The 70784-nt window shown below is 42.1% G+C and overlaps 3 protein-coding genes across 12 annotated transcripts; 1 reads left to right on the top strand and 2 right to left on the bottom strand.

Annotated features, from left to right (window-relative positions):
* Positions 1-333: 333 nt before the first annotated feature.
* Positions 334-8132, top strand: Gcnt3 (glucosaminyl (N-acetyl) transferase 3, mucin type). Of its 4 annotated transcripts, none has more exons than XM_015997957.3 (4): positions 334-450; positions 1354-1420; positions 4747-4860; positions 6338-8132. In XM_015997957.3, the coding sequence occupies exon 4, from the start codon at positions 6392-6394 to the stop codon at positions 7703-7705; it is 1314 nt and encodes a 437-aa protein (XP_015853443.1). In that variant the 5' UTR covers positions 334-450; positions 1354-1420; positions 4747-4860; positions 6338-6391; the 3' UTR covers positions 7706-8132. The 4 variants fall into 4 exon arrangements, with proteins under 4 accessions (XP_015853443.1, XP_042137137.1, XP_076432714.1 ...); XM_042281203.2 differs by having other exon boundaries at positions 344-450; positions 4747-4964; XM_076576599.1 differs by lacking the exon at positions 334-450 and having other exon boundaries at positions 1280-1420.
* A 10539-nt stretch (positions 8133-18671) lies between these two features.
* Positions 18672-31447, bottom strand: Gtf2a2 (general transcription factor IIA subunit 2). 5 transcript variants are annotated; one of them, XM_006979284.4, is made up of 5 exons: positions 31299-31446; positions 27246-27364; positions 26298-26402; positions 22240-22366; positions 18672-18971 (listed from the first exon to the last, which is right to left on the bottom strand). In XM_006979284.4, exons 2-5 carry the CDS (start codon positions 27315-27317, stop codon positions 18946-18948), a joined length of 330 nt encoding a protein of 109 aa, XP_006979346.1. In that variant the 5' UTR covers positions 27318-27364; positions 31299-31446; the 3' UTR covers positions 18672-18945. The 5 variants fall into 5 exon arrangements, with proteins under 5 accessions (XP_006979346.1, XP_015853448.1, XP_076432713.1 ...); XM_015997962.2 differs by having other exon boundaries at positions 27246-27390; positions 31299-31435; XM_076576598.1 differs by lacking the exon at positions 31299-31446 and adding an exon at positions 30841-31123.
* A 716-nt stretch (positions 31448-32163) lies between these two features.
* On the bottom strand, positions 32164-54265 carry Bnip2 (BCL2 interacting protein 2). 3 transcript variants are annotated; one of them, XM_076576594.1, is made up of 12 exons: positions 54132-54265; positions 49400-49506; positions 48783-48850; positions 47474-47650; positions 45495-45671; positions 43160-43262; positions 42173-42304; positions 40802-40888; positions 40604-40702; positions 39908-39943; positions 33751-37149; positions 32164-33714 (listed from the first exon to the last, which is right to left on the bottom strand). In XM_076576594.1, exons 2-11 carry the CDS (start codon positions 49447-49449, stop codon positions 37098-37100), a joined length of 981 nt encoding a protein of 326 aa, XP_076432709.1. In that variant the 5' UTR covers positions 49450-49506; positions 54132-54265; the 3' UTR covers positions 32164-33714; positions 33751-37097. The 3 variants fall into 3 exon arrangements, with proteins under 3 accessions (XP_076432709.1, XP_076432710.1, XP_076432712.1); XM_076576595.1 differs by lacking the exon at positions 39908-39943; XM_076576597.1 differs by lacking the exons at positions 49400-49506; positions 54132-54265 and adding an exon at positions 49329-49347.
* Positions 54266-70784: the final 16519 nt, after the last annotated feature.

Here is a 70784-nt window from a genome sequence, read left to right as displayed (position 1 = left end):
AGGCAGGTGGATCTCTGTGAGTTCGAGGTCAGCCTAGTCTACAGAGCGAGATCCAGGAAAGGCCCAAAGCTACACAGAGAAACCCTGTCTCGAAAAACGAAAAAAAAAAAAAAAGCAAACAAACAAAGAAGACATATTCCCTACTTCTAAAATAGTGAAAATGTACATTTACTGTCTCAGACGAGACCCGTCTCTCTACACTTTATTTTGCAATGTTGGCAGCAGGTCTGAAACCAGTCTGGTTTGCCAGCAGTGCCTTGCTAGGCTCTGCCAGTAGGGGGCGCTGATAAACTAGCCAGACTGGAGGAGGGACTTCCGGTTCTCTTCCTATTTCCTGTTTCTGTGAGCATCACCATGTCAACGCCTACTGACCTCTTAGAGGCCGTTCATTTTATTTTTGTAGCTGCACCATGGCCAGTTTACAGGAACGACCTCTGCTGCCTTTGAGAGGTCTGGACCTTAGCCTAGGGCCCCTGAGCTTAGAGACCTCGCTCTAGTTGAGCAGTGACCCCTTCCTCAGAGGTCGGAGGTTAAGCTTCTAGGGGCTCTCTATCCAAATTTCAATTTTGACAATTCTCCATTTCTTGATTTCTCCAGCCAAAGAGTGGTAGAGTAGTAGCTTCTTCCAATGGCTTCTACCTGAATGCCACCCCCCCCCCCATATCAGTTATTACTTCATACCTTGATCCTTTGGGTTTGGGGGTGCTGGTGATTGAACCCAGAACTTCACATATGCCACACAAGCACTCGACCGCAGATCTGCACTCCCAACCTCCTAGATAAGCCCCCTATATTGTTTTCTTCAGAAATTTGCCAGGGAATGGCGCCCTTTGTTAGAGGTAGCTGGGGCGGGAACAGACACCAGCAGCTTTGAAAAAGACACCTCCCACATTTCATTGCAAAGACCACATCTGATGTGTTCAGTGAAGCCCGACATCCCAAAGTGTAATTCATTCTCCAGACTGTCAGCAACACTCCTGTCAGATGTCACAGTGAGTTAGTTCTACCCTGGATGGCTGTGGGTCGTTCTGTGACCTACAGGTTACTATAGCCACCACAGACAGACATAAGGGACTCCTGATGTCTTATTGTGAACAAATAAGTTTTTCAAATTAGTGAGCATTGTACAAGGTAAAGAGTTTTATTATGACAGCTCATGTACACAATGTGCTTTGATCATATTCGTCTTCCCCCACATTCTCTTTCCCCTTCTCTATCCTTAATGGCCCCTTGTTATTTTCATAAACGCCCATGTCGGGTCCCCTCCCCATGCCAGAGTCCACAGGAGAGTAAACATGCTGTACCCGATTTTCTGAACCTGCTTTTTCTGTTCATCTATTGACATGTATCTAGGTGGATTTCTTAACTTGGCTGTTGTAAATTATGATACAATAAACATGAGTCTGCAAGCATCTCCATGGTAAGCTAACTTTGGTACCTTCAGGTGGATACTGACAAATGGTATAGCTGGGTCACAGAGAGGTTCCATTTTCGTTTTTTTCTTTTGTAAATCTGAATACTGATTTCCATAGTGGCTGGACTAATTTACATTCCCACTATAAATGTACAAGGGTTCACCAACCCTATCAACATTTGCTTTTTTTTTTAAATAGCTATGCTGACTGCAGTAAGATTGAATCTCAGTGATTTGCATCTCCCTGATATGAATGGGTACATTTTCTCATGTACTTATTGGTTATTTGTGTTTCTTGATTGGAAAATTGTTAAGTTCATTTGCCCATTTGTTGGCTGGATTATTTATTGTTGAATTTATTTTTAAAGATTTTTAAAGAGGCCAGGCGGTGGTGGCACACGCCTTTAATCCCAGCACTCAGGAGGCAGAGCCAGGCGGATCTCTGTGAGTTCGAGGCCAGCCTGGGCTACCAAGTGAGTTCCAGGAAAGGCGCAAAGCTACACAAAGAAACCCTGTCTCGAAAAAAAAATTTTTTTTTAAAAGATCTATGTTACTTATTATGTATAGTGTTCTGCCTGCACACCAGAAGAGGGCACCAGATTTCATTATAAATGGTTGTGAACTGTGATGTGGTGGCTAGGAATTGAACTCAGGACCTCTGGGAGAGCAGCCAATGCTCTTAACCTCTTAAAGATTTATTTTTTATCTTGTGTATATGTGTGTGTTTGTGTGAGTGTAAGCCATGTATGTGCAGGTACCTGCAGAGGCCAGAAGAGGGAACTGGATCCCTTGGAGCTGGAGTTACAGGCTGCCCTGGGTGCTGGGAACCAAACCAACTCTGGTCCTCTTCAAGAGTAGGAAGTGGTCTTAACCACTGAGCCATCTTTGCAGCCCCTATGCAGAAGCTTTTTAATGTAATCCTGTTTGTCAATTCTTGGTCTTATTTCCCCTACCAGTTTCAAAGTTTCAGGTCTTACATGAAGGTTTCTGACCTGTTTTGAGTTGTTTTTTGTACGGGGCTAGTTTTTGCATAGCACCATTTGTGAAAGAGGTTGTCTGTTCTTCAGTGCATTTTTTTTTTTTTTTGCCCTTTTATCAAGAACTAGATGTCAGTTTCTTTTTTTTTTTTTGTTTTTGTTTTTTTTGTTTTTTTGTTTTGTTTTGTTTTGTTTGAGACAGGGTCTCTCTATCTAGCCCTGGCTGTACTGGGACTTACTATGTAGATCAAGCTGGTCCACCTGCCTCTTCCTCCCAAGTGCTGGGATTAAAGGCGTGTCCACCACACCCAGCTCAATGTAGACTTATTTTGAAGTCTTCTGTTTCCTTGTTCCATGTGTCTTTTTTTATGCTAGGAGCATGCTATTATTTTTTTCACAATGGCTCTGTAATATTCTTTGAAGTCAAGCACTTGATATGTCTAGTACTGCTTTTTATTCCTCACTTTGGGATTGCTTTGGCTATTTGGAGCCTTTGGTATTTCCATATAAATTTTAGAGCCCCCCCCCTGTTTCTCTTTAGAATTGCATTCAGTTGTAGATGAAGACTGCAAAGAATTTGTAGATCACTTTTCTAAATGGCCATTTTCTCAATATTCTGCCAAACATGTGAAGTATTTCTATTTTCAAGTGTCTCTCTTTAGTGTTTGGTCTCAGACAGTCCATATTTAGGGGTCAGGCTGTCCATGTCTAGAAAGGAGCTCAAGTTGGACTACAGGAGAATTTCTGGTGGTTAGGTAAAAGCCAGCAGTACTCAGGAACTCGTGAAGGTGGTTTGGATCTGCCAAATAAGTAATTTCCCTGATTTCTGGCAGGAGGGGCATATGGGTCCATACCTTGGTTGCATATCAAAGACCATGCTGGTGTCCAGGCTCTAAGTCCCTTTTTACAATTCTACTCGCTCCCATATTCTACTTGTTATATATTTCAAACTAGCACCCTAGCTCTCCTCAGGTCTCCCTCCTCTGTAAGGGACAAGGTCTTTTCCTCTGCCCTGCTATTCACCTTTCTCTACATATAGCCCTGGTCATGTCCAGTCTGTTCCTTTCTCTTTGCTTTGAATTCTTCCAAATGCATGCATCTGGATATTTTCTCTCTCATGGCCATGTCCGGTCTGCTTTCTTTTCTCTCTGCTCTGGACTCTGGATCTCTCTCTCTCTCTCTCTCTCTCTCTCTCTCTCTCTCTCTCTCTCTCTCATGCTAATAAAAAATTTTCCCCTTAACTATACCATGGGGTTGTCATGTCAGCAGTTTCTTTCTTTCCTCCTTTTTTAAAAATGTAATTCTATTTTAAAAAATTACTCATTTATTTGTATGTGCATTGGTGTTTTGCCTGCATGTATGTCTGTGTAAGGGTGTTGGACCCTGGAGTTACAGTTGAGAGCTGCCGTGTGGGTGCTGGGAACCGAACCTGGTCCGCTGGAAGAGCACTCAGTGCCATCTCCAGCCCATTAGCACTTTCTTACTGTGCCCCCTGGCATTCATCTGGTGTTGAAACCCTAGTATACATTTAGTGCTTCATAATTTCTTTCTCTCTTTCTCTTCCTTCCCTTCCCTCCCCCTCCCTTCTTTCCTTCCTTCCTTCCTTTCTTTCTTTTTCTTTTTCTTTTTTTTCTTTTTTTTTTTTTTTTTTTTTTTGAGACAAGGTCTCACTATATACCCTTGGCTACCTGGAACTCACTATGTAGCCCATGCTGGCCTTGAATTCATAGAGATCCACCAGCCTCTGCCTCCTGAAGCATCACCATGCCCAGCAGATTAAACACTTTCCTTGTCCAGATTTTACCGTCTTTGGCTAAGCTTTAGTCCTAATTGGTTTTGTTTGTTTTTGAGGCTATTATGATTGGTACTGGCTTCCTGACTTTTTTCACAGTGAGCTGCTGGTACATAGAAAAGCCACTGACTTGCTGTTGATTTGTATCTTCCTCCTCTGCAAGCTTCAGGTCTTGAATGCGTCGGGTCCTATCACTTGAAAACAGGCAATTTGCTTTCTTTTTTAATTTGTATCTTTTTATTCCTTCCTCTTGACTCAGCAGTAAATTGCTTTCAAGAATGAACTTGAACTGGTTTTCGTGTGTGTGTGTGTGTGTGTGTGTGTGTGTGTGTGTGTGTGCAAAATCCTTGGGTATTTTTAGTGTCTCTGCCTCCTGAGATGTTCCAGGAACATAAGGAGTGACATTTTTACTTCCACACAAAAGGAGACTGGGTATACCTGTGTATTGGGTGGGAGAGGAAAGGCTGGTAAGTTCTTGCATGAGCACTGGTGAACAGTGTCAGGGCGGGAGATCACAGCAGAAACTGGGCTCTTCTGGTTGAAATACTTCCTTGCTTTCTCAGATGCAGCCAGCTTTTTCCTGCCTTCTTCACCTCCCGGGATGACTAGTGCTTGAGAACCCAGTCCTGAATGGTTTACTAAGTGCACTCCCTTTTCTGAGAACAGGAAGTCAAAAGGTGAGTGCCAGAGCCACCTGCTGCTTCTCCTTTGCATAGGTTCAAGAGGAGCCTGGACGTGCTCTTTGGCCGTCTTGTGAACATCCGCAAATACACTCTGGAAGGTAAGAAGGCAAGGACTGTGGTGTTAATTTTTTGTCTACATAGAACCAAACCAGCCTTCAGTCCACAGACTCGTAAGGTTGGAGAAATCTCCCCCAAGCAGCCAAGAAGTTAGGAAAGGTGAGTTTCCTTTTTTCTTTTTCTTAAATCTTACTCCAAAAGTTATTACTGAAAAGGATACAACCTTACGTTCACAAAGAGATGAACCGAGGAAAAGAACCTGCTGGAAGGATGCGTTATACTTTTAATTAATTAATTTATTTTTTGAGATTTTCTTCCCTTGTAAGTCTGTTTTTCTTTGTGGTATTCCATACCTTATGTTGGATTTAAAAGGCAGGCACAGTTTGTGTAATAAGCATTAGACTCACAGATATAAAGACTCAGGAAGGCAGTGGTATTTGCTAGTTCACTCAGTTTCTGTTTTTCTGTCGTAAAACGAGTTTAGTGCTAACTAGTTGGTTATAAAGATTGAATGGGACAGTAAAGGAATAGTCTTCATTCACAGACAATAGTAAATGTTCTGTGCACATGAGCATGCTCACTTCTGTGTAGAGATACATTTTAAACTAGATGTAGTATTTGACTGACTGCTGTTAATTTTTGGAGAATATTGAGTTGCTTTATATTTATTTATTTAGTTAGCTATTTACTTGTTTTTCTTTTTTCTTTTTCTTTCTTTCTTTTTTTCTTTTAGATAGAGTCTCCCTATGTAGCCCAGGCTGACCTGAAACTCACTATGTCAATAGGTTGGCCTCAAACTCAGAAATCTGCCTGCCTCTACCTCCTGGGTTCTAGGATTAAAGATGTGTGCTACCATGTCCAGCTAATTAGTATTTCTTTGTGGGCATTTTAAAATGAAAGGTTAGCCAGACACAAGATCTGAGTGTTGGGTGACATGGCCTGAGAAGTCTTACTATGGAGGTTGACCAAGAGAAGCAAGGGTCTCCTTGTGAAGGGACTTGGTTCTAGAACTGATTGATGCTAGAGCCAATTGTATGAATTTTGTTTCCAGACCTAGAAATTCTAAACCCCAGATCAAATTTCTGTCTAGGGCTCCCAGGGGTGGGAAGAAGGGAACGGGATGAAGGGCGGGGACTTCCTCCAGCTAATTGCACCTTTAACTCAGAGAGCCCAGCTCTATGCTTCTCGCAGAGGTAAGGGTGGAGCCGGTCCCTGTGGCAGTCTGGCCAACTGCTTTGGTAGGGCTGTTTTGAGTCTCCCTGGGCAAACCTGGTGGACAGGCGCTTTGCCTGATCTTTCCTGAGCTTTTTCTCCAGAGAAGAAATCTCTTCTGCCTCCAGTTTGGAGTTGAACTTTGACATTCCCGGGAACATGTTGAGTTAGTTTTTAACCAGAAGTTCTTTGTTCTCTTCAGCGAGCCCACCCACCTCCTCTGCTGGGCAGGGCTGGATGGTCCCCACCTGCGAAGATGATTTCATGGAGGAAGCTCTGTTGGCGTTATCATGTGTGGACCCTGGGCTGCTACATGCTGCTGGCTGTCGTTGCCCTGAAACTGTCCCTCAGACTGAGATGTGACTTCGATGTCATGGATCTGGACTCGAAGGAATTTCGAAGCCGGCACTGCAGGGATTTCCTGTACAAGACCCTGAAGCTGCCAGCAAACAGGTCCGTCAACTGTTCCGGGGTCACCCGAGGGGAACATGAAGCAGTGATCCAGGCACTGCTGAATAACCTGGAGACTAAGAAGAATCGACAACCCCTCACAGAGGCTGACTACCTTAGCATGACAGCAGACTGTGAACAATTCAAGACTAAAAGGAAATTCATACAGTTCCCGCTGAGCAAAGAAGAGGTCGACTTCCCCATTGCGTATTCCATGGTGGTTCATGAGAAGATTGAGAACTTTGAAAGGCTGCTGCGAGCTGTGTACACCCCTCAGAACATATACTGTGTCCATGTGGACCAGAAGTCCCCAGATACTTTCAAGCAGGCAGTCAGGGCCATTGCATCATGCTTCCCAAATGTCTTCATAGCTAGTAAGCTGGTGTCAGTGGTCTATGCTTCCTGGTCCAGGGTGCAGGCTGACCTGAACTGCATGGAAGACTTGCTCCAGAGCTCTGTGCCATGGAAATACCTCCTGAACACCTGTGGGACAGACTTTCCCATCAAGACCAATGCTGAGATGGTCCAGGCCCTCAAGCTATTGAATGGGCAGAACAGCATGGAGTCAGAGGTACCCCCTGCACACAAAACGTCCCGCTGGAGATATCATTATGAGGTGAGAGACACATTGCACATAACCAGCGAGAAGAAGACCCCTCCACCTAACAACATAACCATGTTCACGGGGAATGCCTACATGGTGGCCTCTCGAAACTTCATTGAACATGTATTAAGCAACTCCAAAGCCCAACAACTAATCGAATGGGTAAAAGACACCTATAGTCCTGATGAGCACCTTTGGGCCACCCTCCAGCGTGCCTCATGGATGCCTGGATCGGCTCCCTTGCACCCCAAATTTGACCTCTCAGACATGAGATCTATTGCAAGGCTAACCAAGTGGCAGGGCCATGAGGGAGACATTGAGCGTGGGGCGCCTTACACCCCTTGCTCAGGAATCCACCAGCGGGCTGTCTGTATTTATGGGTCTGGGGACCTGCACTGGATCCTTCAGAACCATCACCTCTTGGCCAACAAGTTTGACCCAAAGGTGGATGATAATGTTCTTCAGTGTTTAGAAGAATATTTACGTCACAAAGCCATCTACGGGACTGAACTGTGAGACACACTGCAAGACAATTGCTACTTGCATGGCAGGAAAATGCCAGGACTTACTGGGGCCACGTGGGGTGGGCCTGGGGCTCTGGACTCCATGTGTCCCTAGGATGAGGGGGCTGCTACTGGAGCATGGGTAAGTAGATCTCTGCTCCCCGTGAGCTACTGCTGGTGAATGTGGCTATTCCCCAGTTCTCTCCCCAAGAGCCCCTCTTTGGCTTCCTCACAGAGCTAGAGCAAGAACTGTTACTTAGGAGAAGAAGGTAAAAACACGTGACCAGGGACTCTAGAGTTTGGCTGAAGGTTTTCTTACGGGTTCTCTACAGAGACTCTGTTTTAAATATTCCTGGGGTTGATCATAGGAGGGGAACTTTAGTGGAAAGAACCCTCCCCTTTTGTACTGTTAATTTAAAATAAATAGCTTCCAAACCAAAGTCCTATCCTTACAGTGTTGTCTATGAATCCAGAGATAATCTAAACAGATAAAATGTGTGAGACTTTTCTCATATGTTGAGGACAGTCTCTAGTGGCTGGCAGGAAAGTCTTCTACATCCTGTGTAGATGGCAAACTGAATCACAGAGCCAATTCTCTCATTACAGAAAGCCTTCCTAATTTTGTTTACACTGGCAGATTCTGACTTTTCCATAAGGGGAAGGACAGAGTGATTTAACTAGCTTGAACACTATGTGTTCAGGAGAAGTGCATGGAAGCTTCCTGGCCAAAGCTTGCCATCCTGTACCAGCAGCCATTTCACTGGAGCTCATTTACTTAGGGGGAGAGGTTGCGCTGTTAATAATTAGGCTGGAAAGGGAAAGTGACTCTGTCTTGCTAAACCAAGATGCCTAAGTATTCTGTGTTTAAACCTCTTGAATCAAAGCTGCTTTGTTTCATCATGTGAGTATCAGGCACACCATTTGCCATTCTGTAGATCATGCATTTCCCTGTGGGGACACAGTAATGTGTGAACATACATATGTATACATGCTAAAATATGGACATTTACAGGTATACATTCCCCTGTGAAATCTCTTCTCTCTGAAGACCCAGAGCTAATTGTTGGCCAGTATGCATTCTATTCTGTAATGAACAAGGGACACTAAAAACTATAGGCAGAACCTTTGAATGTGGTATAGCCGACTTCCTATGTATGTGTCCCAGAAGAGGGATTTATGTACAAATTAACTTGTGTAATTTGAATGAAGTTTCCATCAATATGTTCTGTTAACATGTCTCTTCATCTCAAATCTTGACCCAGTTAAGGCTTTCTCTCTATAGCCAACTTTTACTGTGCCTGTGTCCCCTAACAGCGTGTGATTGGAATTTTTTTTTTCTTTCGGTTTTGAGACAGGGTTTCTTCATATAGCCCTGGCTGTCCTGGAACTTGCTCTGTAGACCAGGTGGGCCTTGAGCTCAGAGATCCACTTGCCTCTGCCTCCCCAGTGCTGGATTAAATGGGTGCATCACCATGCCTGGTGGAATTTTCTATTTCTTTTATTTCTTTTTCATTTTTCTTTTTCTTTCTTTCTTTTTTTTTTCTTTTTGGTTTTTCGAGACAGGGTTTCTCTGTGTAGCTTTGGAGCCTGTCCTGGAACTCACTTTGTAGACCAGTCTGGCCTCGAACTCACAGAGATTTGCCTGGCTCTGCCTCCCGAGTGCTGGGATTAAAGATGTGCGCCACCACTGCCCAGCAGAATTTTCTATTTCAAAGTCAGCAATTCCCTTTTTTAAATATTGGCCACCCTGGGTAATGGGCATTATCACTACAGACTTACCCAACACTGTAACATTGAGTCCTTTGCTCCTAGCCTTACCTCAGAGGTGACTAGTGGGCAGTTACAGGCTTGGTGACAGTGTCATGAAATCTGTTGCCAGCAGCAGTGACTATTCCTGGCCCTTCATGGAGGAGGAAGGAGGAGGGGCTGCTGCCCTGTGGGATGTGTGTAGGGAGACCTCCCAGAAGTTACGTCTTCATGGCTTCATGGTCAAGGTCCCCTGAAAGCGTTGTTCATATGACTGAGCTGTAGCTTTTCATATAAATACATTCAAGCTATTGGTCTGTGGACTTGTCATTTTCTAGGAAACAAGTTTCTGGAATTTTCCAAAATTAAAAGTTTCTTTTGAAAACGAAGCAGGTGGATGAAAGTCGGGTTTTTGTTTGTTTGAACAGCATGAGCCCATCTAATCAGAAGGAGCAAACTTCACCTTGCTGGGTGTACTTTCAAGGTCACACAGGGAAGCCAGCACATCTGCTGAGTTTTCCTTCCCGGGTCTTATCTGTTTCTGTAACCTTTCTCTGGGAAGGAAAAGCCTCATAACTGAATCGAGCTATTATACTTGTATCACCCTCCAAGGCTTCATTTCCTCCTCTCTGAGGTCTGGCCATCACTGGGCTGTACTTTAATAACTGTGTCTTTGTCGCACGTGCTGCTCATTATATTTGTTCTTGGTTTGGTGGCAGTCGTCTCTTGAGAGAAGAAAAGCAGCTGCTAACTTTGGGACATATAGTTTAGTTGGAGAGGTCAGGTAAGCTGTTTAAAAATGGAGATTAATATCTTCGCTTGCCTATTTAGAGTGCCTTCACTGACCAAACCAAAGATCTATGTATTCCACTTAGTCATTATTTATTGCAAAGGTGAATAAGTTATAATTCTCACTTTTATAAATCTTGATGTACTGACAACCAATAAAATCATTCCTTCCACACATATGAACTGAGTTCTTGTTATTTATCACACATTGTTATTGAATTCTTTGTTACATTTATGTATGGGGTGGGTAGCAGGACACACACATGCCATGGCGTGGGTGAGGTGGTCAGGAAACAGTTTTGGGGAGTAAGGTTCTCTCCTTCCACCATGGGGTCCCAGGACTGAACTCAGCTTACTAGGCTTTGTGGCAAGACCTGCTTAGCCACCTTGCTGGCCTCACATACTGTTATCGACACTGGGAATAGGTCAGTAAAATGTCAGCAAAATGTGAAAATTCCCACACTCACATTATTCATTATCAAAAGTGCCAAGTGCCAGAGAAAAACCAAGGGAAGTGATGGAGACCTTGGGATAGCAGGGTGCAGAGGTGTGAGGCTGTTTTACATTTTTAAGGTAGTCAAGGAGGCCCCCAGTGAAAACAGCACTTTCTAGAAGAGGTATAAAGGAGGCAGGGGAATGATTCATGGGGATCAATGAAAGAAGAACGTTCTAGGCCAAGAGACCTGCAAGGCCTTGCAGCAGGAACACACATGCCAAGTTTCAGAACATCAAGGAAGCTAATTCACATGGACTGGAGAGGAAGACCAGTTGGATACCTTATAAAGAAAAGGGGTTGGGCCGGGCGGTGGTGGCGCACGCCTTCAATCCCAGCACTCGGGAGGCAGAGGCAGGCGGATCTTTGTGAGTTTGAGGCCAGCCTGGTCTACAGAGTGAGTTCCAGGAAAGGCATAAAGCTACACAGAGAAACCCTGTTTCGAAAAACCAAGAGAAAAAGAAAAAAAGAAAAGAAAAGAAAAGGGGGTCATTCATTTAGTGATTTGGTCTCTGGTGAGGGTCTTCCTGGCTGCATCAGATCATGGTGGACAGCATCATGGTGGGAATACAGGGAGAAAGAGCAGATGATAAGACAGGAAGCCAAAGCAAGGGGCATGGGCCAATCTTGTTCCTTTCTAAGAAGCCTTTTGCCAGGCTTAACAGAGGCCTCATAAAATGATATCACTTTCTCCTAACGGCAGCCACTGTGCCCTCTCACAAGGCTCCACCTCTCACAGCATCTACCACCCTTTTTATCCCCACACGGGGGACCAGTTTTGCAACACATGAACAAATGAGTGACACACTCAAACCATGGCAAGACCACAAAGGAGAAAACACAGAAGAGACCCCCAGAGACGTTTTGCTAGGCTGGCCGGCCAGCAGTCCCCAGGGATCCTCTTGTCTCCGCTTCCTCAGTGCCAGGATTATAGGTGCATGCCACAGTAGCTGGCTTTATTTTTTTTAATGTGTATTGGGGAGCAAACTCAGGTTTTCATGCTTGCCATGTAGGCACTTACTGACTTGAAGCCTCTCCTAGCCTCCCTCTCATTAACATATTTTGAGGTATACTATACATGTAGAAAAGTACAAAATGTCCATAGAAGACGTCTTACAAAGTAAACACACCTGTATAAGTAGAACCCGGATCACAGAACATAACATGACCAGCATCCCAGGGTGCCTCTGTGCCCTTTCTGTAGTGACATTACCACACACTGTTTTACTTTCCCATCAACAGGGAACAGGGGTACTAATTGTTTCACCAACATGTCCAATATTCTGCCTGCCAGTGCTCAAAGAGATCAGAAGAGCGTATGAGATACCTTGAATCGGGTAAAGGTGGTTGTGCGTCACCTGGTATGGTGCTGGGAACCAAACTCAGGTCTCCGTAGGAGCAGGACATGCTCTTAACCACTGAGCAACCTCTTCAGCTCAAAAGCACAGTTTTAAAGGCAATTTCTCCTGGACTCGAATTTCAGGAGCTTCACAGACTTAAGAGTTGGAGAATAGTCAGTAGAGAGTGCACAGTGATCCAGAGAGCTAAGCCCACCTGATTCTTTCAACATGTTGCAATCTCTTGAACCTTTTTTTTTTTTTTTTAAAAAAAAACACCTTGCTTACTCCTAATTCCAGGCAGATTTCATTCACATATGTACTCAGAAAAATAAACCATTTTATTACATTGTGAAAAAAAAAATTAGACATAGGAGTTTTTAACCAAAGTAGAGGGCATTTTTAGAATGGATTAACAAAATCAATGTATCCTGGAGCCCCCTGGAATATAACAGCAGATAGCAAGCAGTTATGTAGAGTAGCTTTATACATGTTGTGATATTATTATAATGTGGTCAGAGAATAAGCAAGTCCTAAGCATTTTAGGCTAAATGCTGTAGATTGCACTTACTGGTTTTTTAAGTCTTTTGAGACCCTTTGAAACAGAGCCGGGCATATAGCTCAGTTAGTAGAGCACTCCCTCAGCATGCATGAAATCTTGTGCTAGATTCCCCAGGATCACATAAACCAGGTGTAGTGGTGCACACTTGTCACTTGGGAGGCGAAGGAAGGAGGATCAGTTCAAGGTCATTTTCTGTTACATGTTTGGTTTGAGGCCAGCCTGAGCTGCAAGAGACTCTGTCAAAAAAAAAAAAAAAAAAAGCGCTGAAAGAGCTTAATGAGTATTGTGAATTCCATTTACTTATTACTCTTTCAACAACTATCAACTCATGGCCAATTTTAATATCCACTCCTCACCCTTCATGCTTTTTGAAATGGTAGACACCACGTCTTAAAAATTTTTTTTTAGTAGTAAGAGCCTGTTAATCCAGTGGATTCTCACTTCATTCTATATAATATGTCCCATAGCAGCAGGGTTTTAAAATGCTTCCATAATTAGCAAGATCACAAAGGACAGCTGGGATATTTTCATGCATTCATTTTTAGCTGTTGAAGTTTCATGGCCAGTTTCCCCCCAATTGAATTTTTGATAGAAGTAGACTTCTATTAGAGTTTCACTGTTTTCAGGCACTTGAATGAGGAGTTTGGATCCATCTTTGAGTGCCATCAGCTTCTAATATTGCTGATCTATGAACCTCATCCGTGATCATGAGCTGGCATCTTGGCCAGTAGGTCTTGATTAATTAATGGTGGCATGTTTGTTAACAATCTGAACTTCTGGCTCTGTTGATTTTTTCATGGAAGATTCCCTGATCTGGGATTCTCTCATTCCTATAATTAACCTCCTAAACTTAATTTAAGATCTTGTCTGAAGGCTTAAAAAATTTTCCTTAATATTTCCAATTTGTTCTTTGTAATTCTTAGCCACAAAGACCATTATTAAATGGCTCCATGATGAATTGGGTGTGCAAGGGCTAGGGAGATGGGGCTAAGAGGACCAGGTTTTGGATGGAGACAGACAGATCTGGGGAATCTGGGCAAAATGGAGGCTTAAGGTTCATTGTGAGACTCTATCTCAAGGGAACAAAGTGGAGAGTGCTAGGGTAGGCCATCTGAACTCCTCTGGCCTCTTTATGAACATGCACTGGGTACATATACAACACACACACACACACACACACACACACACACACACACACACACACACACAAAACAAACACCTCTGTATGAACATGCACTGGGATATGTATACACACGTGCATGCACACCAAATGTGTGATGATGCATAACTGTAAATCCCAACACTTATGTGGCAGAGGCAGGAGGACTTCTGTGAGTTCAAGGCCAGCCAGAGATTTACATAGGGACAGAGTCTCTCACTCGGGAAGGGAAGGGAAAAGGGAAGGGAAGGGAAGGGAAGGGAAAAGGGAAGGGAAGGGAAGGGAAGGGAAGGGAAGGGAAAAGGGAAGGGAAGGGAAGGGAAGGGAAGGGAAAAGGGAAGGGAAGGGAAGGGAAGGGAAGGGAAGGGAAAAGGGAAGGGAAGGGAAGGGAAGGGAAGGGAAGGGAAGGGAAGGGAAGGGAAGGGAAGGGAAGGGAAAAGGGAAGGGAAGGGAAGGGAAGGGAAGGGAAAAGGGAAGGGAAGGGAAGGGAAGAGAAGGGAAGGAAAAAGGAAAGGAAAGGAAAGGAAAAAGGAAAGGAAAGGAAAGGAAAAAGGAAAGGAAAGGAAGGAGAGAGAGAAAGAAAGAAAGGAAGGAAGGAAAGAAGGAAGGAAGGAAGGAAGGAAGGAAGGAAGGAAGAAAGAAAGAAAGAAAGAAAGAAAGAAAGAAAGAAAGAAAGAAAGAAAGCGAGCCAGCGAAGTGCTTAAGAATTTCCATGCCCAGATATAAAGGCCTCCTGTAACCTACCCTGATTCTTCTGTGCATACAAAAATGAAGTGCTTTCTATTCCCCTTTGCCATGTATTCTGATCTCACCAAATCCACACTTCTTCACTACGCTGCAAATGTTTCACTTAGTTGAGACACATATTTGTTTAGGCACACACACGTGTATATGTCTGTGTACATTTAGTTTCTCATATACCTATCCATTTATGATTTCAGAATTTTAGTGTTAATGACAAACTGTGAACTGTGATTAAGGTCTATTAAGAGATGAACTATTTACTGTGGTGGTTTGAGAGAGAATGGCCCCCATAGGCTCATATGCTTAGTCCCCTTAGTGGAACTGTTTGGGAAAAATTAGGAGGTGTGGCCTTGTTGAAGGAGGTGTGCCACTGGGGGTGGGCTTTGAGGTTTCAAAGGCTCACAGCCAGGTCCATTCTCTCCTCTCTGCCTGCAGGTTAGGATGTAAAGGTCTCAGCTATTGCTCCGTGTCATGCCTATTTGTTCCCTGCCATGGTGGTCATGGACTCACCTTCTAAGACTGTCAGCAAGCCCCCAAGAGTTACCTTGGCCATGATGTTTCCTCACAGCAATTGAATAGCAACTGAGATGCCTCAAACTGACTCACAGTAGATGACCACAAATATCAGCCAATTGCTCATCTATTATTAAATCTACAGAAGAGACAATTCTTTGTCTATTGTTTGGATCTCAAAACACAGCTTTATCTTTAGTTTGTTTCTAAACTAGATGAGCTAGTTTTTCCTCTTGTGCACTGATGGATAACTGAACTTCAATCCTGGAGCCTGGCCTTGTGGGGTAAGCTCTTGTGTGACCCTTTCCTCCAATTTCAGGAGAGCCCCTGTTAAAACCTATGGGAAGATTCAACACCACAGGGATGGTAAGATGGCTCAGCAGCTAAAAGCACTTGCTGCCAAGACCAACAGCATGTGTTTGATTCCTTGAACCTACATTGTGGAAGAGAGAACAGCTTTCCACAAATTGTCCTCTGACCTCCACACCAAATAAATAGAAGTGTAATAACAAAAGATACACTACAGAGCAAGTGTTGGTCATATGATGTATAGTGTATGGAAACAATTGTAACTAATTGTAACATGCGCCTGGCAAAAACAGGTGTGCATTGTGGCTAAGAAGAATTCCATCAACTGATGGAATGTAGAACTTAGGTTAGACATCGTATTCCAGTTAGCTGCCCAGTTACTCTAGGGACCTGAAATAAAAACGTATTCCAACAAAGGCCACTCATTCAGCTTCTGAGCAAACCCTAAGTACAGATCATGTCATAGTACAAAGTTGGATTTGGAAGAGAAATGGGTTGAATCACACCATTTTTCACCTTTTTCTCCCCCGCAGCCTGAGTGCTGCCTTACAAGAAGCTACTAAACAATTAGTAGGGCTCAGTCGGCAAAGTGCTGGTTGCCTAAGTATGAGGACCTGTCTGACCCCAAAACCCACTTAAAAAGCCAGATGTGGCGAAGTACACCTGTAATCTCAGCACTGGAGGAGTAGGGACAGGAGGATCCTCCAGACTTGCTGGCCACCCATTCTACCCTACATGGTAAATCTCAGCTCCCAGTGAGAGCCTTGTTAATTTATTTATTTTTTCCAATGTGGGTGTTGTGGATGGAACTCAGGTCCACAGGGAAGGATATTTTAATACATTTATGAAAAGCTATTTTGCTGAACATTTTTGCCAACTTATTATCTCTTAGCAGAGGAAAAATACTGACCCCCTTTGCTATGGAGGTGTTCTCTCAAAGAAAGGAATTCAATTCAGACTAAGTTTTTTTTTTTCTTTTCTTTGTGTGCAATGCAATGCATGTGTGGGTGTGTGCATCCATGTGGAGGCCAAAGGCTGACATCAAGATGTCTTCCTCAGTTCTTTGAGACGAGCCTGGATCTCGCCACTCTGGCTAGTCTGGCTGGTCAGCAAGTCCCAGGAATCTGTCTCTGCCTCCCCAGGGCTGGGATTCCAGGTGCTCACTGAGGGGCTTTTGTGGGGGTTCTGAGGATTCAAACTCTTGGTCTTCATGGTTGAGCAGAATCGATTTGACTTAATGAGCCATCTCCCCAGTTTGAGTTGCACAAGTTTAAACTGAAGTTTAACTCCCCACCCCCACCCCCTAGGAGACAGGGTTTCTTTGTGTAACAGTCCTGGCTGTCTTGGAACTTGCTTTTTAGACCAGTCTATCCTCCAACTCAGAGATCTGCCTTCCTCTGCCTCCCAAGTGCTGGGATTAAAGGTGTGTGCCACCACTGCAGGCTAAACTGAGGTTTATTGAATAAAGCAAGCACTCCAAAAATTGGGGTGGGCTGTCCAAAAGGGGAACAGCAGGTTCTGCATTGTGGATTTTAAAGTTGTATGAAATACTTAAGTGAGAGGCATATTCATGAATATGCCCAAATCATGGTGGGCCACATCTCCCTTTTAGGGTATATTTTCCCATGATCCTCCAGAAAAACCCACAAAAGGGATGTGTCAAAACCATGACATAGGGGGCAGGCAAAGGCTCAGACACAAAAGCCTAACCACCCAAATTCAATCTCCAGAACCCATGTGAAGACGGACGAAGAAAACAGACATCCTAAGTTTGTCCTCTGACTTCTGAATGCATGTTATGGCACACATCTGCCCTTGACTCCCAATTATACACACAATCAAAGTCTTTAGAAAAATGCACAATGTAAATTACAGTGCTGAAGTTTTTTCAGGATAAGATTTCTTTGTTAGGTCACATGTGATACCTTAGTTTTGGTGAAGCAGGAACCACCTATTTGTGGCCTTAAGAATGCTTAACAAGTCAGTGTCAGGAATTTAGCTACCAGAGACACAGTTGCAGCTCTCTTGGTGACTTATCTGCTGAGACTGCTGAAGGTCCCATGTCTGATCTCTGGACAAGCTGTCAGTCTTGGCTATTGTCTCAGTCAAAACAATAGTATTTAAAAACAACAACAACAACAACAAAAAACCTGATGCCTTATGAAAGTTGGGGCCAGGGTTTTACATTAGCTTGTTAGGCTGTACAAACAGGACCAGGCTTAGGCTGTCTTCTAGGTCTCTTTCCCCAGCTCTGATTCTAATTATCATCCTAATGTGTTAGCCTAAGTGCTGAAATAGATGAAATGGAGTTGGCCACAACATGGGGATGCCAGATGTTCACTTCTACTAAGTGATAAGAAAGGACCAAGTCTTGGGGTGGTGGTGGTGCATGCCTTTAATCCCAGCACTCAGAGGCAGAGGCAGGCAGATCTCTGAGTTCCAGGCCAGCCTGGTCTACAGAGCAAGTTCCAGGACAGCCAAGGCTACACAGGGAAACCGCATCAAGAAAAACCAAAAGGGCCAAGTCTATATAAGGTCTGGATAAGTCAGCACTAAATCCACACCTCAACTACCTAGTATCTGATCTCTCAACAGTGTCTATAAATAGCTATGTTCTTCATAGTATTTCTCTAGTCTGACAACAGACACCTTTCCTTCAAGTACAGAGATGTAGAAACAGATGTAATATACTTGTGGTAAGACTTCAAAGATTTATCTTGTTTTGCCTTCATGTATGTATGTTAACCACATGAATGCCTAGAGTTCTCAGAAGTCAAAAGAATGTTGGATCCCTGGAATTGGAGTTACAGAGCAGCTGTGAGCTACCATGTGGGTGCTGGGAGGCAATCTCAGGCCCCTGTAAGAACAAATGCTCTTAACTGCTGAGCCATCTCTCCAGCCCCAGGATTTTGGATAAAAATTAGAATTCCAGTAATTGGTAAGATATAGCTCATTTAAAAATATATGAACACTAGTAAGGGCCAGGTCAAAAAGAACTGGCATGCCACACAGGAATGCTGTTTGGAGCAGGGCCTTGGTTCTGCTACAGCAGCTATCTAAAGTTCACCTCACGGCCCCAGCTCAGCTTGCTCACATTGATAATAATCTTTGAGTTTGTTTTTTGGTAAAAAAGGGGTGTGTGTGAGATTTTCTTAGTAAAATTCGATCCACATTTGGGTCTGCCCCTGGTGTTTTCAATGGGTAAAATTACAATTGACAAAGTGAACATGATTTCATTAGAAGGACACCTTTTCCAAGTCTCTCTTAAGTTTACCTGGTATTCTGACAACTCCTTGCTAACGAGCTATATCAATTATTACTCACAACAAGTTTTAAAACAAGTTTATTGAAGAATATTCTTAGGAAGGCAACCACTTTTGATTTGTCATAAAAAAAAGTTACATTTCTTTCTGTTGTGTACTAAAGGTCATGAAAGAGAACAGAGTCACATGCTTTTCCTCTGTGGAACCCTTGGGTAGTATAGCACAGTGTTGTCATTTCTGCACCGTGAGAATAAATTAAAAAAAAGTCTCTTCTATGTTTTTCTTCAACAATCGATGAAAATAACAGAAGGTGGCATAAACAAGCTGCATTTCTCTACTCATTCCGTAGTATTGGAGCCAGTATCTAGAAACAGGAAAGAGATCAATTCAAGGAGCAAGTCCTAAGTATCAGTATTTAGGAACATCTAGGAAAAGGACACAGCGGTGTGTGGGAGGAGGAGGAGGAGGAGGAGGAGGAGGAGGAGGAGGAGGAGGAGGAGGAGGAGGAGGAGGAAGCAGGTAGAGAGGGGCACTCTGGAAAGGCCCTGCCAAGGTCAACAGCTTCCTTCCCAAGGCAGAGGTAAGATACAGCCTAAGCCTCCAGGTGTCTGCTCTGGGCTAGTGTAAACAGCTTTTTCAGGCCACATCCTGCTGGGAACTACAGCAATCTTCTGGTTCTGGCTATTGCTGTCTTTTCTTCTGCTACTCTATTGAGAACACAGCTTAATTTTAGGATGCTAATTTTAGAAGAATGAAATTTTACAGCAGCACCTGATTTATTCAAAATCACCGAAGAATGGAATTTTCCTCATTAACTGAACTTAATCTTTAAATGCTAAACTATATTTTAACCTTGTCTAAGATTTCAACTTTTCCTATGGAAACAGAAAAAAAAAGAATCCACCACAACCATTTCTTTCTTTCTTTTTTTTTTCCTTTTGCTTTTTGAGACAGGGTTTCTTTGTGTAGCCCTGGCTATCCTGGAACTCATTTTGTAGACCAGGCTGGCCTCGGACTCAAGAGATCTGCCTGCCTCTGCCTCCCATTTCTTAAGTTTTCAAATCTTTGCTGAAGATCAATTATTATGGTTTGCTTTATATGAGGGCAACTCTGCAGTGACCACCTAACTGAAGTAGATAAGGGTAATTTGCTACTTTTTATTGTCTGTGGTTGGGAAAAAAATCTGTATTTTTCAAAAAGAACAGCACCAAGGATCACCAGGCAGAAGCTCCTGGAAATAAACACGCCTACCCCACAGGGGGATCTCCGAGACTTTTGGTTCAAATGACTGAAACTGACCCTCTACTAATCACATCTATCCTGCTCAATACAGTAGTTGACTGGTTAGCAACATGCAGCTGTTTAAAATTTAAATTAATCCAAATTATCTAATGAAATAAGATGAAAAAGTTTGTAGTTGCCCTAGTCACATTGTAAGTGCTCTAGGGCCAAGCATGACTACTATGGACTGCAGACACAGCACATTTTCATCATACACAAACTCTCCTCAACAGAACTGGTGCTCATCACTCTGCTCCTCCACCAGGGCTAAGGATTGAACCTAAGGTCTCATACAAGCTGAGCCTTCTATCAATGTGCTCCATCTCCAACCCCCTTTTTACTTTTTTAGGCAGGGTTTAAGTTGCTCAGCCTGGCCTTGAGCTCATTCCATCATGGAGGCAGGCTTTGAAGTTGTTATCTCTCTTTTAGCTTCCCAAGTATCAAAGATTACAGGTCTGTATCAACTGGCCCATTTATATCAATTAATTTACAAATATCTAGGAACTATAAAATAATGCACAAATTTTATGGTCCAACAAACAAAAACCTAGGAGTTATAAGGATGCTACTAGCTTAAATTACATGGGGAAAAAAAAACCCATGAAAGTATAACTTATTTTGAATATAGAAATTTATCTTATGGTACAGCAAATAGTACCACCTTTGTAGAAATGGAAATTAAAACAAAAAGGCTCAAATGTTCATTATCCCTAGCAAAAAATAAAAGATTTTAAGTATCTGCTGGTCATACTAAAAAGTCTCTAGAACTACTTTGGAGGATTCCCAGTTAGCTCTGATGATAAGTCAATGTAATGGCGTTAATTTCCTAGACTTTTTGACATCTGGAAGACTTGCTAGCCTTTAATCCCAGCACTCCAGAGGCAGAGACAGGTGGATGTCTGAGTTCAGCCAGCCTGGTCTACATAGCGAGTTCTAGAACAGACAGGACTCCACAGAGAAACCCTGTCTTGAAAAATCAAAATCAAAATCAATAAAGGGCGGAAAATTTTATGTAGCCACCAGAAATCAGATTAAAAAGAATAATCTATATGAAAAAATAATTTATGTGTAAACATGTCTCTCTCTGTGCACAGATATGTTACTATAAAAATACAACCTTAAGACTTGAAAGTCTTTACTTTCGAAGGTGAAGAATTATCTGTACAGGTTTACATATGGAGCTTTTCTGTATTCTGTACATTTCTTTAGTGATCAGATATTCTTTGAAAATCCAAACTGTAGCCAGGCATGGTGGCACATGCCTTTAATCCCAGCATTTAGGAAGCAGAGGTACACTATGAATCTGAGGACAGCCTGGCTTACATAGTGAATACCAGGCCAGTCAAGGCTACAGAGACCCTGTCTCAAAAAACAAAAACAAAACAAACTTGATAGTAACACAAGATATGGAGATATTACTTTCTCTATTTCTCTTTCTCTTGCTTCTTAGAACCTCCCCTTCTTACAGTGGCAATCATTAAAGCACTGGGGACTGGTGCTTTAAACACAAGCTGTTCAGATTATCAATTAAAGTAAATACACAACAAAACACAGGGCTAGGACATGACTCAGTATCAGAGTGCAAATCCAGCAAGTACAAGGCCTTGGGTTCTTTTTAAAAATAAACAAAGCCAGGCAGTGGCGGCGGCGCACGCCTTTAATCCCAGCACTCGGGAGGCAGAGGCAGGCGGATCTCTGTGAGTTCGAGGCCAACCTGGTCTCCAAAGCGAGTTCCAGGAAAGGTGCAAAGCTACACAGAGAAACCCTGTCTCGAAAAACAAAAAAACAAAAAAACAAAACAAAACAAAACAAAAATAAAAATAAACAAAAGGAAACAAGCAGTCACGGAGCAGGGGGCAGATGTGCCACCTTTAAAATGTCTAAGGACTTTTAGGTCTGCTGTGGAAAATTCCCTTGCACAAATGTAACAAATCAGAGGACTGGGTATCTCCTATTATAACTGCAAGGTTCATGATTAGTTTAAATCAGGGTTAAAGTAATTCTCTTATATATAAAGTGTAGGGTATCCAGCAACACAGAAGTTTTAAGAGAAACGCTTGAAGCTACACGTTACTTTCTTACAGAGAAAGGGGGCATCGGGAAACCTGATGACTGCTTCAAACAAGCATCTCTATGGAAGGAAATTTAGCCATTAGCTTATTTTATTTGGATCTAAATTTAATCTGTATTATGTGTCATGTGAGTGTGCAGATGTAAGGTCAGTAAGAAGACAGATGGAGAATCCAGAAGCTAGGTTTTTATCTGAGGTTTTCAGATAGATCAAGATAATTAAAGAGGAGAAAAAGTATTTCAACAAGTTTTGCTTTCACAGTAATTAGGCGAGCACTTACTTTTACCATCACAGGCTACAATTTTCACTTTATCCACTTTAATAAGTTCTGTCACCTCTCTGAATTCAACATCATTCAATACAAAAGTCCAAACATTATCGCAGAATCTGTATGTATTTAGAGAGCCCTTTAAAACAAAACATTAAGAAATGCCATGAGAAGCCATTGTTTCCCCTCATACTTTATTCTAAAGTAATCCAAGAGAATTTAGCTACCAAGTATATACCTGCTAAAACAGTATGCTTAATGCTTAGCTTAATTTATTTAATTTTATCTACTTAGAAATAAGTAAGAGAAAACCTGGATAAGTCAGCTTAGGGAAAAGTTTAAAAATATTTTTTTCTAAATATTTTAGCAATCTAAAACAATCTGCAAATTACTTACCTGAAATGAAAAGCTACATGAAAGCTTAAATTTGTATGTCTACTGCCCTCTGGTGGATAAATTGCTAAAGTTCATTTGATCTCTCTTTTGAGAAAGGGTCTCTACACAGCCCTGGGTGTCCTGGAACTCACTATGTAGAGCAGGCTGTCTTGGAACTGTCTGCCTCTGCCTCCCAAATGCTGAGATTAAAGGTGTGTACCTCTACATCCTGTCCATTTGATTAAAAAAATGTTTATTTTTATATATGCATGCATATAATCTGGTGCATGCTTGCCTGAGTTTATATGTACTACATGTATGCAGATGACTGTGAAGGGCAGGAGAGGGAATCTGATCCCCTGAACTGGAGTCACAGGTAGTTGTGAGTCACCTCATATGGGTGCTGGAAACCAAACTCATATTTCCTCTAAGAGCAATAAGAGTTTTTTAGCCACTAAACTCTCCCCAGCCTAGTTGAGACTGGCTTCCAACTCCAAGAGATCTGCCTCCTAAGTGCTGGGATTAAACACATGCACCTGGCTCCATTTGAATTTTTTACAAATATTTAAAGCTCCATATTTCACTGGGTGTTCATTCTCTAAATTTGTACAAAAGCAGAGATTCCTAAGAAACATTAAGACAATTTAAATCCCATAACTGGCTCAGATGCATCATCTACTGAGACTACTTCCAATCAGCTTTTTCTGTGACTCTACTGTCACTCAGGCCAGAAACTTGAAATTACCAGTCTGCCTCTCCTTTCTACCATGTCCATAGTTGAATTCTATGTTCAACTATGTCATAGTTGTCAAGTCCTGTCAGATGTGCCTTTTTGAATCTTTCCATTTCTAGCCATCCCTTGTTAGAACTGTTAAGTGAAGCTACTTTGAGCCTTCTGATTCAGCTGGCTAAGAGGCATGGTCTTTTGTCTCTAGCCTCATTCCCTGTAACCCATTCTTCATGTGAGCACCAAAAAGGCAAATATAATTGTGTGGCTCCTGTGACTAACAGTCCTTCATTGACCTCCTGGTAACATTAGTACAGGGTGTGGACTTGCTGGGGAGTCCTATGGTGTCTTTGAGGTTCCCATCACATTAGAACCTACTGAAGAGTTGTTTCTGGAACTTCCCACCATATTCCAAATGCTATCTTCCTTTCCACGGTAGCACCACTCCTTTAGCTGACTGCCAATCTTGTCTTCCATACTTGTACTCCCACTGAACCAAGTAACATATCCTAACACTGTTAACTTATTTGTTTTAATGGTCTGCTCGCTGAACTACGCTGGTAGCAGAGACCAGTACTTCTGTTGTATTTTCAGAGCCTAGCAGAATCTAGCACACAGTAATTACTCATGTCTACTAAATTCATTAACTCATTCATTCACAGCCAGCAGTTTTTTAAAACATCCTTATATTTAGATTCAAAGAGTTTTCACCAATATGGATGATACTGCAGGAATTATTTAAAGATTTTTCTGTTTAAATATCTTGTGCTGAATTTCACATGTGACTGTATGCATGTGCATATAATGCATATTAGGCTTGATTCCATTCTGCTGGTCTTTAAGCTAAATAGAATGTCTCTGCATGTCTAGTTTGCTATAATACAGGGCAGGTTATGGAATCCTGGGCTGCAGCAGTAGCAATGGGGGAAAAAAAGTAAACTGAAAAATTAAGACTTGGTTAGGGCTAACTCTTGGAAAACTAACAGACTTAGAAAACATTGGCCGGGCAGTGGTGGCGCACGCCTTTAATCCCAGCACTCGGGAGGCAGAGGCAGGTGGATCTCCGTGAGTTTGAGGCCAACCCAGGCTACAGAATGAGTTCCAGGAAAGGTGCAAAGCTACACAGAGAAACCCTGTCTCGAAAAAACCAAAAAAAAAAAAAAACCAAAAAAAAAAAAAAAAAAAAAAAAAACACTATGTATGAGAAATACAAGTGTCCAATTAATTTTTGCAAAAGAAACCCACACTAGACACTTTTAATAGAGCAATTAGAAGACTACCAAGGTCTCGTATCATCAGTTTTCTAAACAGCCCAAACTTATGTGGTTTAACATAGATCAATTTAAAATAAAAGTTGAAATTTTAAGCTGGGCAGATTCCTACCTATAAAGAACAACTTTATCAGAATCCCTACTATTAAAATCCAAGAAAAACTTGTCAAGTTTTATACTCTTAAGAGACTTTTTTTGAGACATGGTTTCTCTGTGAAGCCCTCCCTGACTGTCCAGGAACTCAAGTCTGTAGATCAGGCTGGTGGCAGAGGCAGAGATCTGCCTGTCTCTGCCTCTCCCGTACTAGGATTAAAGGTATGTGCCATCATGCCTAGCTGATAATTTTCTATTTGACTATTTATGCCTGTAATTTTTAAGCATATAAAACTGATACACATTTATATATAACATAAATGCATATTTTATCTCTTCAGTAAAATGTAAGCCAATAGGACCTTATCTATTTTGTTCACCTTTGCATTTCTGATACCTAGAACAATGTCTATTACCTAATGGGCACTTAAATGCTTAAGCATAATACAATACATTCTTTTGTATTGCCTCAACACCTAGGCTTTTTTTTTTCCTTCCTTTTTTTTTTTTAAAGATTTTTATTTATTATGTATACAATGTTCTGTCTGCGTGTATGCCTGCAGGCCAGAAGAGGGCACCAGATCTCATTACAGATGGTTGTGAGCCACCATGTGGTTTCTGGGAATTGAACTTAGGACCTCTGTAAGAGCAGTCAGAAGCTCTTAAGCGCTGAGCCATCTCTCGAGCTCCCAACACCTAGGTTTTCTTCAATGTAACTCACAGATTCTTTTCCTATATTGGTCTTCTTATGTTTTAAATTTATTTCTATAGTAGGGTTGTAGTTTGTAACATAGCTTAAGATACTAGAGAATGGGGGCTGGAGAGATGGCTCAGTGGTTAAGAGCACTAACTGCTCTTCCAGAGGTCCTGAGTTCAATTCCCAGCAACCACATGGTGGCTCACAACCATCTGTAATGAGATCTGGTGCCCTCTTCTGGCATGCAGTCATACATGCTATATACATAATAAATAAATAAAAATCTTAAATAAAAAAAAAAAGATACTAGAGAACTATAACAGGGTAACAGCAAACACCATTATCCACAATGTGTTTCCCCAACATCACATGGTAAACTCTTCTGCCACATTTTGCAATGAGTTCTTAACCCCAAATTACCACAAAATTGACAGCAGTATTTTGTTCAAAGCAGGGATGATTCAAAAGACAGCCCACTACCAGAATAGACTTTAAAAGCCTAGCTATCTAAGAGGAGATGGCGGCAAAAAAAGATTCTACAGAAAATGACCTTTCCTGGAAGGTCGGGGGTTGAAAACCATAACTGAACTTAAGAATTACTCCGTCACTTACCTTCCGTCTTGCAGACAGTACTTTCAGGCATTTGAAACCTCAGTAATTCTCCAGGGAGGAAAAAGCCAAACATATACAGGATGATTTGTGAAGCAATGAACTTAAAATCTAAAAGCAATTCTGTATCACATGGAATGGATGAACTTAGTACAGCTGATTTAAAATAGCGTATCATTCAATTATAAGACAACAAGTTCCCGACCAGACTAACCCAATCCTCCTGTTATGCTGAGTAAGTCCATGTAGGCTCTCAGAGTACCTGGTCCAGACTTCCAGATACAGGAAATGTCCTTACCCTGAAATTGACTCTGTTCCTGACTCTCTGAGCCAATGCTGAATTTATAGCTTTATCAAACTGAAGCAGAACTTGAAGGGCAAGCTGGGGGGTGATCTGTTGAGACTGAGAAAAAAAAATGTACATATAAATTCACTAAGGGAAGAACATTAAAGACAAAGTATATTAATTAGAGTCTAAAAGTTAACATAAGTTAACCAGAACTTCAAGCAGAAGTCCTTATTCTCCTGTGCTCTAAGTGAGGATGAAATAAAGCCTGAGAATAACTTCTACACTATCTTGACAAAAAAGGAAACTTGCAGTGAGTTTGCAAAGCCAGGAAAAACTCTTGCTATTCCTTCAGTGGCTGGACAAAGTGTTCAACAGATGGGATCCAAGTTTTCTCTTAGTAAAAGACATGAAACCTATACTAAAGAACAGACAAAGACAAACCTTCCCAAAGTCTATATAATAATAATGCCCAAACAGAGGAGTCAGGCCTGGTGCTGCACAACTGTAATCCCAGCAGGTGGGGAGCAAGGGCAGGAAGACCAGGAGCTCCAGACCATTCTTAAGCACAGAGCACTTTCAATGATGGCCTGGACCCTGTCTCAAAAAAAACAAACAAAAACAACCTTGCTCCCACACCTCCCTCCAGACCCCAACAGAACATAAATTGAAATATTTAATACTTTCTTAGTTGTGTAATTTGAGTAAAATGAATTCTTCTAAAACTGAAATAAAAATTAAAATTTCTAACTCAAATCTCAAAAAAAACTTTATTATATTGGACAGAATTACTTTTAAAGTGATAGAACATCCCTTTCTTCTAAATTTGAGATGAGAAGACTATACTTTCAGAGATCATTTCTATAGTTCATCACTAATAAGTGAAAACCATTAATTTTTAAATTTTTTTAACAAAAAAGTTTGAAGACTTATAGAGCATGTTTAATGTTTGGCCCCCACCTGTATGAGCTCATCAAGGCTCTCTTGAAGACTGTTTCCCAAAGTCGTATTTCTGTATAACTGATATGCCATGGCTTAAAATGGAGCAATTACTTTTTCTTCAGGCTTGCATTGATGTCCTACAAATTTAATATAAAAGACCAACCTGTAACAATGTAAATTATAAATAATAGTCTATTATTTCATGTATTCTAACATGGAACTATTAGAACTCAATTACAAATTACTATATTAATTATTTTGTAATTTCAAAGACTTGTTCAAAGTTGATTTTTTCTGATTTTAACACCAGTATGGTATTTATCTTTTGAATTCAGTATGTTGACATACTCATTAAAATGTGCATTTTTATTTTCCCCACAGGTTTCCCTTAGTTTATAATTTTCTACATAGCATTCATTCTACCTGCTGTCACAGAGGGACGTGATATCTGCATTTGGGCCCTTTATTTTTATGTTTTCTTAAAATTCCATTAGAGTTCCCACCAAAAGGATGGCACTGTGACAGGCAACAGAGACAGGAAGATGAATAAAGATGAACTCCTGGTCCTAAAAGTCTGACTCTACAAAAGGTAACAGACACTTTATAAAAAGGATAAATTTGGTGTGAAAAGGAGTGACACATTCAATCATGTAGGCTGCTTGTGGACAGAGTTGGCTTAGAAAGCTTCCCGTTCTTCAAGCAAAGGAAGAAAGCCATTCCAGGATGGCAGGAGGGCAAGAGAAGCCACAGAAGTGTGAAAGCGTAAGGTTTGTGGAAATCGTAAGTGTGAGTAGACAGTAGCAGTTGGTGACGCTGAAGTAGAGGGCAGGTTGAGTTTGCTCCACAACAGAATGGCAGGCAACAAAAAGACCTTGAAACAACATTTCAGACAAGAAAGGCAGAAAACCCTGCTTACGGGAGGGACCTGAAAATGATTACAGGAGTACAGATTTGACAAATATTTACTTAGACTCCAGAGATGGACAGAAGGAAACATTCAAACAGTCATTATCAGATAAGATTTGGCCAAAATAATGACCAGCATCTTCACATTACAGCTGGCTATCATCTGATCCAACAGATCATTCTGTGTTCTTACCTCCCAGCTCATGGAACTACTATATTTTCTGTTTTCTTTGGCAATTCTTCCTCAGCTCCCTGACTTCCATCTCCTGAATTACCTAAAGGCTTCTTCTTCTTCTTTTTTTTTTTTTTTTTTTTGGTTTTTCGAGACAGGGTTTCTCTGTGTAGCTTTGCGCCTTTCCTGGAACTCGTTTTGGAGACCAGGCTGGCCTCGAACTCACAGAGATCCGCCTGCCTCTGCCTCCCGAGTGCTGGGATTAAAGGCGTGTGCCACCACCGCCTGGCTCCCTAAAGGCTTCTTAAGTCTTCTCTTCACTGGCTTCCAGTTATTCCATCTAAGCTTATGGTGCTAAACCCCATCTATGTATTGATCACTCTGAAACTTTTATCCCCGTCCTCACTTCTTTGTACCCACATGTAAAAATGTTTATTTTACACTGAAAAAAAAAAAAAAAGATCAAATAGCCAAGAAATCTCTCCTGCAGTTAAGAGCGGTTGCAGAGGACCTCTTGAAGAGGACCTAGGTTCAGTTCTGAGGCACTCACATTGGATAGATCACAACCAGCTGTAACTTCAGTTCCAGGGAATCCCATGTCCTCTTCTGGCCTCCATGAGCACCCATATACATGTGTGCTAGCACATACTCCCCCCGCCCCCCCAGACCACACAGGCAGGCAGGCAGACACACACAGAGTTTCACTCCTTCCAATAACTAAGGTACTCTTTGTCTACCAGAATAGATGATACATGAAGACAGAGAAATCTAGTTCAGCTATGTATTTACCACTTAGGACAATGTATGTAGCATTAAAAAAATATATTTGTTGAGTAAAAAAACTTGTTGGCATGTCAAAGTACCAACAAAAAGCATTAGAAATATAGAAATATATTTACGTGAGGGCACCTTTCTACTTTACTGATGAAATCAAATGAATGGAAACTAGAATCTCACAACCACATCCATCTACTAACCTACTTACCACTGCCTATACCCATATACTCTGCCTTTCGGTCATTGTAGTCAACATGCTTTTATCTACATGCAATGTATCCACCTTTGTATCAGGCCTTCTTTCTCTAGCATGCTTGACGATATTGTCTAACAAGTTCCTTCTTTCTTTCATCATCAAATTTCCCCTTTCTTCCCTCATTTCTGTCAGCAAACAAACTGGCAGCTACTTTTACCACCGTTGGGAGAGCAACAACCACCACTACTCAAATCCATTTCCCCCCCACCTCCCTTCTACTCCTGTTTGGCAAAAGTTAAGCGTCACTTGACTCTGTTTCCCCTTCTCCCTTTCCCCCAGTCACAGCAAGCGTTCAGCTCTGACTGTAATGACACCCACGCTGCAGGCCATCGAGGGCACCGCTAAGGCTGATCTTCAGCAGACTAGCCATCTGTCACAGCTCACTCCTTGCGGTTCCAGGGTCTCTGCTCGGTACTTCACTGTGACGGTTGTTGTCTTAGATTCAATGGTTCATCCTGCTCACTGACCCTCTTCTCCTTGTAGCCCTGGCTGGCCTCGAACTCACAGAGTTCTGCCTGCCTCTGCCTCCTGGTGCTGGGATTAAAAGTGCATGCCACCAGGCCTGGTCCTTCCCCACTCTTTACAATCACAAGACAGTCTTTGACTGTTTACAATTTTCTTTCTACATACATGTATGAAGTGTTAACATTCATTCTTGTGGCTTTCAACACCAGCTGGTGATCCCCAAATTCATATATCTTCCAATCAATTCTCAATTCTGGAACTAACTTCCTATTCAAAATTTCTACGTGGCCTTTGTGTCTCAGTTGAAGTCACACCATACTTCCATGGGCTTAGACAATACCTTTGAAGTCGCTCTCAAAGTCATGTAAACCACAAAGATGTCCAATTCCTAGTAAGTCATGTGAACACAACCTTCAGATCCAGTATCAACCATTTTTCAACACCTCTACTATTACTTCCTTGTTCTAAGCCACTATTACAAGTCATTTGGATCATCGAAATGGTGTCCCGATTTCCTTTATTCTATACGTTCCTCACATTCATCTTAATTTACAGTGGGGTTATTGTTTGAAAACATGGGCTAGAAAATGTCTCTTTCTCCCACAGCTTTCTTCAATACTGACATCTGGCTACCTTTTATGTCCAGTCTTATCTGCTATCCTCCTCCTCCTCTTCCTCCCAACACATCCTAACTTCCCTGAGCTCCACAGGCATGTTTCTGCCTTTCTGATGGCTGTTCTGCCTGAAACGTTCTTGCTCAGATATGAACTTGACTAACACAGAGAACTCACGTTTGCCCAGATAGCTCCCACCCAATAACACCCAAACGGACCACACACTACGAAACTATCACACCCACTATGGAACTTCCCCGTACCCTTTAGCTCGCTCAAATTTTTTTTTTTTGTTGTTGTTGGCACCATATGCCAAGTTACATAACGGTCTTCTATTTCTTCTCTGCATAAATGTAGGGCCCACGAGGGCATGGATCTTTGTTGTTTTGTTCGCTGAGACAACCTGCGGGCCGGGCACAGAACCTGACCCGCGGCGGGGGTCAAACGAGACACTGAGTCCGCTGAAGGTAATCGCCAGTCAGCACACGCGTGTGGACCGGGGCCGGGGGAGGTCAGGGAGACGGACACTTGAAAACGGGCCGGCGGAGAGCCGGGTCACCCTCCCGCCTGACACCTGGGCATCCTTTCGGAGACCTCAGCTAGGAGCGACCTCAACGCCTGCCCGAGCGCGCTGCCCCGCCACCTCCACTCCCCGAAGGCGGCCCCGGCTGCAGAACTGCGGGGTGCCCTCCTCACGGCGGCGGAAGCGCTCCTGTCCGCTCTCCGAGGCAGACGCGCGTCCACCCAGCGCGGCCTGAGAGCGGGAAGGAGGCGGCTCCCGCGCCGCCGCGTCGGCCTTGGGGGGCGGCTTCCGGCGGGCACAGCGCTCGGTCCCGCCCGCCCGCCGCGGCTCCCCCGCTCCCGGCCCCACCGCCGCCTACCTGAGGGAAGGCGCTTCCGCCGCGGCGCTAGCAGAGCCGGGCAGAGCGCCCGCCGCGACCTCCTCCTCAGGCACGGAAACCACAGCACTGGGCTAGTGACCCGGATGTGTTTGCGCGACCCGGAGGTGACGCCACGAGAGGCGCCGGTGGCCCCACCTCAGTTTCCGAGAAGGGGCGTGGCTCCTCCCATCTGGGCGCCCCTCCTGCCAGCCGGTGTATGGGGCTGCAGTTTACGGCAGCGAGCTGTTTGGGATTCGTGAATCCTTTTCATTCGGAAGACCTGCTGTATAAACTTCGTGCCTAACAGTGAAGCAAACACGTAGCTATTCTCAATTTCAGAATCTCAGACTCCTTTTGGTATCAGCCGGGGTGCTTGGGGTTCTGCTTTGGAAACAGCAGTTGTGTGCACAGCAGATGGCCACTGAGCACCTGAATTGTCACTTTGGGGTCAATGCAAAACCCGAGGTCTGGGAATGGAACAGGCACTCCTTTGTGCCATGCTGTGTTTCCCTTTTAGCCTTTTTGTTTGGTTGGTTTTTTGAGACAGGGTTTCTCTGTGTAACAGCTCTGGCTATCCTGGAACTCACTTTGTAGACCAGGCTGGCCTCAAACTCACAGAGATCCGCCTGCCTCTGCTTCCCAAGTGCTTTTAGCCTTTTAAAATCATACCCCTGCATCCCAGAATAAAATAATCTGATTAAAGTTCAAATAACGTTAAGATTTTAAACAGGCTGAACTTGTTATGGGTCAAAAGAATCAGAAGTGCCCGCACTGCAGGGCTGTAAAGGCCGGCTATTTTAAAGGCTTACCAGACAATTCCGTGTAAAAAGTTAGCGCAATTAAAGATGAAAACAAGGCACCAATGTATATTCCAACTAGTTTATTAAAATGCATTGTTGTAGTAATACGTGCAACAAATTAGGACACACCACTGTATTCATAACAAGTCAAAAGAAGAGAAAACAGCACATTTTGCTGATCAGGGGCTGCTCACTGACTAGAACTACAACCTGTATCCTGCAGACAATCAAACTGAATTCTCACTGAAATGACAGTACTAGACTAGTTAAATACAATTTAAGAACAGCAAAAAAGGTCACAGCGAGTTAACTTTGTCTAAATGACAACATGTGAGCTTGTTATAAAAATACTTTTGAAGTATAAATCAAAGTGCAATAGTGTCTGATGAACTCTGAATTGTGTGTGTGTGTGTGTGTGTGTGTGAACAGCACCCCAAGGCTGTGAAAGCCAGCAGCCCTGAACGTCAATATTTACTAGTTAGGTTTCTGTAAGGAAATATGAAGCAGTTCTCAGGAGGACATTAACCTTTTGCAATTCTGTATACAAAGGTCCAATGGAGTAGCTGACAGTTATCAAGTTCTTGTCAAACTGGATATACAAATACATAAAAACTTCAAATCCCAAAGTTTTAAACTACTGTAGGAGTCTTTTAGACAGCTATCTGAAGCAAATACCTTAGTATCAGTTTTTACTAATTTGAATGCACCAAATGTTACTCCACCCCACCCCGTCCTACCCCCAGGGCAGGTCTCACTGTGTACACCCGCCAGGTTGTCCTGAACTTGCTAAGCAATCCAGGCTGGCCCCAAACTCCCAATCCTCCCTGCTTAGCCTCCAGAGTACTGGCCTCACAGGCACATGCCATCAAGCTTGGCCTGAAAACTCATCTAGTACTTGATTTCAAGTGCTGCATGTGAGCTTTTCATAGCATTTTAAATTTGGTTCCACAAGCATTACATATTATTTATAATTGCAATAAAATGTCCTACTCAAATGGTAGTCATCCCTTACTGTTGTTCCATACTGTTTTGTTCCTGTTCCTGTTCAGGACTTTAAAGCTCCATTATTTGGCTTCTGCCGACCTGATTCTGAATTCACTGAGACTCTCAGAAGGGGAGCTGAGAGTGAAGGGCTCCTCCGACCGGTCATTCTGTACTAGCTTAGAACACTGGGCAGACAGTGCCCTGCTGCTGCTGCTGCTGCCCCAGTTCTTCGTGGTCTCAGCAACTCCCTACACAATTCCCATCCCCTAGGACAAGATAAACTCACTAGCACGAGTATCAGCCTGGAAGTGTTCAGACTCCTCCTATATCAGCCCTCTGAGATTTGATAGATCCATTTCTGAAATATCTAAATAAAACGGGGGCCAGGGGACGAGTGGAGGGAGACACAGAGGACAAAACCAAAGCAGATGGGGTGGCCACCTCCGCAGTCAACTGTCTCTGCAAATCTCATTTAACACTGGTAACAATTTTCTACCCCCAACCGCCCCCCTTTTTGGTCTTTTTGAGACAGGGTTTTTCTGTGTAGCCCTGGAACTTGCTCCGAGGACCAGGCTGGTCTTGAACTCAGAGATCTGCCTGCCTCTGCCTCCCAGACTGCTGGCATTTAAGGCCTGCACCACCACCACCACCACCACCACCACCACCACCACCACCACCACCACCACCACCACCACTTGGCAACAATTTTCTACTTATAACACAGGAAAAGGAAGGCCAATGCTTCCTCTCATGCAGATCTACCAATTCTATCAAGAAACTGGCCTGCTCTACTAAAGTATCCTAGTGCGAATTCTCAACTGAATAGTTCACTGCAAAGAACGAACACTTCTACGTGAGATTGCCTCTTCAAATTCCCTGAGCACTCACATGAATGGCTGCAGTGATGTGACGTAAGTCCTCTGGAAGAATACTGTCAAGGAGCTGGTGACACTAAATTGGGACACTTGGCACAGAAGCCAACATTAATGTTTACCAACTGTGGAAGGCAGTAAGCGTCTCAACTTGGACCCTGTAGCTACTCTGCCACCATTCAGACCCACTTCTATCTGAAGAAAGAACAAGATTGTCATCACAAGTGCCATCTGCAGCTTCCTTTTCAAGCCACACCTTCTGTGACCTCTACTTTTCCTTGTGGGTACAGGAAATGGAACCACCCGCTGCCATACAGAGTACTTCCCTTAAGAGGGACACTTTCGGTGGCATGTAGCTAATAACCAAGTCTTTGTTTATAATGGCCTTTTTCTCATTTTATCTTCTAACTCTGCTCAGCACACCTCTTGCCTCCTGAGTTAAAGGCTTCAATATGTAGGGACATCACAGTTTCCCTTGGTGCTTTTTCAGGCACACAATCAAGCTCAACACAGAATTACATTATCTTCTAAGAAAAACTTTGGATAAAAAAAGGAGCAATTGGAGCCAAAGTGCAACAAAGATGGTAATAAAAACATAAATTAAACCTGTTAAGTTTATCCATGACCCCAGCACAAAGTCAAAGAATTACTCTATGCACTTGCAACTCAATTAGTAATGGAGATTAGAATACAATGAAGCAGGAGGATGTTCTATTGTTACCAATTAAAAATCAACTGACTATGGCTCTTCCTCTAGCAGACTAGTTAGCAACCCAGTCTCACAGGCATTTACATTTAGGGTGGGCGCACCCCTGCACCACATGTCATTCGAGTGCAGGTTAAAGCAGTTTTCCCCATAATTCAAGCGTTAGCGCTGATCCCTTTTATTCCTTGAGTTGAGGGCTTGCTATGTAGCCTAGATGGACCTCAAACTTAGAATCTCCTGTCTCAGACTCTAGTGCTGGGATTCAAGGCATGTGCCATGATACTTGGCTGTCCCTTCTGAATTTTATTCATTTTAAAAAGATTGAGTTGTGTGTGTGTGTGTGTGTTACCATGGTATACAGGTGCCCAGAGGCCAGAGAGTGCATCGAATCCCACCAGCTGGAGTTATGGGTAGGCATGAACTGCCTGCTATGGGTGTTGGGAACTAAACCTGGAAGTGTTCTTTCCATCACTGAGCCAGCTCTCCAGTCCTTTGAACTTAAATGTTCTAACTGAATATGGGCTACTTCTTTTTAAAATTTTACAGAAAAAAAAATCACTTCTGAAAAAAGTAAACACAACAAAAAGCTGTAGCCACTGTCTGTATTTTGAAACTAAAGGTCCAAGCACTTAGCACTTAATGTGGCAAAGCAAAGACAAAGCTCAGTCTACTCTGAGTTGAGACAGATGAGACCTTCTACAAGCTCCTCGTGCGCGATTCTTGGGCTAAGTTCAGAAGGATCTACAGAGCTCTATAGCCCAGGCTGGCCTTAAACTCTGAGCTCTGTGGACCTCTGCTTCCTAAGGGCTGGGATTAACGAGGGATGCCACCACGCCTGGCTCTACACAGTACTCCTAAAGCTTCCTTCACCGACACAAATAAAATGGGTTTGGCTCCATTTACTGCAATGACACTAATACAGGATCTGCGTGGAGAGCTGGATCCAAGCTGGGAGGTTGTGAGGATGTTCTACCCAGAGTCCTCCAGCTTGACCGTAACTGGTTTTAACTTAGCAGGTCAAATTTATGCCTGCAAAGGACAAAGAAATAAAGAAAAGTTCCCTTTTGCAATAGAAGCGTAACACTAAAACCTGACACTAGTGAAGGTCAGGTGTTCAGTACGGGAGGGAATAATCTTCTAAGTTTAGATCACACCTGATTCAATTTTGCTTTGCTAGGTCACTCTTGTAAACAGCTTACAGGAAGGGCTGTGTGGTACGAAGCTGATACATAGTTTATGTATATGCCAGGCAAGTTCATGACACAAGACTAGAAGTTGTTTAGAATGATTTTGTAGGTAATTAAACCCTGTTTGGAGGCACAAATAAATTTTATTTCAATGTTCAGTCAAAGCACTTAACCACATGACATATGTACAATAAATGTCATCCTGAGTGCAGACCAGCGGTGCTCCAACACTTACAGAATCACCCATGTATAGCAAGCACTGTCATGCCATCCAACAGCTATGTGGCCACCTATCTGCTTAGGTCAAACAGCACTGTGACAATAACTGAGGAGGAAGTACTCTGGTAAAGTGCTCCGCGAGAGCATTTCACTACCAGCCCATCTGCTCTCCAGAGGCAGCTGACTGAACACTCACCACAGCTCTGCACCACCTCACTGCTTCACACACACGGACACAGCTCGCTTCACATTAGTGAACACATCTTAAGAGCTTCCTCCCTTCCTTTCTCTCTCTTTTTTTAACAGTTCTGACTTTGGGTAAAATAAAATGTCCCTTATATACATATATACAAACCCTAACTACCAGCTTCTCAAAATCTCTGGTTCTGGTTCTAAAACGTCTTTAGAGAGGAAAGCGAGCCATTCACTTGCAGGCTCTTCCACCACATTAAGAAGCAGTGTGCTTTCCAGTGAGAAGCTTGGGCTGCTACTACTGACTAGATCATGTGCACGACCCTGGGGACTCCGTGTCAGCTTAACTGTCCTTGCTTGAGGACAACTCAGCCTAAGTTACCCAGGAAATGTGTCCAACCATTTACAAAAACAAGTCTTACATGCACTTTATATTTAAAAGCGTGTGTATATTCTTCCATGAGATAGGTACACACTAAAAAATATTGCCCCCAACATAAAAAATATATATTATTTCTTTCCTTTGTCATTTATGTATATAAATATTTTACTGAAGATGCATCATTCAAATAAACAAATGCAAAAATTGCTTTATATAAAGTGTAGTTCTCTGCTATTTAGCAATATAAAATGATTACAATATAATTAGTCATTAAAGAGCTAAATTCAAGAATTGCCAACCATTACAGCAGTGAACAGTCCCTTGTACAAGAGTCCATTTGGAAAGGAGTCAAGTAAATTTTGTAACAGATTATGTAAAAACTGGAGCCATGAATGCACACTGAGCACAAGAGCCCCGCCTCCCTGGCGCTCTTTGTCTCATCCGGCAGGACGCTGACCTACTGCTCACTGTTTGGTGGTTCCTGTTTGCCATTAAGCTCTTGATCAATTCTGTTCAATGAGAAACACAGATAATTAGAAATAACCAAGAAACTTGCAACTGGACGGCTTCTTTCTGAAAAATGACAACTTTTAGCAGATTATTCTGTTAAATAAACAAAGCTTGGCAAACAAAGCAGATACAGTAGAAAGAAAAAACAAACACATATTATTTCCCCAAAGAAACAGAATTTTTCTAAGCAACAGTACACTGGCAAGGATACAAATGTCACTGTTTATGGCTATAGATACTTTATGTCCATAGCCATAAACATCCTGAGAGCCCATGACTTGTAATTCCACTACAGCAGGAAGCTTAGTGGGTAACTGTCGAGAGGAATAAACTCTCTCAAAATTGACTGTTAACTGAAATTTAAATATATCACTAAAGTCACCAACTGACCAATTAACATTTTAAAATCTAGAAACCAAACTGTGCTTTACAGAATGGTAACTATTTTCTGGAATTCACTGGTACACTGTGTATGAATGCCTTCCATTTATTTTGATAGTAACCTACAGAAACTCAACATTCAGAGATATCTACATGAGTCACAAAATCTCACTGGATTAATGTTGGTCAAAGGTCCTACCAAAATTGAAGCACATGGAGATGAAAAGATAACATGATAACAGTTCTAATTCTCTGTTAATAGTCTCAATAGCTGGTTTGGGATGTTTAAGTCATGCTGGGACAAAGCAGGAAGGTACTTCTCACACCTGTTTCCATCCTATGATCACTGATGATCTGTCAATCAAAAGTAAAAAGCCCTGGTCTGTTGTAAAACTACAGTATGTTGGCATCAAAGATTAGATACCTACTCCTGTTAAGGCCTACACTCTATGGCTCATATTGTCAATATGAACTATTGTTAAGAAGTAATTGTAGGCATTGCTGAAACATGATACCTGCCTGGCCACAGACACCAAGTTGCAGAAACAGGTGAAAAATTTCAAAGGACTATACTTCAACCCTTAGTTCCTACCAAACACTGGGAAACCCCCATATCCAGAATTCCACCGCTAACATGCTTGCCATACCCACAACTCCAAGTTTTGTTTTAAACATATTCCTATATTTAAAGCTAATTGATTGAAAAAGTGTCTCAAACTGACCTTTCAATGCTAACGAAAGTTTTATGAGAATTAGAATGTGTATGTGTAATGACCCTACTGAGGACTGAGCACAAGCAAGCGGGGAGGGCAACTAAGATTTTATACATGTGTGTATCTATTAGCAGAGCGAACACAGATAAGGAAAGATGAGGGAGTGGAAGGAACTCCAAGGGAGGAACACTCAAGATGAAGTAACTGTGACAGGTTTCAAACAAGAAAAATTAAATGTCTGAGCTTCACTTTTTATGTGATGCCTGAATTATTTTTGACAGTTGATCAAATAATAAAACCTTTTAAAAAAGGGAAGTACCAGCACACTTCCTCAACAGAAGCAATTCTTTTTTTTGACATGGGATTTCTGTTTCTGTCATCCTGGCTGTCCTGGAACTAACTCTGTAGACCAGGCTGGCTTTGATTCACAGAGATCTACCTGCCTCTGCTTCCTGAGTGCTGGGATTAAAGGCGTGCGCCAGCCTCCAACTCCCAGCCAATCATTTTAAAGTCCAGAAGGTAGAAGGTGGCTTCAAACTACTCTACAATTATGGATGCTATTTTGAGTCTCAGCCCCTCCTCTGGCACATACATAGCACTGCCTAGAGAGGAAAGCAGAGCCCATACCCAAGCCACTGCTCACATCACTTAGTGAGTCTTGGTTCAACTGTAGAGTGGCGTACAGACACGTCAAGTTATGACTCTTACATGGTAAGCTAAGTTCTCATCCAAAGAATCAAAGTGCTCAAAATGAAGACTATACCAGCCAAGGTTCTAACTGGTTCCACAGATGGGTAAAGTAATACACGTAAATCTCTCATCTTAATTCCTAAGATCATAGTAAATGATATTTTACTAACGTTGTTGTTAAATTAAAAAAAATAAAATTGGTTAACAATGGGTGTGGCGGTAGAGAGCCCTAACCTCCCATTCAGAGACCGAGGCAGGAGACAGAGAGAGGTCAGCTAGAGTAAGACCATCGCCAAACCAAACCAAACCAAAAGCCTAAAACGACTACATTAGACCCAAGGCCTCCACTTTTCTAAACTACTATGTAAAATGGTAAACTATTTTATACTCCACCTTTCACCTTTATGCAAAAACACTAACAGATGAGAGGTTGTTACACTCAAAGCAAAAGTGTTCAAAATTCAAGTGGAAATCGGAGTGTTTAACTGTTAAATGGTACATGGGATTTTAGGGATTTCATCACATGTAGAGTTTGACTGGTTAGCAGGCTATTTCATTTAAGCATATAAAGAAAATCAATGTTGGTTAGCCAAAGAGTATACGCATTGTAAATATAACCATCGGCCCCGAGGGAATAAGCTGTTGCTGAAAATGTGTAACTATTTCAAAAGCAAAGTGAGAACCAGTCTTCAAAGGCCTGGGATTTGAAAGAGGGCTCCCAGCCCTTTCCTTGGGTTCAGCATCGTATTCCGACCAGCACAAGGGGAAGAAGAGCTTTGGTTGCTAACAGGCATTAAGTATGCTCATGTTTGGCAGAAGGAGCTTGAGGTGCGCTCTGTACTGGGCTCCGGGCAACATTTATATTTACAAGTGCTATTCTCTCTGTTTGCGAGCTAACCAACCAGCAGCAGGGTTAGTCTGTGCGATGCAAATGGACTAGTCTAGATGCAACCCAGTCAAGGTGTGCATGTACCTTTTTTGTCTCTTTTTAAACTTTTCTTCTTCATACCTTGGTAGGGAAGAGTTATTTCAGTAAATGCACATTATGAGATTAAAGAAAAAAAAAAAGTCTGAAAGTGTAAGTCTGCAGGCACAACTCCAAAGTGCTAAGATTTGCACATGACGGAGAAAATAAAAACTGACTCAGTAAACTCTGGTTTGGACACACTTAGGCCTAAACCCTGAGACCAGCACCTTCCCACACCACAGCACTGTGACGCCAAGTGTTTACGCCGACAGTCTTACTGATCCCTTCGGAGGCAGGTGGAAGTGAACTGTGAAACAGAAAAGTCTAGTCTCTGGAAATACTAAGACCAAGTTGATTTAAGCAACAATTCATTTCTTTAGCAATATGAGTCACTTCAGTAACATGATAAACTCATTCCATCTGGGAGAGGAATACGTCAAGCTGAGAAGTGACTCTTCAGGACTGGTCGGTCCTTCAGGAAACTGTCTCTTAGACTGTAAAGAGCATTTAACATAGAAAGGACTCATGACCAGCCATGACTTCTGCTAAGGTAAAAATGCTGATGTACGGGGAAGGGGTGGGCAAAGTCTCTCCTCTCCTGACTTGTTACAAAGCCCCGCTCTGTTCTAGAATCCCGGGTGGAGGGAAAGCGCTCGTCCTGCACAGAAACAGGGGCAGAATGAGAGCAGGGCGGAGACGTACTGTTTGATGCACTCTGGTATGCCAACATACTCCATGGGGACGAGCTCCGCCAGTTCCGCCAAATTAAAGACGTATCTAATCTTCTGACTGAATTTTGAACTAGAGAAGAAAACACAAACAATTACCTCAATATTTCTGACACATAAAACTGACATTTCAATGACTTTTTTTTTTTTTAAAGGGTCCTCAGAAAATTACCTGATAAACGGTCTTGTCACAGCCAGAAGTGTTCGGATAAACCAAGAAGGGTGGACAATGATTAGAGACTTCAGGTTTTTCCGTAATCTGGAGATAAAAGAAAAAAAAAAAAAGTTATAGAAATTTCTATAAATTATAACACAAAAAGTTAGCCATAAGCAAGTATGTGCAAGTTTGTACAAAATTACTGAAAAAGAAGTCACCCAAATTTTTCATTTTGGTACAATACTTCTAATGACAAGAAAATGCATTTGTGAATTCTAAACATCACTCCTATGCTGTGAAACAAACTATTTCATCTAGGCAAATTCATGTCTTAGCTTGCCTGTTTTCAATGGCTCCTATCACATACAGTGGTATCCACATCTGACCAGCAGGAAAAGAGCTCAGAAAAGTAAAATCCTAAAACTATACCATTTTTTTCTGTGAGTCTGGGAGAAACAGGCTCTTGTTTCTAACACCATGAAAAGCACTGACTTGTAAAGACAGCACAGGGAAGACAAAAGAGAGAGCAAAGGAATCGGACCCAAGCGCGTTCTAGAGGTTTAAAAATCTTCACTAAAAAGTAAAACCTCTTTCTTAGGCATTTGTATATGATTTTAAAAAAATCACAAAGGATAACTAACATGTTTGCATATGAAACCTATTAACAGGAAACCTATTAACAGATTTGAGTAAACCATTTGAATCAGCTAAGGCAAAATCAAACCATTAGCAAGAGTAAAGGTGCCCACTGGCGTGGACAAATGAGTCAAGAGAACACACTTGTAATGTCTGTTCTGGAAACTATAGCTGGGCTAGTCTTCTTAAAAGACCTGTGAGCTGGGGAGATAGCCTCGTAGGTAAAGTGCCTGCTGTGTAAGCCTGGGGACCTGGGTCTCATTCCCCTGAACCCAGATACAAAGAGAAAAGCATGTTGTGGCAGACATGTAATCTCAGTGCTGGGACTCTCTAGGTACCAAGCTTAGCCTAGTCAATGAGATCCAGGGCTGAATCAGAACTTTCTGAAAAATAAAGTGGACAGTGACTGTAATAACTTTAGGTTGACCCCTGGCTTCCACACAGAACTTGTGCAAAGCAGTATAGAAACATTCTCCATCCTTTCCAAGATGAGTAAGAATGAGTTCCAAATGACATAAGAAAGAATGGAGAACAATCGTGTGTGTTTTGAAGAATTAAAATCACTCTTACTTAACAAAGCACAGACTCAAGTTATTCTCCATGACACTGTACAATGCCATCTTTAGAAAATAAAAACATTAAGAAATTGATAAGTACAACTGAAGAAATTGACATGCTATCTTTAAACAGCAACAGAAAGTATACTTCAATAGAACTACTGTAAAAATCTCTCAGCCAAGTCTACATCACCGTCTGTCAATCTGCTGGTAGCATCTCCTCAGCCATCCCAGACTGGGCATTTTCCTTCGAGTTGTCGCACCGTTTAAGTAAATGATCATGTAGTTCTCTGCTACCAACAGCTCTAAAGTGCCAATAACATATCTATAAAGACAATTAAGTACATGTCTTAAATGTCACCATTCAGGACTGAACTAGGCTCCCAAAATAACACAGTTCCCTTCTTGCCCCCATGAGGAGAGCCAACACCTGTAGTAGCTGACAATGTGACTGTTTAAAACAAAGTCCCACCAAACCCATACAGACTGAATGGCACTGTGTGCAGTCAGGGGACAGGTGGGACCAGGGTTTGACACACACTGCTTTTCTGTGTATGCTTCAGAACTTTGCAGTAAAAAATGGAAAACTAGACTAAGCCAAGAAAAATAGTGACTATGGAAATTAAAGAAAACCTAGTCAGCTCATCCATCATGCTGAGTCCCCAGGGAGAGATGTTTAGTCATACAATTTTGAGATGGTCAGTTAGTTACCTTTTCAAGCAATGCGTTTCCAAATAACAGAGTTGGAACAGATAATCTATACTAATTTTAAGAAGTATGTTTTTTCTATTGAGTTGGAAAATGCAGTTTCATAATGCTAAAGGATAAAGACTTGGGGACTCAGAAACAGGGTAACGTCTATATTTTGTTATTACTGTTGTCTGACTGGGGTATACACATGCCAGGCCAGAGCTGTCACTGAGCTGTCACCCTAGTCTTTTTGACATTTTATTTTGAGACAAGGTCTCATTAAGTTGCCCAAGTTGGCACTAACCTTGATCTGTATGCAGTTCAGTTGGGCCATCAACTTGTGATCCTTTTCCCTCAACCTCCCAAATAGCCAGGATTATTGTCCTGCTCCATCAAGCTGGCTTCTTTCTCATTTTTACAAGACTTAGTTCACTAGCATAAACTCATTAGCTCAGAATTCTGTTTAAATATCTTGTTAAGACATACTTACTTAAAGAGATTGTCCATCAGATATCTATAGTTAGGCTGGCCACTTTCAGGCATAAAACAGACAGCAAACACAACAATGGCATTTAAACCATCCCCATAATAGCCTGAGAAGAAAAAAAAAAGAAGGGTAAAATCTTTGGCACAATTTTACTCTGAAGGATTATCATTTTTAATTGTGTGTGTGTGTGTGTGTGTGTGTGTGTGTGTGTGTGCGCGCGCGCGCGCACACACAGAGCTTCCAGATGAATGAAGACCATAGAGATGACCAAGGGATGCATCTGGCCAAGTAAATTAAGTGGGAACAATTTCCTATGAGAAAGAAAAGCCCACCTGGCCAGTGCTGGGACTTGGGGTATACGACATGTTTATCCAGAGCGCACTGCATTCTGGTAATGGAGATGTGGACACTATTTGCACAGCATCCGGGAGAATTCCTACATGGTACAGTCGGACCAACAGAGTGACAACTGCAGTTCCCTAGCCCTCTGACTCACTTGCAAATCTTCTAGGGGAACGAACTATCTTGTGTAGCCTATAACCAAGCCAAGTGGGTGCCCCACTCAACATGTGGAATCAACAGTGCACACTCCACTAGCTAGAAGGAAAGGAAAGGCTGCAGTCAAAGCTCAAGAGGCAGCTTGTGTCAACACTGCAGCACGCTAGCTGCATACAAACTGTAAATTTACACCTAGTGCTGCAACGGATGCAGATGCAGTTTTCATGGACAACGAAATATTCAGTGATAGCGAATAAACCAGACACACACAGATGAAGCTCAAAAGCATGCTGAATGACAAGCAGTGCAAGAACTGCACACCATGTGAGACTAGTCCCATGCTTCGGAGGCAAGGCTGATTACGGGGCACATTATGAGTAGTGGCTTTTAGAGAGGATGGGCTTACTGCAAAGGGGTGTAGAGCTTCCTGGAGAAAGTGAAATGTTCTTCATGAGCATGGATCATACCTATGTGTGCATTTACATACATGTTTATATATACTGAGAGACATACAAGCTTTTGTTGAAACTTATCTATGTATTAAGATAAAGTGTAAATGCTTACAAAGGGTTTAAGAACCTAAGTCCTTTTGAGAAGTGAACATATAGGGTGAAACTACTATACTTCTTAAACTTATAGTAAACATATAAAAATAATTTTAAAAAGTTATTTGTATGGTACCTGCAGAGGCCATAAGAAGATATTGGGTCCCATGAGACTGGAGTTGCCAATGGCTATGAACTACCATGTGGGTGCTAGAAATTGAACTTGGGTTCACTGAAAGAGCAGCCAGTATTCTTACTGCTGACCCATCTCTCCAGCTCCTACATAAATAATTCTTAATTGTCCTTCTATTGTTTTACTTCAAGCCTTTTATATTCCTGGGGCTAGAGAGACAGCTCAGCAGTTAAGAACATGGCTGCTCCTCCAGAGGATTCAGGCTTGATTTCCAGCACTCACACTGCAGCTCTAAAACATTTCTAACTCCAGTTCCAGGGAATCTGATGCCCTCTTCTGGACTCTATGGAGACATGACACACAGAAATGGTGGTGTCCAGACATATATAGACAAAATATCTGCTGTGGGATGTTGTTCTGTATGCTATGAATATGTGTTGCTCTGACTGGTTGATAAATAAAACGCTGATTGGCCAGTAGCCAGGCAGAAAGTATAGGCAGGGCAAGCAGACGAGGAGAATTCTGGGAAGAGGAAGGGCTGCCTTAGGAATCACCAGCCAGACATAGAAGAAGCAAGATGTCAAGGCAGAACTGAAAAAAGGTAACAAGCCACACAGCTAAACATAGTTAAGAATTATGGGTTAAATTAAGTGTAAGAGCTAGTCAGTAATAAGCCTGAGCTAATGGCCAAGCAATTATAATTAATATAAGCTTTTGAGTGATTATTTTATAAGTGAGTCATGAGACTGTGGGGGTCTGGCAGAACAGGAGAAACCTTCCTACTACAAATATCCATCCACATAAAAAAAAGTTGAAACAAGGTCAGATGGTAGTGGTGCATGCCTTTAGTCCCAGCACTTAGGAGGTAGAGGCAGGTGGATTTTTGTGAGTTCAGGGCCAACCTGGCCTCCAAAGTGAGTTCCAGGTCAGCCAAGGCTACACAGAGAAACCCTGTCTTGAAAAAACACCAAAACACAAACGACCCCCCTAAACACAACAAAAAACAAACAAACAGACAAAAACCCTTTTATATTCTTAAAATGAGTTGAGAAATTTTCATTATTCTTTCAAAATAAGCTACTATCTCTAGGCACATTTTCTGACAGCATTTAGATTTGGGACACTGTGTCTAAAGATTCAGAGGATCCTCCCAAAGCCTTACCTCCATGGCTAATAACCTTTTTGTAGGGTTCGATTGCCTTCATATCCACCCTGTGGTCCTGTTCTCCAATTCTGAACATGCGCCAGCGGCGTCCATCTTCCTTTTCTTCTGTGGCTGTGTATTCAGTAACTGAGCCTTTCCTAATGACTTCAGTAGTTTTGGGTTTGGGAAGATCATCTGTTAAAATAAAAGGCTTTTGAATCACAAACTGTTATTTACACAATAAAAATCAAAATTGTATGTTAACCACTTTACTATCTAGATTATTCCAAGTGTTTCTGTTTTCTTTTTGGTGTCCTGCTGTGCTCCCCAGGCTAGCCTCACACTCACAGGCTCAGGTGATTCTGCCTCAGTCTCCCAGTATCTGGGAGAATAGGTGCACACCACCACATCCGACTATTTACAAAGAATTTTTAATACACTAGCTGAAATGATCACCTACGTTACAAGAAGAGGCTTGTTTTTACTTAAGGCCAATTTATGTCTTTAAAATCAGTTTACCAGAACTTTCTATTGCCCAGTTCAACAAAGCACAAGTTATAGTGCATCATACACCAGCTCAGCAAAGATACAGCCATTGAAATCTTGCTACACTGGCCTTGCATGCCTTTCCAGATTTCATTCAGGGCAATGGTGTCCATTAGAATTACTAGCACAGCTTACTTCAAGTAACCAATTGTGTTTTAGCACATACATTAATTATAAAACACTGTAATACAAGATAGAAAGTGGTTAACTACTCAGTGATCATTTTCCATTTGATCAATTTTATAAAGCTGACACGTACTTTTCTGAAGAATACATGCAAAAATTTATATAAATTAACACTAGCCAAAGCACCAATGATTACGTACAATTTATGTGTGCAGATTGCAGTTTAGTTGATTGAAATGAAGCTATGATTTTCAAAACTTTAGTATGATAGTCCTTACCAAAAGATGGGGGAGGGGAAACCTACTGCATGTTAGTTGTTTCCAAGACAAAGCTGTTAACGGAAAATATCCTTCCAGGCAATGACTACAGCAGCATTAAGGAGAGAAGAGACAAAACACACAGGCAGAAAACTATTTCAGTGTCTGTATAAAAGACTGCTTCTTACTGGGCTGCTTATTGAACCAGTAAAACAGGGAAGAAAAAAAGAACAAAAGCTACAGAGTATCACTCTTCATTACCCAAAAGTGTCTACTGCTTTTAAGTACAGTTTTGATGCATACTTCACTTTAAAGATGAAACAAAAAGGTTAACATTTGTCTAAATAGTATAATCAACCACTGCCTAATTCTAGGAAGCACACAAAGCAAAACACACACCAATGCCTCTGAACACAAAGTGATTACAATGGCACCGTCAGATTGGGGCCAACACTCCCGACTTCAAGGCGGCGGCAGCTGTACAGGTGCGGCTGTCTTCGGCACCTCTCCTGCCTATCCTTAGGTATTTATCAGTATTATTACTAGAGACAGGATCTGTGTAGTCGCTCTGGAGACCAGGCTAGCCTGGAACTCAGATCCTTCTGCTTCTGCTCTGGAGTGCTGGGATTAAAGGGATGTGCCACTGTGCCCAGCCCCTAGGTGTTCTTTAGTATATTCCTCATATGTCTCTTTAGAGGACTTTTCCTTACTAGATTGACTAACAAGAATATACTAGAATATTAAGCAATTCTTATGAAGCAACTATGGAAAAACAAATTACAATACTGGTCAAGTAAGGAAAAACAAAACAAAACTAAACTAAATGAAAGCTACCTGCATTATCTATAGTCTTGAAAACTTCAAGTATTTTCAGAATCTTCTACTTTAGTAACAAACTTAGGAACTGCAGAAAAAATAACATATTTCAAACAAAATCCTTCAATGGATTTTAGCAGGTTTCATGTTTAAGATTTGGCCACATCCTACTTTTCCTAAAGAGAATCCCATGATAAACACTATGTAATATAAACATCCATTCACAAAGCTCATATAAAAACAGTGAATTACCTTCCCACTCAAATTCATCACTGTTCTCTGATGGGGTGTCTAAGCCTTCCAGATCAACCTCCCCACCTTCGTCCAAATCATCCGACCACACAGAGCCTTCACTAGGATCCAGGGTCAGGCTGATGTCTGGGGCCATTAGTTTCTTACGTACTTTATTTCCATTAACTTCTAATGAGCCTGAAATTAGAAAACAAGGAAGAAGACTGGACTGCTCAGATGCCCCAGATGAAAGGGAAACATTTCAGTCGCTTCATTCTTAAGAAAAACATTTAAAAGAAAATCCCAAAGAATTCATAAAACTTGGTTGTGATCACTGCTTTTTAAAAAAGATACATTTTTATTCTACTTATTTTATGTGTATGGATGTTTTGCCTGCATGTATGTCTATATACCACGTGTATAGTACCTGAGGAGGCCAGAAGAGTTCATCAGGTCCCCTGAAACTGGAGTTATGGATGGCTATGAACTGCAATGCAGATGCTGGGAATTGAACCCAGGCTCTGTGCAGGGGCAGCAAGTGTTCTTAACTGCTAGGCCATCTCCTCAGATCCAATTTATTTATATTTTTAAATATGTGCATATGTGTGTGTCTATGTATGAGTATGTGCACACAAGTGCAGTGCCTGCAGAGTCCAAGAGATGACACCAGACCCAGAGAACTAGTTATAAGCACTGTGAGATACCTGAGGTGGACTCTGAGAACAGCACTCTCCTCCTCTGTGAGATACCTGAGGTGGACTCACTCTGAGAACAGCACTCTCCTCCTCTGTGAGTTACCTGAGGTGGACTCACTCTGAGAACAGCACTCTCTCCTCTGTGAGATACCTGAGGTAGACTCACTTTGAGAACAGCACTCTCTCCTCTGTGAGATACCTGAGGTGGACTCTGAGAACAGCACTCTCTCCTCTGTGAGATACCTGAGGTGGACTCACTCTGAGAACAGCACTCTCCTCCTCTGTGAGATACCTGAGGTGGACTCACTCTGAGAACAGCACTCTCTCCTCTTAAAAGACTTATTTACTACTGCTTCTTTGTCACGAGATCAAGAATGTATCAATGTCCTTTTAAATAACAGAGGCAGACTTCTTAGTCAGTTCTTATTAATATGGTCTCTTTCACTCCTTACAAAAATTTCCAAAACCAAAGGCATATTTTTTATGAAGTTAAATTTCTCAAGGATTTGCCAAAACCAAAAACTCTGGTTCCCTCTATGAGAATAAAAGCTCGATGTGTTTTGTTTTGTTTTCCTCTCTACAAAGAGATATGTTCAAAAGTAACACAAGCTTCACGGAAAGTCAGTAGTTCTTACCAGGTTGGCTGTCTGGACCAGTTACATCCAGTATGTCTGCTTCAATACTGTCATCTTCTGGTAAAGGTCTAAAGGACGAAAGCATACTCTTTAACCCAGAAATTCAAAACAATCCTTTCCATGTTCAAAGGTCCATTAAAAATATTGCTCACAGTTATAAGGACTAAAGCCGTGTTTCTTAAGCTCTACAAATCAGTTTGTATGCATGTATGAGGAGGTCAGAAGCTAGTCCCAAGATGTTCCTCAGGTGCCGGCCACTGTTTGAGACAGCATCTCTCACTAGCCTGGGACTGAGCAAATAGCCCAGGCTGGCCGGCCAGTGTGCCCTGGGGGTCTGGTCTCCATTTCCCCAGTGCTGGGGTTACGGAGGACACCATTCACTCTTGCACACGACTGATACCCATTCCTCTAAAGGCCTTCAGCGTAAAGCACAGCTTGCTGAAAATCTGAGTTGAAGTGATTAAAACAAATATGAAAGACAACCAGTCACATATTTAGTTGGAAAATGACGTTCACTTGAAACCTTTTAAAGGAAGCCCAACATACATGAGCTGAACACTCAATAAAGTAATTCTGATGCTTTGTTCCAAACCCGTGTAAGAAACAGTGCTGCTCACATTGGAAAATCTTCATCCTGCCATTCTTCCTTCAGCTCCACACCTTCCATCCTCAGCCTGGATTCAATGTCAACTTCCAGCTCCTGGCAATCCAGGCAGCCGAGGTCCTGGGAGGGAAGGATGGACAACAGCTCGATTTCCACTCTCCTCTTCATCTGTTGCAAAGGTGCAAAAGCCCACCCAAGTTCACATCTCCACTCCAGCAGCCACAGGGGCTTTAGCTCAGTGATCTGGTTAGGACATCCATTCACCAGGCTGAAACTTGACCCTATCTCAGATAATTAAATGTCTTTTCTGTCACAGAATTCTAACTAAGCCTTGTGTTCTGGATGGGGTGATTCTAGAAAGTGCACTAGTAACTTACAGGCACCAGAGCACAGTGCTATGCAGTGTGTACAGCTCCCCTCTCCATTGAGTCACTTAGAGTCTACCCAGGAGCTTGGCCAGCAAATGAACTGTACGAATCTCTGATGTGCTTCCATTTGTACCACACCTCTCTCATTGAGCTCAGCACTCAAGTTCGTGATGCTTTCTTATATGCAACTATACATTTTAACTTAAGCCCCGGAGTTTAACTTTAGTTTTGTAAGAAACTGTAAGAATTTTCACTTTATAAGGAGGAGCATTGACTTACCTTCTGTCTCACCGAATAAGACATTTGAAGTACAGTCTAAGAAGTCATGAAGAAGAGCTGGAGCGATGGCTCAGTGGTCAGTTTCCAGTACCCACATGATGGCTCACAACTACCTGAGACCCCAGTTTCAGGGGCATCACACTACCTCTGCTGACCTTTGATGGTACTACATGCACATGGCGTTCAGACATGTAGGCAAAATACTCACACATAAAATAAAAAACAAATCTTAAAAAAGAAGTCACGATGATCAGTTGGTAAAAAGTACACACAACAGAAACAACAAGAGGTATCACTGAGCTTCACCTCACTTACATTAGAGCAATCTACAGAGTAAGTTACTACAGAGAGCACTAAACTATATTTCTGTCTCTGAACCATGTTCTTGCCCTTTAGGCTGTCTTCAAACTATATAAATGGATTCCTGTTATGAGTTTTCCTTAAAAAGTGTGAGAACATAAATACACACAATATAAATTACTGTTGGTAAAATTACTCCTTATTTGCTGGAGGAAATATTTCTCTTGTGAAATGCCTCTTAACTGCTTTGTCACTTGAAAACTAACTCCTTCGAAAGTTTGTCACGGGGCTCAGGTGTGCAATCCCAGTGCTCTGGGGCCTACAACAGGGGGATTACTGCTGAGTTCGAGACTAGCCTGGGCTACACAGCAAGATCCTGTCTTAAAACAACAAAAGGAACTCTTTATACACAGGCCTGTAACCCCAGCTCTCTCAGAGGCTGAGGCAGGAAGACTGTGTGTTCAAGGCCAACCTGAGCCTCTCGGTTAGACAGTCTCAAACTCGAGCAGGAAGGCAGGGCTGGGCTGTAGCTCAGAGACTGCCTGCTCAGCACATGAGGCCCTGAATTCAATTCTCAGCACTACAGGCAAACACAAAAAAGCCCAAGTCCTTGTGCCCTCACAGCCCACTTCCTCAAGTTTATGCTAACGTCCTCAGTCACGTGATGTCCAGATGCCTCTGTGTATCGCTGTGGGATTTTAGTTATGGGGACGGTTATCTAGGCTAGTTAAACAAAGAGAGGACAGAGAGAAACCGAGACTAACTCCACCATTTCATCAAGAACTTTGGGGGCGGCCCACTAGGTAGATAAAAACAAAAGGCAACAATCGAGCTCTGTTCTTGGAAGCACTTTATCACCAAGCAGCTGTGCGAACAGGAAAACAGCAAGAAAGGAGTTGAAACCCGCACAACTGCTCGGGAGGGAATCCGGATGCCTCTGACTCACAGTTGGTTGGTTATTTCCCAGGTTTGCTTTTAGTGCTTTAAAATAGGGAAATAACGTACTTCCACAGGGGGAAAATCTGTCTCGATAGCTTGGTGGCACATCTTTATGCCAGCTATCTGTGGCACTCATAAGCAAGTCAACAGTCCTTGACCCCAGTCAGGTTAAAAATCAAAGATGATGGATTCCTCCATACACAACTTGAGAGGAGAGGTGTGAATCCAACCGAGATGGAGAGGGAGAAAGCCACAAGCAGTTTAGGAAGATGAGCCAAATTAAGTATGAGGACCCTATTTTGACCCACCTAGGCTGTGACTGACAGTTCTCCAAGGTAACTTCACTATCACGTAGTCTGGGCACTGCTGCTAGGGACAGGCGATGCTGAAACCAAACACAGGTGGCAGGAGGCCAGCACGGACACAGAAGGCTCTGCTTTATTATTTCCATTCATTAGGAACAACAGCCTATATGCCCATGAAGACCAACGAAAAATCCCCGGAAACGTCCTCCACACTTGCTTGTCACTATTCTAAAATCCTATCTTTTTTAAACAGGCGCGCGCGCGCGCGCGCCACACACACACACACACACACACACACACACACACACACACACACGCACTGGTGCACACAGCTGGGGTGGGTGGGTTAGAGGCGTGTGCTTTGGCAGCAGAGTGGAGGGAGGACGACAGTTTTCAGGTGTGGTCCTCTCTGTCCACTTGGTTTTGAGACAGGGTCTCTCTTCTATTTCCTTTGATTATTCCATGCTCCCAGCTAGCTGGCCACGAGCTTCAAGGTGATTCTCCTGTCTCCTCCTCCCATCTTGCCACAGTACTGCCGGGATTATAGCTGGCTTTTTATGTGGGTTCTAGAGGTCAAACTCAGGGGCTCAGGCTTTCCAGGCAAGTGCCTTTACTGGCCAATCCATCGCCCCTATGACCATCATGTAGGTTTTTCAAGAATGAAATGAAATGCTTCCACAAAAATGTTCTCTCAACAAACTAGAATGGTGCTAACTGCTTTCAAAATTGTGAAAACATAGCAGAGGATACACACACACACACACACACATCTCTAAGAACACGTTTACTAAATTGTCAGTATGCAGAAGGTATTGGAGATGCGTTGACACCTTTAAGTAGATTACACCCTCACACCTGATCTCCAACAGTCTGCTAGTGTTCTAAGCTGGTTGTAATGTAAAGTTAAAATTAGCAGTACTACTACTGTCTTGCTTCATAGGATGTGAGCCTAACCAAAGACCTGACTATTGTCAGCTAAGGCCACTCTTGGGTCTGGAGAGACATACTTATTTTCATCACTCCAGTCAGAACAAACACAACCACTGGCCAAAAGAGTATTTCACCTCTACTAACCATTTTTTTTTACACCCATTAGTAACCAATAACTCAACTGACCAGCAAATGTGTGAGATAGACTGTGATGTTATTACCCCTTTATCTTAGACACCAGGCAAAAGACCACATGCCGATTCTCAGATCTATAGCAGAACTGTTCACAATATAGCATACTGTCTCCAGTTCACTACCAACTCCACACACAGGTCTATAAAACCAGATTTGGTTATACTTAGTGTGAAAGGTACTGTAATGCCTAAAGATGGAACTATGCTGATTTATGCTAATTAGTTCCTACTCTATACACACAGTCTAACAACATAAAGCTACAGATAGAAAAGACTTGAAGACTAAGAATAGCCCTAAGAAAAAACACAAAAACACAAAAATGAAAAGAACCAAGCAAAAAATGTGCACAGTAATGAAGCATTGGTAACTTCATGTATGGGTAACTTAACTAGATAACTTCAATTCTAACTTTGAAGAAACATCCATTCATAAATTACAGAGTTTCTTTCTACAAGTGAAGGCTAGAAGGCTGGCTCAGTGTTTAAGAATTCTGGCTGCTCTTTAGAGGACCCTATTTCAGTTCCCACCACCCACACCTGTCGGTTCACAACAGCCTATAACACCAGTTCCAGGGAGTTCTGATACCCTCTGCAGTTGCCCACACCATGCGACACAAGAACATTTACAAAAACAATCTTTGAGGGGGGGAAAAAGAAATTCTACAATTGCAGAAGGATTCTTATAAGTCGTAAGGCAAAGTGCGTTTCATTCAAGGTGGGATTTCAAGAATAAGAGAAAAGATCCTAAAAGTGAGGCTAAAGAATACAATCGCAGATGGATGGTACTATAACTACCTTGATAAACAATGCAAAAGCTGTGTCCTCAAAGAGTTCCCTGGACAAAGGACGTTTCAAAGCAATATAACAGACCCAAATAAGTTTCCGCTTGAACGTCAACTGACCTAGGGAGAAGGCCACTTCCGTAGCATCGGGTGCATATAGAAATCCAAAGCATCTGGGCCAGTATTTAAATGAAGAGGTTAAGTGTCCTAAAAGAAGCAAGGACCGGACATTGACGCACACACCCCATCCTGGGATAGCACTCTCAGGACGGTGCAAGAGAGCCTGATGACTTATAGGATGCTGTTTGTGTATGCTGTCTGCGTCCATCCCCCGAGGCTATGGGGTGCATTACACGCCCAAGTTTCTTTGTTCGGCTCCGGACTGACGCCGGATAGGAACACGGAACAAACGTGGCTAGGGGAAGCCAGGAACCGGGAGGTTCCGCCCCAGGCACTCGGCCACAGACGGAAAAGGAAGGGGGCGCGAGACTGGCACCAGCGCCCGGGGCGGGGCGGGGCTGGGCCCGGCAGCGCCAGGACCCGGAACGCGACCATGCCAGTCCACGGCCCCCGCCCCCGCCTGGCCTTGACGGTCCTCCCGCAGCTTGCTGCGCCCCAGCCCGGCCCGCTCCCCCTGGCCTCGCTCACCCCGGAGGAAGCCGCGGCCCCCTCGTCCTCTTTGCCCCTCCAGGCCGGCGACGTGGGGCTGACGGCCAGGTCGCAGAAAGCGGCGGCGGGCAGAGCCCGCTGCCCTTGGTCGGCGGTGGAGACGGGGCCCAGCGCTTCCCGGCCGGTGGCAGCTGCAGTCCCGGCGGCAGCAGCTGACCCGGATTCAGTGCGCACGCCCCGGCGGAAGTGACCACCTCCGGACCGGCGCCGGGCGCGGCTGAGGGAGGAAGCGGAGACGGAGCGTCATCACCAAATCCCCAGCGGCCCTCCTCTCTGCGCACGCGCGGTTCTCGTCCGGGTTTGCTGTCTTCAGCCTGCCGAGTCTTTTCCCATGTCTGTAGCGACATCACCTTGCTGTCTGGGAGGGCCAGTACTTTCTTTCTGTTTGCCTTTACTTAACATGACGTTAGCTGAGTTATAAAATGAATGCAAACGGTGTGAAAGATAGCCGATGTCTTATGTGGGATAGCCAGGTCCTAGAAGAATCCTACTTTGATAGAATTCTCCAATGTGAAGAGCTTTGCTTTCTAGCAGTGCTTCTGGGAGTAATTACCCCCCCCACCTCCTTCCTCCACCCCCTATCCCCACCCTCCACCCCCCAGGATCTTATGTGTCGGGGTTGGCCTTGAACTCCTCCCTGTGTAGCTGTAATAACCTTGACCTAATCCTCCTGCCCCAGCCTCCAGAGTGCTGGGATTACCAACATGATTGTTAGCACACCATTTAAGTGGTTGCAGAAACTGAACCTAGGGCTTCCTGCCTGCTTGGTAAGCGCTCTTCTGAGATCTCATTTCCTCACCTTTTGAACATACTTTTCCCAATTATTTACGGGTCATAGCTTGATAAAAATAGATATATGAAGGAAAAAAAAACCCGAAGTCTTACGTAAAAACAGTTTATTTACACAGTCAACAACCCTAAAATTGGCTGTTGTAAAAATGCCTCAAAGGAGCTCAATTTCTGTACTTTTCTGTGTGGACCAGGAATGATTTTCAGAAGGGCTCCAGTCTATGAAGCATACTTTTTAAAAAATTCAAGGGACTATTATTTTGGAGGACCTAGCATCCCTCTTAGAAGTTGTACTTGCTCAACCTGTAAAAGGTCTAGCAGTTAACTGTTTGGGCAATTCTATTAGGTAGTCCTCCTAAAGGAAATGGTAAAGTCAATTTTTTTTTTTTCAAATTGACCCCAAACAGTACTTTGCAGTCACAGTCCAGATTTGTTCTCTGTTGGTAGAGCTAGGTGTTCTGTGACTTACCTATAAAATAGGAGGAAAAAGAATACCTACCTGACAGGGCTTTTTTGAGGTAAAACAGTACATATTTATGAGATGAGTGCTTGGAACATTGCGATCCCGGGTGTTAGGCGTCATTATTTCCCCTAGGCGTCATTATTTCCCCTAGTAATTTCCTAGTAATTTGCTGGAGGGAGAACAGATGCCAGACTGATAAAGTTTTAGTTAAACCACTTGGGTCATGAAAAGCATTTCCTCTTCAGTTACAGGTTCATAGTTCCCATTTTAATTTCAGTTCTGCAGTGTGCAGAGTTCCCCACAGGGTGGCAGAAGATCGTTTGCATTCATGGAAGGAGTGAGGTTTTTGTGGTCTTTAGTTCTTCATTATCGTTAAGTTAGTCATGAAATAAACTTGATCTATGTTTGGTTCTGAGTAAACCACACCAATACATTTTCCTTTTATCTCCACTTCATGAACTAGTTATTCTTATTTTAGAAACATTAGAGACAATGGATAAACCAAAAAGATAAGCATTATGAAGTTACATTTATTTATATACTTGAGATTGGATATACATATATTAATTGCATATCATTCTAAAAATCAGATAATGTAGTTAAGTTTACAATGTATTTTATTTAAATCTTTCTAAATGTATTTTTTAGTTTTCTTAGAAAAATTATTTTATGGTGCTTGGAAATGAATCCAGGACCTTGGATACAAGCACTCCACCACTGAGCTACAGTTCTAGTGCTCCTTTCCCCTTGGTTTTTTAAGTATATCATGAATTCCTTTTCACATTTATAAGTACATTTCATCACATTTATTTATTCGTTCATTTATTTCACAGTTTTAAAAGTCAAGATCTGAGCCGGGCGTTGGTGGCGCACGCCTTTAATCCCAGCACTCGGGAGGCAGAGCCAGGCGGATCTCTGTGAGTTCGAGGCCAGCCTGGGCTACCAAGTGAGCTCCAGGAAAGGCGCAAAGCTACGCAGAGAAACCCTGTCTCGAAAATAAAAAAAAAAAAAAAAAAAAAAAGTCAAGATCTGGTGTAGCCCAGGCTAGCCTCAAACTTGCTATGCAGCCGAGTCTGGCTTTGAACTCCTGATCTTCCTGCCTTCATTTCCCAAGTGCAGGGATTACAGGAGTGCACCTCCTGCTTAGTTTTCATCATTATATTACCAGTCCTTTATTCAACATTTAACTAGCTCAATTTTTTAATAGTTAAAAACACTTCAAAAATGTCCAAAAAGTGAGGAACGAGGGACTATTAACATATTTTAAAATAATACATTAGTTACATTTTTAGATAATACATTCTTTAACTTACATAGAATATCTTTAAACCAATGTATCCAAATGTTAACCTAAAATAGTATTGAATACTGTTTCAGTCCTGTGTTAACAGACTTTGGAGGTAATATTTAATGTGTTTTTTAAAAGATTATTTTGTGTGTATGGGATTTTGCCTACATGTATGTTTGGGTACTGTGTGCCTGGTTCCTGCAGAGGCCAGAAAAGGGCATCAGATACCATGGGACAGAGTTATAGATGGTTGTGAGCTGCTGTGTGGGTGCTTGGAACCGATTCTAGGTCCTCTGCAAGAGCAGCCAGTGCTCTTAGCTGCTGAGCCGTCTCTCCGGACCTTCTCTGGTGCCTTCGATGTTAGAATGATAACAGTGTCTCAGTGTAGGTGGCAGAGCACTGTCTCGCTGGGAAGCTCTGTCTGCTGTTAGACACGTGGTTTCCACAAGAAAGGATCATCGATAGCGTGGGCATTACTAATTACTCACTTTCTTTGCCCCTCATTTAAATGTTGTTGTTATGTGTTGATAACTTTTCCATGTGTAAACCAAGACATTTCTAAAAAGATTTATTCTATTCTATATGTATGTATGTGTACCATGTGTGTGCCTGGTGCCTGCCAGGGCCAGCAGAGAGTATCAGTTCTGGAACTGGACTTACAGGTGGCTGCACTACCCTGTGGGTGCTGGGACTTGAACCTGGGCCCTCTGCAAGAACAGCAAGTTTTCTTAACTGCCAGTTGTCTCTCCAGCCCCATGATCTTGGTGTATACATTTTCTGTAGCTTGATTTTTTCGCCTTGCCCACAGTCAGGACAAATCTCTGTCACCCGCCAGTCCCACAGCCGCTCAGACCCAACCAAGTAAACACAGACACTTATATTGCTTTCAAACCGTATGGCCGTGGCAGGCTTCTTGCTAACTGTTCCTTTATCTTGCTAACTGTGCTTTTATCTTAAATTGATCCATTTCCATACATCTATACCTTGCCATGTGGCTGGTGGCTTACTGGCGTCTTCACATGCTGCTGGTCATGGCAGCGGCTGCAGTGTCTCTGGTCATTGCGGCGGCTGCAGCCTCTCTGGTCATTGCGGCGGCTGCAGCCTCTCTGGTCATTGCGGCGGCTGCAACGTCTCCTTCTGCCTTTCTGTCCTTTTATATCTCCTCTCTGTTAGTCCCGCTTATCTTTCTTGCCTAGCCACGGCCGATCAGATTTTATTTATTAACCAATCAGAGCAACTTGACATACAGACCATCCCCCAGCACAGCCAAGTGCAGACCATCTCAAACACCTGCACTCAGGCCCATGGTCCTAATCATCCTCTATACGGACCTGCTGGGTAACGCCACAAAGAACCTGAGAATGGGCTCCCACAGGACATACAGAACATCCCACAGCAATTTTCTGTCTCTTTCCCCTCTCTATGTGGTCTCTTTCAGGGAAGCCTGAGGGGGTTGTCCTGGGGCACTCAGCTTCTTGGATTGTTTTGTTCTGCTTTGTAATTTTCTGTTCCCACCGTCAGTCCTCCCTTTGGGATGTGGTATTATTCTGTCTTAAAGGGAATGCTGTACTCCTTTAAATGACTTTTGTGAATGGCGAAAAAGCCTGAAAAGGTGGCTCAGTGGATAAGCATTCATGCTGTTTTTGCAGAGAACCCAGGCTTGTTTTGATCCCAGCACCCAAGTTGAGGGCTCACAACCACCTGTAACTCCAGCTTCAGGGGTTAACACAACCCTCTTCTAGCCTCTGTGGGTCACATGCATTCACATGCACATACCTGCACACATATACATAATTACAAACATGTAGTCTTTGCACATTGCCGTCTTGATGTGCCTGAAAGCCCTGGTTGATGCTCTCAAGCGTCAGCAAGGCTGCAAAGAGAGGCAAACACCAGGCCACTCTCCAAAGTCACCCTCTGGACCCTGACTTCAGTAATGAAGCGTGACTACACTGACAAATTTGAAGTCATTGATGGTCACAGAGCTAAGAAAGTCAGTGTGAGCCTCACAGGCAGGTTAAACAAGTGTAGAGGGATCAGCCCCAGATTTGATGTGCAGCTCGAGGACCTAGGAAAATGGCAGGATAATCTGTTCCCACCCCATAGGTTTGGTTTTATTGTCCTGACAACCTCAGCTGGCATCACTGGCCACGAAGAAGCAAGATGAAAATGCACAGGAGGGAAAATCCTGGGGCTCTTTCTCTAAGGTGGTAAAATGTGCATAAAGTGCAGCAAGAGAATAAATCTTTTTTAAAAAAAAATATAGTCTCACAGCTTTCCCTGATCTCTCTGTACATCCTGCCTTGCATATAGCAAAATCAGGGTTATCTATTAGAGTAAGAAAGTTTCTCAGAGACAGTTGTCTACAGAGTAGCCCTGGGAATTCCTTCTGGTTAGGTGAAGTTCCTTGGGCCAAGGGTAGTAAGAAGCACATGTGTGAGTGTGTGTGTGTTCATGTCTGGCATGAGTGTGTCTGTATATATCTCTCTGTGTGCATGTATGTGCATGCATATGTGTATGTGTCCATGTGAGAAAGTGTGTCTGCATATGTGTGTCTGCATGTGTGTATGTGTCTGTGCCTCTGAGAGTTTGTGTGTGAATGTGTGTGTGTGTGTGTGTGTGTGTGTATGTGTTTGTGACCAGCCTAAGGTATACTTCAGAAAGTATCTACCTCATTTTTTCTAGATTCATTTATGTGTATGGGTATTTTACCTGCATGTATGTCTTGTGTGCGGTAGAGGTCAGAAGAAGGGTTTGGATGCCCTGGAACTGAAGTTAAAGATGATTGTGAGCCACTATGTCTATGCTGGGAACCAAACCCAGGGTCTCTGCATGAGCAACAAGCACTGTTAACCACTGACCTATCGCTTCAGCCCCTGTTACTTATTTTTGAGACAAGGTCTCTCCCCGGGACCTGGAACTCATGAATTCAGCTAGTCTGATTGTCCAGTGAAGTCCAATTATCCTCCCATCTCTGCTTCCCCAGTTCTGGGGTTATCAGTGTGTGCACCACACCTTCTGGGGATTGAGCGCAGGTCCTCATGCGCACACAGCAGGCTCTTTAGCAAGAGAACCATCATCTCTGAGAAATGAGTACTGTTGCTTGTTTTTCTAATTCTCACACAGGTACTTTCCTTCTTTCTTTTCTTTTCTTTCTTTTTCAAATTTTCAAAAGCCGCTCTTTTCTCCAGGGCAGACAGAGCCTTGCTCTAGAGCATGTACCCCAGTAGATGGAGTGAGTGCTGCCTTTCCAAGTGCTGTATGGACTGGCCCTCATTCCCCACCAAGATCTTAGATGTGAATACAATCCCTTTATTTCTAATAGAAGCACTGCCTTGTTCTGCCAGCAAGGCACCTCTGGAGGGACTGGTCCTAACATGAAAACTGTCTAGATACATTCATAGATGCTATTCAGTATCACTCCTAGACCTGCTCTTCAAACCTGGGCCCAGAAAAGCTAAGACATGATGAAGATAAGATATTTGAAATAATAGTAGAAATTGCTTGTATAATTCCCAATTCATGAAGCATAAGATGTATTACCTAAAAGAATCATAAATTCACAGACACTGGCAGCTCCTTCACAATCTTTGAAAAACCTCCACAAAATACCCTTTTTTACATGGATCGAAGATGTCTTTGCTGGTAACGCCGAGGAGAAAAGTGGATACAATTATATATTCATTTAATTATTGATAATACCGGCCTTAAATGCATGTATATATACATATATATTAAACTTACCACTTTATAAAATTCTAAACCTAGCAGCAGTTTTTCTTGGGCATGATGAATGTTTCCATTTTTCTATGAGCTTGTCAAAGAAATTGTTCCGGAGAGAATTTCTGTGTTCCTGTTTCACAAAGCCAAATTGTACTATGCATGTCACCCTTGTGTACCATTTCTCTATCCCAGAGAGTACTGGAGGGAACCAGTAACACATTTTGAAGAGACATCCCCATGTTTAGAGCTGGACTGTAGCTGTTCCTGGGAAGTGCTAGGCTTATTTGTTAGAGTATTCTAGTACACTGGATTTTTAAGAATTCAACTCACTCTAGAATAGGTAGGTTGTGACTTGAAGTTATACAAGTACAAGAGAATTCAGATTTGGGTATGGCCATGTTTGCTGGGGATAGGAGAGGTATGGTCTTCATCATTTAGTGAGGAGAGGCTAACACTAGGTTAGATTACCTATCACAACCAATAATGAGGCTAATCAGAGGCTATGTTTACATTTTGAGTAAGATGTTTCCTTGAGTCTAAAAGAATAGGGCCAGGAGGATGCTCCCAAGTAAAATTGCCAGGTGTAGTGGTATATGCCTGTTACCTCAGAGCTGGAGGACAGACAGGCGGATCCTGGGGGCTTGCTGGCTCCCCAAATGGTACGCTTCATGTTCAGTGAGAGACCAGGCCTCATAAATAAAATGGAGAGCAATTGAAAACATCCCAATGTCTCCTCTGACCCCCACGTGTGCTCACATGTGTGAATGCATGGAGGTGGTGCACATGCTGGTACACACACAAACACACCTACACACATGGGGGAGATAAAGTGTAGAAATGACACATGCAAGTTTAAAACTATCTTCATTTTATAATACAAAATCCTAAAATGGGCATGGTGGTGCAGGTCTTTAACCCCAGCACTCAGGAAGTGGAGGCAGGTGGATCTCTGTGAGTTCGAGGCCAGCCTGGTCTACAGAGAGAGCTACACAGACAGACCCTGTCTCAAAACAAATAAACAAATCCCAAGGTTTGGCAAAATCACAGCAACCTGTTATCATAGCTGCCATGTGGGCAGAGATCTGTGTACAGGGAATTCATCTACACTGACCCTTCACTTTGAAACAGTACCCAAGACCCCCTGTCCTATACGGGAAACACTGCAAAAAGGGGCAAAAAAAAATCACCCCACCTAATAAGAAACACTCTTGCAAAAGTATGAAGACACTAGCTCCTGATTAAAATAAGGATCAGTCCTGAAGAGGGAGGTAGACTGCACTCTTCTTAACGGCATGAAGTGTTGGCAGCACCATGAACATTCCAAACAAAACAAAACAAAACAAAAACAAAGAACAAACGAGAAAAGATGTGGAGTTTGCTTGACTGCTGCTGGGACAGTGATGGTTTTAGCTGCAGTAGAGCTTTCACAGTGTTGGCTCTGCTAAGCATGAGGGTTAACTGCAGTTGATAGTTTAGGACTTGCTTATAGAACCCTCATCCACATCGGCACAAAGCTGCACCGCCGTCATCCACCAGAGGGTTAGTCAGTTCTTCATCTTCTTTAGAGTGTAGTCTACCTCTGTTTTGGGAAAAGAAGTCCACTGCAAGATGCACAAGCAACTGCTGCAGTAATTGGTTTTTTTTTTTTTAAATCATATTTAGCCAAACAAAGCATTAACAGGACTGTAGTTTAAAGGGAGGACATCAGCTAATGAGGGCATTCTCAGCCAAACTACCACACATCCTGAGAGTAGTTTACTCAACTGAGAGAACCTAAGGGATTATTTGTCTTGTGAAGCACAGAAAGCCAGGCATATTGGTGAAGGCCTATAATTTCAATGCTTGGGAGCTCTAGACAAGAGGATGATAAATTCAAAGCTACTATGAGCTATATAGTGAGTTTCAGGCCAGCCTAGTTCTGTAGTTAAGACTCTCAAAGAAAAAGAAAGTCAAAACAAATGAAAAACAAGAAAATGGGATCTTACTAACAATTCTCTGTGTGCGCATGCAGGCACATGTGTGTACGTGCATGTGGAGGCCTGGGGATGGCCGTGGGTGTCATTTCTCAGGATCTGCCTACATTGTCATTGTCATTGTTGTGATTTTGAGGCAGGGTCTCTCACTGACCTGAAAGTGCAAGCAGGCTAGACTGACTAGGCAATGAGCCTTCCGGATCTACTTGTTTGTACCTGCTCAGTGCTGGGATTGAGAGTGTCACCATTCCCAGCTTTTTAAAAAACAAAACAAAACAAACAAATGAAAAAACTCCCATGGATTCTGGGGTTTGAACTCAGTCCTCAAGCTTTCAATGCAAACACCTTACATGCTGAAGTATCTCCCCAGTTCATAACAACTCTTTTTAATAACTTTCAACTATTTTTAATAACTTTCATTACAGCTCAGGAGGAATTATGAATATTACCACATCCTTCATTTATATAGTTTTCTTATGATGAAGATAAACACTTTTTTCCAGTACAGTTTCTAAAGAACCACATTCTTTTTGGTTTGGAAAAAGGAAGAAAGATTTTCTAGTTCAGACAGACAGACAGAGACACATGTACAATGTACACACACACATATGGAATAGGAAGAGATGAAATGACAAATTTCACATGAACGTTTAAAACATCCTTGATTTCTAAAATTCTAGACTTATATTGATGGGGCCCTTGCCCTTTAGGAGGTCATTCATTCATATATGGGACTATATGTACACTTTATATTTGTATGTGGCTTGTGTGTAGTTTGGGGTATGAGAGAGTATGAAGGGAGGGTTAAACCAGTAGAATGACTAATGCCCGAAATTACTTTGTTAGTCTTTCCTTAATTAGATTCTGACACTGATCCATGTTAAAATAGAAGAATTTTGTGCATAAGCTTCTGCTGAAGTGGAAGGCATTGAGGTGAGAGGAGGCACTTTAGACCTTATTTTGCTATCCCCCCGTGACACTGGGCAAGTTATGTAATTTCATTTCCTCATATGTATTTATGAGGTCCTAAAGAGTTTTTTTTTAAAATCTAGTTTGTCATTTTGTGGAAGGTAGGATAAGAATATATTATTTTTTAGGAATTCACAAAATGCTATATAGGTGTTCAAGTATAAATATCTGAAAAAAATCACATCTTGCTTGTCTATTTTTCAATCTTTAAAAACCATGGCATAAGCAACCAAACAATCCAAATTAATATATAATCCTGTGTCCCATAAAGAGAAAGGTGCCTTAGTCTGAATATCTATAAGTCATATTTGAGGTTTGAAAGTTTGCACGATGTACTTGATAAAGCCATGGACGTAGAATCAGCAAACACCCTTTAGAATTCCAGTCTGATCATGGAAGTCGTAGATTTCCCCCCATCCTTTTCCCTGCATCCATCCCTTTAGACCAGAGAGCAAGCGGCAGCCAATGAAGAACCAGACATCATTCTCAGGGAGTCCCAAGGGGTCTTAGTCCTTGAGCTAGTCATTTATGTTTAAGGACCGTTTGGGAAATGGGGAGTCCCTTTGAAGTTTGGTTTATAAGACCATTTCTTGTGGTTTCACCCCAGTGCTGAAACGACTTGAAATACACTTTTTCACTTTAATAATTTTTGCTTAGTTTGATTATTAAAACCATCCTGTAGTAAATGTACTTATATGAGCTGTGTTGTGTATTTTTAAAGTACTAATTAAAATGTTTATGTTTTTAAGGTTCTTCTACCAAGCTGTAATTCCAAAGGTATCCCAGGGGTCTCCCAAATAAGGGATCTTTTGGTTAAATTAATAAATCAGTCTAAAATCACACTTCTTATTTCAATTTATTTTAGAAAACAAAACAGCACAGACTGTAATCCTGATTGCCCATCTTCTCCCACACACTCATAAATTGGTTTGGTGTTTAATTTTTGAGCTAGGAAAGAATAATTCATTTTTATCTTCATTTAATTTTAATAGTCAAGGAGTAGCCTATAGAGATGGAATAAATTTAATCCTTCTGCAATTAGTGTCAAATTAATTCACTCTGGACTCGAATAACTGAAGACGTACAGACCCTCCCACAGGCTGACAGACACCTTTATCAGGTTTAATGTTTTATGTAAATGACCCCACTTGAAAAGCTTGTCCTGGTTCTTCCCTCCTCCTTTTCAGTCCCTGTTAATTGTTTTTCAATAAACTTTCAGGATTCTCTCAGGGCTAACTGTTCAATGGATCCATTGTGGGATCCCACACAGACAATGCTTCTGCTGTTGGCGGGGCTTCTCTGGATTGAGAAATTCAATTTCCTCGTTCTAATAAAAGTTCCCAACCACATAACTTTGGTGGGATGCTCCAGTGAAGATGATGTGGTCAGACCTCCTGAGGATTGAAACGGTCGGGCTGTGCCTTGTGTGCAGTGAGCAGATCGGATTATTTTAAGTAGTCATTTATCTCACACAACACGGTCCATCTGGATCATCCCTGATCCGTTACCCAGGGAAGACTTTTCTGAGCAGGAATATTTTCCCTTCTAGAGAGAGGCCTCGGTACAAAAGACTACCAAGAAGGCCAGCATCCAAGATGTTTCAAAACCCCTTCTTCCTCCCCTCTAAAATCAACAATTGGGGTCATTCGGCTAATATCCATATTTGTTTTATAATTAGCCAATTTGATACGTGAAGAATATAACAGTCAACTATGGCTCCCCTAATTTCTATCAGCTGTATGTAAATGCTTGCTGGTGATCACTAAAAATGGCTCGAGATTTTTAAAAGGATAACTTAGTTATCTCTTGTCAGGTCACTACTTAATGTTGTTTTCTGTATTTGCTGTGATAAGCATTAAAATCTGTATATTGGTTGATAAATCATTGTTTAGGAGTGCCTAAAGGGTTCAGTAAATGGTATGAAATTGCCACAGTGTAATAAATGGTTATTTGATAATGAATGAAATTGTTTGAAAAAACTGTTAAAATGTCAAGTTTAAACATATATATCATTACTCAAAAGGAAGGCAAACATGGAAACCACAGTGACATCATAAATATACTGCAATAAATGCATTTATTTATACCAGGCCAGTTATAGGTACTTTGTATAAATGTGTACAAATTGATATATGAAGTTAATTTCAATCTGTAAAAGTAATTGCATTGGTTTAACTTATTTAACTCTCCTTACAATAATATTTATTGCAGCAAAAGAGGTAAAGAAATAAATGATGATAAATAGATAAAATACATAGGCAATGGGAATTGTTTTACAATTTAATTATACTGTCACATAAAATTATCACACGAATACACTAACCCGACAGCAAAGATACATTAAAACTCCATTATCCAATGCACCGAACAGTTTCTGTTGTTGGTGGTCTTCATTTCATTTGCACATTTAAAATTTTTTTATTTTGTTTCTACTACAAGCCTAAATTGTCTAAACCATGTCAGAAAATGAAAGCCTAAATTAGGAAGAAAAGATGTTTTGTAAAATAAAATACTAGTCATCGGTGCTAAGTTGAGAAGATGGATGCTCTGTCTAGGAAATGGTCAGCAGCTCTCATTTCCCCCATAGATGAAACACCAGATAGAGGTAAACTCAGAAATTCACAAGAGAAAAGTTAATTGAGTTGCTGTATTTGGGCGGCACTTATAAAAACACACATATCAACAGATGTCTGTCTGAAATGACATCATCTTTCATTTGGAGATAGACATAATTACAAAGATCTGTGGATCTTACAAAATCAACCCAAATGTTTATTTCCTAACATTTATCTCCTGATGAGGTGCTGTGGACATTATGTGGACTCTCTTGAACTGCTTGCTGATCCTCTAACCAGGAGGTGAGACTGTCCATGAGAGAAGTCTCTGTGTCCTGCTTGGTTACTTTGTTATTGTTCATCAGTATACAGGGTTATTTTGTTCTAAGTTTCCATTAGCTAGGACCTGATGCCACCATATCTAGTAAACCTTTGAAAACCTGAAATCAGTGTCTGTAACTGGTTTCTACTTATTTTTTTTAATGTTGTAACATTTTAGATTTATCTATACTATATATCGTTTATGTAGTATATTTATTATTGTATTAACATTTAATAGTATCTATACTAGTTACGTGTGGGTTATTAGAACAAGGTAATTTTATTCATTCTATGCCAGGTATGGTGGTACATGCTTGTAATCCCAGTGTTTAGGATTTGGAGACAGGAGGATCAGAAGTCAGAAATGCAAGGTCATCTTTCACTATCTAGAGAGCTTGAAGCCAGCCTAGAATACAGGAGCCTCTGTCTCAAAAATATTTTATTCATTCTATAGTAGGAATTATAAAGTTTATATTTGGAAAAGTGAGCAAGAAAATTAAAACAAACTAGTAGAAGAAAAATTTATTGAAGGAATAGGTGAGAATGGAAAATACTAAGTATGTTCCTGGAACATTATAACTGATAGCATAACATGATTCAGTAATATATACACTTTCTTCATCAGGGTCAAACTTTTAGCCATGCACAGTAAGCTAACTTCTTAGATGACTTTCAGTGTTAATAAAACAAAGCCCTGTTGCTTTAGTTTTCTCAGCCATTCAAATAGAAGGCTAAACTATTGGATTTTCACAGTGTGGGCTGAAGGAAGATGTGAACACACTGGCCGCACCCTTACACACTGGGGCATTCTTCGTAGTTGTTACAAAATGTCTACTTGGGAAACCTTGGCAATGCATGAAAAGTTGGAATGACGTTTTCATGATTATAACTGACCAGGTGAAGGACGACCTGAAATGCAGTATGTCTTCCTCTACTCTATTTCTGATAACTCTAGAGCTCTGCTGTCTGAAGCATCTTTACCTTCAGATTGTCATGAGTCATTTACGGCACTGTCTGCTGTTTATATGTATGTTTATATGTCCACATATATACATTCTTAGATAGATTTATTTATATATAGGTTAAATCTTTCACCATGTTTTTTTCTTCAGTAAAAAAGAAGTGTGGCGAAGGAAACGTAGTTATGACAGTACTTATTAATAAAGAGTTCAAAACCTGAAAAGCAATCAAATTTTAGTTTGCATTTCTATTTTTATTTCTGTTAGAAGGTTATTTTCATAAGTCTGATTTAATGATGAGATAAGTGTAAACAAAATTCTTAACAGAGAGGGCCATATCTGATTTTCCAGTAGGATAGATGACGACTTAAAGTGTGTTTTAAATCTGAAGGGTCTCTAGGCTCATTTTGATTTTCACTGAGTGAATTCATTTTCAGGAGGAAAGAAGTAGACATTGAAATAGGTAAAATACAATAATCTAGGTAATTCAGACATGACAATGGAAACGAGATGCTCGAAAAGAAATTAAAAGTAGCAGATATTGATGAGCGTTGACTCATAAAATGTTATCCTCAGAATGGCTTTCACATTCCTATAAATTAAAGAAATAGACTCTGTGCATTAGGGTCTTCAGAATGAGAAGTGTGTGCTGAAAATATGATCTTTTTATTGGCCATTGCCACAGAAAGGGTTGTAAGTAATGCCAGCCATTCTTAGAACTTAGAATCCGTCATTTATTATGCTCCAGAATGGCCTGTTGTATATAATCATTATTTAAGAAAATATTGAACATGGGGATGTAGTTATTGAAAACACTGTTAAATTAGAGTTCAAATTCCTCTATCCTCAAAGGGAGTAGTATTTAATCATTGAGGAAAAAAACAAACCACATTGTACCTCCTAGCTTGAATAGAAAAGGAAACCAAAGGACCAAGCCAGGTCAATGGAGATTGCTAAGAACTGTCATGCCGCAATTGAATTCTTTTGGTTTTCGTTTCTAACATCCTGTGAGTGTTAATACATTGACCAGTTCCCTACTACTATTACTGCTCCTTCCTGCTCCACCCTGACACCAGCTGGTCCCACTTTGTTCAGCTGTGCCATTTAGATCCCAGGGGAGCTCTGTGTGCTTGTGTGGAATCACAAGAAGGAAATGGATAGCCTCTCCTCCATGAGATTAGAGATGGAGGGATCTTACAGTCATCTACTTCTGTTTGTATAGAAACTACATTTAGATCAGGCCACACTTAAACAGGAAATGGCCAGCCATTCCTGCATTTCCTGTCCATGGGAGGACAACCCTGAGAAGGTTCCACAGACCTTGCTAAGGTACCTGTCTCAGGTACCCGAGTGTATCTGTTGGCAGAGACCACTCTGGGGGTATGTAACACAGGAATAAAAATGCCCAAAGTCCTGTGTTTGAGTGACCTCATACTTTTTTTCAGTGTGAGGGCTAGAGAGGTGGCTCAGTGGTTAAGAGTACTTGCTGTTCTTTTAGAAGACCCAGGTTCAGTTCTTAGCACCCACCTGTGTCTGTCTGATAACTATCTGTATATCCAACTCTAAAAGCTTCAGCATCCTGTCTGGCCTCTGAGGGCACCAGGCACGTCCGTGATACACATACGTACCGCAGGCAAAACACTCATACACATTAACACACCAACACACCAACACACACACACACACACACACACACACACACACACACACACACACACACACGATTTAAATATGAAGGGCCAAAGAATGCACACATGTGGAGACCCAAGGTTAATGTCTGGACTCATCCTTGGTCTCCCACTTTATACACTGAGTCAGGTCTCTCAGTCAAACTAGAGCTTTCAGCTGTGGCTAGTCTTGCTAGCCAGCTTGCTCTGGGAACCCCCTATTTGCTTTCTGAGGCTGGAATGCAGATGGTTACCAAGCATTTCCATAGGTTCTGGGGATCCAAACTTTGTTCCTCATGTGAGCAGGGCAAGTGGTTTAATCACTGAGCTATCTCTGCAGTCTCCCCATTCCCTCACATTTAAGGCGAAGGGTCTATTAGACCAGAGGACCAGAGCTCTCTAGAAGAGTGGATTCCTTGAAAATTGGAATGTGCACTCTGGGCTGAAGGTGGTAAGGAAGCCCCTCAGTACTGACAATGGGTAGTGTACTGTAACTTAAATCTCTTTTTCTGTGCTCAGGATCTCCTGCTTATCTGAACCAGCTTGTGCTCAGTCCCACCGGGATGGGGCTCTCTCCATCCTGTGTGGTACCTCTGTTGCCTTGGCATTTAGTCTTGGCATCCAGCTTTTATATCCATATGTCCACAAGAAAAGCAAGAATAATTCAGATTTATAACCAGAGTGACATTTAGGGCATATATCCATGTAAAAAGTAAAATCAAATATTGAGGCAATTATGATAATTATCCAAGCAAGGATATTTCTTTCTCCCTTATATGGATATTTTATGAAAAATTTGGAGGGTGCTTGTCATTAACCAGCTCATTACTTTAATTAACCACTTCATTATGTAAGTGTAGTCACAGCTTTAAAATTATTTATACTGTTTCTTTCTGTGTGTAAATGCAAAGTAAAAATATTAATTTATGAATGCGATCATGTAGGTGATCACTCTGCATTAACTCAGAACCAGCAATTAGTGCATGCAAATCAGCTAGGACAAAGTCTCTTCTATCCTTGTCTGAATACAAGAAGAGTTAATTTGCACAAATGCTCACTCCTGGCCCACGTGACTCTCAAAAGTCACGTACTTCCTGATGAAAGTCAGAAACCCATCCTATTTGTTGTGAGCCTTGCAATTGCTCCGAATGCCCTGCAAACACAGGAAATACAATGCTAACAAACCATCATCCAGGACCTAATTATATTTATCCAGACAGATAAAATTAGGGTATGGGGAGAGTGGGTTGCAGTTTTTTTTTTCAAAGTTGTCCCCTCATTTGGCAAACAGAGATGACATCTATAGCTTAATTAGCCCTCACCATGGCACAAAGGGTCATTTCAAGTCATTATATCTGGAACCTGTATTTTTTTTCTAAGAGGTGTAAATGTATAGATTCCCACTTAAATCAGCACCCCTCCATGGGGGTAGTACTGATGGGATTTGAATGCTCATTTAATCTCATATATTGTAGAAGGGAGAGAGAAATAATGACCCTGGGACCCACAGTCAGAAGAAATTCTGATACAGATAGAATTTTGAGGTGGAGTGTTCCTTCAGCACCCTGAATGTCTGTGAATAGTGAGGGTGCAACCTCCTTGAGCTGTAGAAGCAACTAAAACAGTTGGTCTTCGGTAGACTTCATGCTGAGGGTGAACTAGAGCAGCCGAGCTGCCCTGGTCATTTGACAGTATCGGGACATTTATTTGTAAACTATTTCCTTGCTTTTTTCAATGAATTCTTAGTAATTTTTTCATGTAGTAAACATTGATCATATTTTCCCTCACTCTCGATACCTCCTAGACTATCCCCTTCTCCCTACTCACTCAACTTCTTGTTTTTTTCCTCTTGGAAAAAAAAAAACCCAAAGCAAACAACAAAATCAAAACAAACAAAAAACTAATCAGACCAAAAAAATGCCAAA

The sequence above is a fragment of the Peromyscus maniculatus genome, chromosome 7 (assembly GCF_049852395.1).
Source record: "Peromyscus maniculatus bairdii isolate BWxNUB_F1_BW_parent chromosome 7, HU_Pman_BW_mat_3.1, whole genome shotgun sequence".
Lineage (NCBI taxonomy): Eukaryota > Metazoa > Chordata > Mammalia > Rodentia > Cricetidae > Peromyscus > Peromyscus maniculatus.
Note: the sequence above shows the minus strand (reverse complement) of the source record. Positions and strands in the feature narration are given on the sequence as shown.

What these genes read in the sequence shown, in the direction of transcription:
- Gtf2a2 (XM_006979284.4), bottom strand. Translation starts at nt 27,317, where the DNA reads ATGGCATATCAGTTATACAGAAATACGACTTTGGGAAACAGTCTTCAA. An exon ending in GCCTTGATGAGCTCATACAG is followed by an intron (nt 26,403 to 27,245) that starts GTGGGGGCCAAA and finishes TTTTTTTCTCAG; the next exon opens with TCTCAACAGATCACCCCCCA. An exon ending in GGAACAGAGTCAATTTCAGG is followed by an intron (nt 22,367 to 26,297) that starts GTAAGGACATTT and finishes TTTGTTTTAAAG; the next exon opens with GGCTCTCTAAATACATACAG.
- Bnip2 (XM_076576594.1), bottom strand. Translation starts at nt 49,449, where the DNA reads ATGGAAGGTGTGGAGCTGAAGGAAGAATGGCAGGATGAAGATTTTCCA. An exon ending in CAGGATGAAGATTTTCCAAT is followed by an intron (nt 48,851 to 49,399) that starts GTGAGCAGCACT and finishes TTCGTCCTTTAG; the next exon opens with ACCTTTACCAGAAGATGACA. An exon ending in AAAGGTTATTAGCCATGGAG is followed by an intron (nt 43,263 to 45,494) that starts GTAAGGCTTTGG and finishes TTTTCTTCTCAG; the next exon opens with GCTATTATGGGGATGGTTTA.
- Gcnt3 (XM_015997957.3), top strand. Translation starts at nt 6,392, where the DNA reads ATGATTTCATGGAGGAAGCTCTGTTGGCGTTATCATGTGTGGACCCTG.